General features: G+C 39.5%; 1 protein-coding gene across 1 annotated transcript; it reads left to right on the top strand.

Moving 5' to 3' along the window:
• Positions 1-19,373: 19,373 nt before the first annotated feature.
• On the top strand, positions 19,374-59,835 carry tox3 (TOX high mobility group box family member 3). The gene is made up of 7 exons (XM_065952997.1): positions 19,374-20,170; positions 42,200-42,265; positions 48,956-49,207; positions 56,395-56,658; positions 56,749-56,979; positions 57,150-57,230; positions 57,400-59,835. Exons 1-7 carry the CDS (start codon positions 20,069-20,071, stop codon positions 58,276-58,278), a joined length of 1,875 nt encoding a protein of 624 aa, XP_065809069.1. The 5' UTR covers positions 19,374-20,068; the 3' UTR covers positions 58,279-59,835.
• The last annotated feature ends 12,254 nt before the right edge of the window (positions 59,836-72,089 follow it).

The raw sequence follows: 72,089 nt of genomic DNA, 5'->3' as shown, positions 1-72,089 counted from the left end.
ACATTTCACATCTATTTAGGCACAACTCCCACACCCAAACTTTCACCACTGGGGAGAAATTATTAAGGAGCCCCCAACCTAGGTTCTGTTTAACTCCCCTTTTCTCACACCCTCCACTCTGCAGCAGGGCCAGAGTGCACCTTTGGCTCTTTTTAAATGTCGCGGCTTATCCCCAATCTCTTCTTGTGATTGTCTAACAATTCTATACTGCTTTCAATCACATCAGACACCATAATACAACAACTTTGACTCTAATGTGACCAGAAAATGTGAGGCTTAACTCCGTGTATTATTTCACTGCCATTAACATGCATGAAATATGGTGTAAACTCTTCTGAATAGGCAACTTTTTCTTTGTGCCAAGTTTCTCCGTGCATAAATTCTATACAAACGTACAATTTGACAATAGGGACACTTTTGACGTTTTCCAGGATTATAAGATCGTGGAACTTTAAACTCTCCACTCAACTGACTCTCAAAATGTTGCAGATTTTTGCAGAAGCTTTGTGTTAATAATATGACTGAGGTTCTGTTTTTTTGAGCCTCGGTACTTTTCTATACTATCAGCTGAGAAAATAAAGAATATTGTATTGCATTTTACAACAAGTGATATCCAAATGAACAGTTTGGTATAAAGCACACTTCACGGTGTAATAGAGCTTTCAGTCCTTTTAACCTCAAATATACAATTGATCAACATTTTGTCTACATGTCACTACTTCAATTTTTATTAAATCCCCGTTCGTGTTATTTTTGCTCTTCCTTAATTTATCATTACCCTTCAGTTTCCAAGGAAACTGTCCTGTGTATAGTTTTGTTTTTTCGATTGTGTGTCGGTTTCATTTTTTAATAAAGCTGACTAGAGCTCTCTTGATTCATCTCCCCTGCTCCTGCCTTGGCATTTGGCTGTTGTGTGAATAGCTCTGAGCTGCGGATGATCCATGAGAAGTCTCATTTAATGGTATTACATGTTAGAACAGCCCAATTTCTGCTTCATTTCAGGAGGAAAACTATCAGCATGCAGGTTGAACTGATGTCTGTTGAAGTTGTTACAAGCATGTGCAACAATGAGTAATGAGAGTGCTGGAGAAAAAAAAAAAAAACACCAATACCATAAAAACGAAAAGTTTCATTTTGTATTATTACTGTGGCTGTAAGTGTGAGCTACTCTGAAGTGTTATTTTCAGAAAATTGCACTCTTGGTTTTGGTTGTAGAGATGGTGAAGTTAACACAACATGAGAGAGGACCAAATAAAATCTGCAATGAACTGACAACATCATGGCTTTACACACTGCTCAATACTATATATTATCTCCACTGATGTATATTGATTGGGTGCTGACAGGTGATTGCATTGAGCAGCCATGTTGTTGTGTTGAGAGATGAGGTTTGATTCAGCTTACAGCCCCCTCAGGAGGACCATCTGCAGTGCACAAACACACCAACACACTGATCTCCACATGTGCACAGCTGGGACAGCAGCTTCCACCACCCAGGATTTAACAATCAATACTGTGGTGCTGGGAAACATGGTCACATATGTTCATAAAAAGCACTTTTAGGAAGTTTTAACTGCTTTTAACGGCTGGAAATTACGAACTAAAACAGAAACCGAGGACATTTCACAGTCTCATTTCTGTTTCTGCTGTGGAAATAAGTACAAAAGAGTGGTTGGAACTTACAGCCAACTTTTTACAAATTTGACATGTTATCAAGCTGAAGTTTGTGTTGATTATTAACTTAAGGAGGAAGTGTGTGTTTGAATTGCGTGGAATCATTGTTCATATGACAAAGAAGTGAATTTGCAGGTCACCACACTGCTGAAACAACTGAAAAACAAATCAGTTTAAAGGGGAAGAGCAATGAACCTTAACAAGTGTTTGAAAGTGTACAACAATCCAACAAACTCTGCACAAGCTTAGCATATGCAGCACAGAGCTTGACAAAGGGGAATACTCAAGCAATGCCAATCAGCAGCAACTGTGGAGCATGTTGGAAAAGATTACAGAAGTCAAATGGCCTTTTCTTCCATTGTGACTGTTAAACTGATCTTGACAGCCAGTCATAGGAGTTGAATCCGTGCTGCCGTCGCTGCCCACCAACTCTACAAACCAAAAGCTATAAAAAAAATCTTTGAGGTGTTTTGTGGGCTGAGAGTGGGGGCCCTGAGTTTCTCCCTAATCCAATAGCCCCCACCTCCTATTCATAAGAATCATAAAAGCATTGCCTCAGTACTGCACTGCATTATCCCCTTCTTTTTCTTAGCCGTGGTGGTCATTTGTCGTGTGATTAGTGCTGAAAAAAACAAGCCTGATGTGAATTATAGAGAAATAACAGCGTGGTGAATGACCTGGATGTCGGTCAGAGGGAGAGAGGGGCCGGTCTGTTTCAGGCAACCATGCTCACCAGGGCCCAGACAATAGACCCTGTTGGCCCTGATGCGGCTTGACAAGTGAATGACATGCTAAATGGTTGCCATGGGAACAAATGTGTTGAATTTTATGCATGCATATTCTGTTTTGATTTTTTTCCCCATCCCCCCCCTTGTCCTTTTTTTCATGGCTGAGGAGGTTTGACTAATGGTGTGCTGACTCTAAACAGGGCTGCACAGGGAGCCCTCTTTTCCAACAACTCCAGAGGACATTTTAGCCCAGCTTAATGTTAACGCCTCGGAGAGTATTAGCTTAGCACAGCTAGAGCTCAGAGGGAGATGGGTCTGTGTGAAAAGACGGCTATGCTTTGGCTCCGGGAGGAAAGAAGGTTTCCAGTGTTAATGATCTAATGGCAAATTCTGGAGCCCACTATGTTGGGCTTAACACCCCATGGATGTCTATGGACTTTCTGGACTCTGCTAGACATAACATCTTTACTGAATGAAACATCATCATCATCATCAATCTTTTATTTTCTTCAAATTTCAAGAAAAAATAAACTACTGGGGTGTTTCTGTATTTCATTCCCCATAAACCAAGCATCAATTATGGAGCACATTCAGTTCTCTGAAATGTTGCATCATTCAGATTTTTATTTGGAGGCCGTTCTTTTGATCTGCTGGCCTCATTTCTTTTGCTGCACTGTTATGATAGGGCTAACCCATTGTTTTCTGTTGATTCAGCATAAAACATGATTTACATAACTTCCAAAGCATCTCACTTTTCATCCCCAGAAAAGATCCCATTTAGTCCTGCATACATAACAACAAACATGGAACTGATGAAATCGTTTAGAAGTGTTATAACCAACTGATTCCATGAAAAGACCTAAACAAGTGTAGTTGGTGTATTTATTAGGGACTACTTTAGGTGATTGTTTTGGAAAATAGATTTACTGCCAATAAATACCTGTCCAGAGTCTGAGTGAATTGATGCATCTGGTGCGTCTTGGCGTCATGGAGATACACCGTACAAACTTTCACAAAGTATAAAGATCGTTAAGTGTTGATATTTGAGTGTGTGTAGTAACTCATGTCAAAAGGTTGGTTGTTTTTGTTATTTTCAGTTCACTCTCACATGGCTGTGTTTATCAGGCAGGTATCCGCTGGGGGTTGTGCGTGAAAACAATTAGTGTCTTAATGCAGGCTCCCTGGTTGTTGTTCTGTCTAACTCGCACAACATGCTTTGCAGGAGCATCTTGTGCAAAGAGACATACACATACGCCCTGGACTGTTTTCGTGCACTTAGCAAGTAAGGGTTAAAAAACAAAAAACGAAGATGCCATGTTCTTGTGATGAATGAGCACTGATGTGTGCTCTATGGCTCTCATGAGATGAGACTAGTCTTTCCACACCGTCAGGATATGTTAGAATAAATTATTTATTGGTATTTATGTTTTCTTGATTTTTGTGTTTAAGAGTTTTCATTACTGCCAGGCAAGATACATCTGACTTCATATTACATTTAAAGCTTGTTTAATCGTAGGTAAACTGATTCTTCCTCCCATCAGTAAGAACTAATTAGTTTTCCTTTAAATGATAATTGACACAAATGTGTGTTGTCTGAGGCCAGGCTCTCTTTTGTGTTGCGAGTGACAGCTCCTCTGTAATCATGTGCTGCACACAAGTGTTGAAACCCCCGAGTGTGAATGCTGGTTAATATGTAATGTATTTTGCAGCCTGTTATCAGGAGTCAGATAACCTATCTTAATGCTGTGATATTTTTAGAGTCTCAGTTTGTTTCCAGTTTGCATTTCAGTTAAGGACAGCAGCTACGTTTTTTGAACAAGGAGGAGTATAATGTTCACAGGGAAGTAAAGAAAACCTATATGAGCTGACTGTAGGTTGACTCATCTTGAATAAAGACTATATTCAGGTTTTGGTCCTTGCAAAACCCTACTGATGAGAGAAGAAAATCATCACAATCTTCAACAATACTTTGATCAGACCCCTAACACAATGACTCTGAGTGTGTGTGGAAAATTGTGCCCTGATGAAAAAAAATTTCCCCAGCATCAATTTATAAATTTCAGTCGTGGATAATAGAAAGCAATCTTCTAACCCATGATTACACTTCTCCAGAAATCATATTTCATGTAATGTAGGACATGCTCTGTGGACAGGATGAATATCTGAAGTGCCAATCATGGAGTGTATACACTCAGACACCAAGAATGCAAAAGGATACATGACTGTGCATCCACTATCTTATAAAATAGATATTCTGTATCAGCAGGGAGAGTACCCACATCACAACATGGCAGTGACCTGTGGAAAATACATTTCTATTGTTACACCGTGCACACCTCGTAAAATTATGTGCAGCCCAGTTCACAGATAAAACCACTGCATGATTATTTTAGCATGCTTCTGGAGCAAAGACTACGTTTATTTATTCATAATGGACATTCGACTTTTCACCTTAGTTCATCATTTCAAAATTAGGTCAATCTCTAAACTCTATGTTGCCATATTGTCTTGTAACATTATGGTCAGTGACTATTAATTTATTATTCTATTTAAGTTTGAATCACAAAATGACAGGCAGCTGTTATCTCATTTACAACAGCAGAACATTTGTTTAATTTATAATGACAGTGTGCCCCGGCCTAAAAGAACACATACTCAAACACAGGTTTTAATAGCCTGAAAGTGTATAAACAGGGAGTAGCATGTAACAGTTTAAGCTAGCGACTGTTTACTTGGTAGCTAATAAACCTTAGGCTAGTTACAGCTGTGTACAGCTACATTCTGTACAACACTGTCCTACTTTATGATCATGTCAGTTTAAAATACGTAGCAAGAAAATAACATGTTTCACCTAACAAGCTATGAATCTAAATCTGAAGGATTCAGGCCTGGGAGGAAGCTAATGCTCTCTCTCTCTGTTAAGCTAATGTGCAAGTTCGCTTTTGAAGGTAGAGCGCAGAGTAGTAGTAGCTAATTTTAGAGATTGCCACTCATAGACTTTTATTTTCTGACTTCGGTTACCAGCACTCTAGCACTGAAGGCCTACTATAAGTGTACTTTAAGTATATGTTATCAATAAGTACAAGAACAAATCTGAATGTCAAGATTCTTCTCATTATTTTTGAGAAGATGTGTGTTATGTCATATTTAGTGGTGTGTGAAATTGCTGTTCGATAATATAGAGAAAGAAGAAAAGTAAGAGTTTGACTTTTCAGAAATGTACTTCTTATTAGTAATATGAGGATCCACATGACCAATTTTTGCGATTAAAATATAAAAATCTGTGGATATCATATCATGTAGGGAAAGTTATTGAAACTTCAAGAATTTAATGTGAACCACAACATTGTCAGAAGTCATGACTAGACGTTTTTCATCAAAGTATCCCTTTTCACTTAATAGAATATATAAATATATATATATTAATTTAGCATTCAAAAATACAAACCAGCCTGCATGAAATATTCCTTTGATTTACCCACTCAGAGATTTCTTTAAAGAATTTAGTTTTAGCCAAAATAATGATCTGTTTTAAAGCTTTGAAAATATATTTTTATTCTGTCACACTTATTCACACTCTTTGAATGGGTCAGTTTTGTTCTTCTTCCATGAAGCCCCCTAAGACTACATGTTCTAATTTAGCGACCGCATATTTCGGTAAATTTCAGCAATCGTGACCTATAAATAACCTAAACCATTACATATGTTTGTTGTGTATTCAGACAGAGAGAGGGAGAGATAGAGAGGAGGAGAGATAGAGAGGAATATGGGGGGGAGGGGGACGGGGCGGAGAGAACACGCCACTGAATGTCCCAAGCCATTAGAACAAGGGATATTTCTGGTTGACTGAGCAATTCATTCTCAACATGTCACATTGAATTTCTTCCATTATAAAACACTGCTGCCTTCTCCACTCCAAAGGCAGATTGCCTGCACCTTTTTCACCCACTGAAATATTGCTTCTCCCCTCAAACAATCTTTTTCATCCCAAAGTTGTGAAAAAATGTTTGAAACAGTGATTAGTCTGGGTTCACAGTGTACAGGATGTCGCTTAGAGATTGTTGATCAACTCTAAATGCTTATATTTCATGATTCAAAATGCCCTTTAAAATCCGAGTCCCTAAATCACTTAATATTGGTAATATGGTTACATCATCATCAATTCTGACGTTCCCCTATTTTCACTGTCTCATGGTCTTTGTTTTCCCTGTGCCATTCTAGGTGTTATTGATGTGACCAGATATTGCAGAGACAACAAAGATCAGTTTGTTACTGTCAGACTACATGGGGCTTTGCTGCTGAAGTCAGAGTTTTACACTAAATCTACAAGGTGACACACGATTTAAAGAGCAGGACGGAGTCTTTTGGCTGAGCTGGTTGTATGATCTCTCATCCTCAGCTGCATCTTGTGCTTATAGCTGCAGCACTACACAAAGCCCTGATATAAGAAGCCTGACTCTGCTCTGTGCCTCCGACAGTTCTGACAGACAGGCAACAGAGATTGATGTTGCCCAGATAGAAAATAGAGGAAGAATGGCAATTATGTCAGGCTAGGAGAAACATGTGTCTGTGCGGCGAAACACAAAAGGCTCAGGCTGGATTGTTATCGTTCTCAATAACCCAAGGTGTGTTTGGGAGTAAATGGATTGTCTGTAGAGAGCATTTCATCAGTTATACCCTTCTTCTTTTCTCTCTACTTCAATACCACTGTTCTCCCATCTTGTGTCTTCTGAGTCTTTTGTCCTGCAGGAAATGCAGTTTTTTCCTGTTATTGCTTTTTAAATTATACAATTACATTTCTTGATTCAATGGCATTCATAAAGGTAGAACACAGATACAGGTAATACATTTCATAAGCCCCTATATTTATATGTTTTTCTACAGTCCACCTCATGTCAAAAAGCATACTCCTGCTGTTGGAATTGAACTCGGATGAACTGAATATCATGAATATCATGAGGAAGAGCCAGACCTGAGTCATGCGAGCACATTTAAAGTAGTTCCTCTTTCTTTTTCCATCAGGACAAACATGCAGGCTTTATCATCCACATGCCCCAATCAAGAAAATGTATTGTAAAGTTATCATAATTGCAATTCCACTACTCTAAAACACATACTGGAGGAGCTGTAGCCCGTCTACTCTCCTAAATTCCTGTTTCATATTCCAAACAGGAAAGGTCTTTCTTCGTCATTGTATACTAATTTCCATTCACCAGCACTGTAGGCCCGTTCATGCTTCAGAAAACACAACCATTTATGACGAATTTAACGACACAGTCCAGTGCTTGTCCAAATCGAATAGAGTTGGAAAGGACGAGAGAGTTTGTCAGAGGCCTGGCGAGTCTACACTAATGGAAATGACAGTTTTGGAGAGAGACAGTAGAAGGGTCATGGCTGCGATCCAGCCACCCCTCTGCTTCTCTCCCGTCCAAACTGGCTGCCCTCCCTGAGCCTCGTCTCACACAACTTAATACGCTGCTATGCTGAAAACATTGCATTTGTCTAACATAATAACACAGTGGAAATCAATTACGCTGGAAAAATATCAGTGCTAGAAATCATTAAAATTGGTTGTCACCAGGAAACATCAGCAATTAGTCTGGACTAGTTAACTGGCTGACTGCTCACGTTTATTTCAATGATGGTTTGAAGTTGTCTGGTGTTTGCTTTAGTTTACATTAGCAAACGAGAGATAGCATGACATGTCATTTATTAAATGGGGGTAAATTCATTTTCTCTGTGCAGCCGTTAAGGAAGCAGGCCGCGGTGAGAATTGAGCATGGAGGATTTGGATTGAAATTAACTGCTTGCTACAAATCAAAGATGTGTCACTCAAGCGCGGATAGCCCCTATTAATTTATGAGCACCGAGATGAGCCTCTTTCTCTTGCCGACTTGTCTATATCAGCAAAATGGCACATTTATATTCAGGAGAATATGAGGTTACATTTTGTTTTACACCTATGTTGACATTTAATTCTAAAGACAATGGCCAAGAGGGCAAGGCTATTCTCAGACACATTTTAATGTATCTCAACATTCAGCCATCATAAAAATGAGCCACGATTTTATTGTGATAATGGAAAAGTAGACTGGAAAAGTGGATTTGGAATTGGTTTGCACATAATATCGTGTGCTATAAAAATGAGATTTGCAGCCATGGGGGAAAACAAATCAAGATCTTTTCTTCAGTTATTGGAGCATGGAAAAGAAAATGCAGTTATTTTAATGTAGCTGGAAAATGATGCTGTGTTCATAGTGCCCATGAAGCGTGTCGGTCCTAGAGCTCAGGCCATGGTGTGATTGTCGACAAACATGCAGCTGTAAAAACACTGTTTATAGTGAATTGAGAAAATAACACAGGTCCCCTTTCACCAATTAAGGTAGATCTCACCCAACGTTATACCAAACTCAAATAAACCTAAAATCTGAAATCAAAAGAAATAGACCAATTGCACTCAAATGTGTCCTTTCTGAACTTTAGCAAACAGAGGGAACAATATGCAAAATAAGCGAGTATCTCCAAGTTCGATCATACTAAAAACCTGCAGGTTTAAGCCTGTAGGACTTCCATTTGTATGCAACGGGCAATATGTAGATTTAGATTTGTGTCTCAAGGAAAACAACCCTGAAGCAGCACAGTATTTCATTTCATGCTGAGTATTCAGTTGCAGTGTGGCATAAATATGCATGAGGATTCCTCCAAACCCATGATATAAACATAAGAATATGGCCAGTGGCAGGCTTTAGAGAATGGTCACATTGGATCAAATAGAATAACCAGTGCTTGATGCTGCAGATGTAACATAATTACTGTGATTACAGGACGTATATGTGACTGAGTATGTAAAAAAAAAAAAAAAGACACTTATTCCTCCTGTGTTTGTCTATGTCCTAAACAAAGGAGAGTTCAAATGGGCTGCAATCATTAGTGCTGACAGTGGTAAATCAGCCAACCCAATAATAATATGAGGTCAATATCATGACCAGGGTTGTCGAATCTTTGTAACCCCGTGACAGAAACATTTTTTATTCCCGAAAATTAAAGCCACATTTCCTGCAAAATCTTGTGTTCTATTAAAGTAGTAAAAATCCTCACCATAGGTTAAAGCTAACAGGAGTGCTTTGCAGTGATAAACCACAACTTAATGCTAGACTCAGGACAGTCACATCAGCGACAGTTACGTTAGCTAAAATGATGCTAGCGACAGTCATGCTAGCAACACTCACACAAGTGGCTCTGCAAGCCTATAAACTACTTTGGCAAATTATTGCTTGAACTTTTTGTTATTATAATGCTAACCTAATGACCTTACTAACAGCCAGATGCTTTCCCGATTTCTGAGAGTCTGTTTAGAGAGCAAAAATGGGTGAAACTATATAAGCAGCAAGAAGACTCTGGAACCCATCAGCAAGGATAAGGTTTCATTAATGTCTTAAAATATACATGTACATGCATGGCAAGCTAACAAGCTGCCCTTATAGGCTGTGAGGCAACATGAACTAAATTTTCACTTCTAAAGTTAATAGTCAGACTGGAAGACGCAGGAAGGAAGTCATGACAAGAATTCATTTAATGGCTCTAACAGAAAAGTTGGCTGTTGCTATCTGGGGAAAATATTGTTGTGAGATGATAGCTGTTCAGAGAATGATTGTCTCCTATTTGTCTTGTTACCTATAATGTGCAATATCTAAACAAAAAAAGATAATGCCAGTAAAATATACTTCCTTGCGTATACAGTATGTCTTCCATTAATTGAGAAAATGTGTCTTACTTCACACATGAGAGATAACCAAATCAGCTGCTGGTGCAGTGGATGTTTAAAAACTTTAATCAATAATGAAGATTGAAATGAATGTTAAATTGTACACAAACCTACAATAATAGACCTTAAATGAGTCCATGCTTTTATGAAATATGCTCCAGTCTGCAATATGAAGAGCAAACCTTGGTTTTAGATTCAAATCCAACCTCTCACATGATGTAGTCTGTGTAATCACACTTAACATACCTGCCTTTTCATTCCCTCCTACCTGTCAGTGTGTTTTGACACTCACATTACTGAGAATAGCAACACTGTGTGGCAGTGTTTTCTGTGTATGATAAGGTGACAATTACCCTGTGAACACTGTAATTTACACATGGGATCAAACAAAGACCTGCTTGTTGTCTGCAACGACTGTAAGAAACAAACAATGAGAAGGTCGTCCTGACATGCTACAGAATAAAATAATTGCATTTTGCAAAACGGAGCCCAGCACTATTAATCATAATGCACTGAATGTTCATTACCAAAAAAAGTCATTACGCTGGACCATTTATTATGTTTTTTATAAGCAAACCTCTGGGGAAACAGATGTTCTGTCATAACAATATAAGTAATTGAATTGTGATACACTTTGTGTAATGAAATACATTTTATATAAGACATCTACATCACATGGAGGTTTGAATGCAGTTTTTTTTTTTTTACTTAACCATTTTCAGTTGACATATTTAGACATTACACTTATCTAACAGAACATTTAAAGGGCCAGTTTACCTGAAGAACACAAAGCCACATGTATATACATTCTTTATACTTTTGTCTCTCCTGATGATATTTACATTTACTTACCAAAGTCTAATAATTCTGCGTCTAAGATTTTATCTGCCTACTCAGGCTAACAAGACGTTTAGAAAATTCCATTATGATGCTTAAAGCATTTAAAACTACATTTAGAAAACTCCACGGCAACATATCCTCCCTATCATTTACGTTCAGTAGAAAATAGTTCCTAATGAAATCGCTGACAGTGAGCTTGATGCAAATTCAAGCAGCTCGGTAATGTGCTCTCTTCATTCTCAGCATGAGAAGCCATTTAGGCATTTATGCAGCTTTACATCAACAAGACAGTCAATTGAAAGCACAGGCTGTATCCTGTGAAAATGTGCTGCATAAAATATCAACACGGAGGGTTCAAAGTAAATAGTTAGATTTTTGTCATCCATGTATACTGTGTTGTTTTGATGGCTGTCCTCTAATTAATACTTATTTTGCCAGTCATATGCAAGAGTGCGTGATGTCTGATTCAAATGTATGCATTAATTTAATATTAGTATTCAAGCAAGTACTGGGTGTTTAAATATCTTCTAATTGATCCAGCCATACTGAAAGGATGTATTCTTGTTTAGATGTTGCTCTTTTCCCCCTCTCACACATTGCTGATGTGGATCATTTTTGCCCAAATTAAACATAAAACTCAAAAAGACCTGAGGAAAGCTGAAATTATTGAAAGAAAACTGAAGCATATAATGTAATTACTCCCCGGGTTTAAGGGAACGTCAATCAAGGGCATATCTAGGAATCGCTTAATGGGATATTGAAATATCCTCTTCCAGCATGTGGCAAGCACTAATTAGTATGAATGACGAGTGCTCAAATGACTAATGCTGCTGAGGACAGCTTTTAATTGAGAATAATATAATGAAGGGCCCTACAGATATGCAAGTATGCAGTCCTTGTTTTTCATTGGTCCACATAAGCCTAAGACTTTTAATAAAACAGGCAGTAATTACACATATCAGAAAGCCTTTTTTTAATCAGTGCACAGGTGTAATTCATTGTTGGTCCATTCTCATAAATTACACACAACCAGATGAGAAAATAATTTAATCTCATTAGTATTTTCAATTTCAACACAGCATGATCTTTAAGTTAGGAGGGAGCATTTTCAGTTCAGAACACCCAACATGAATTTGACCTCTTGTGTTTGAAGGTAACATTTGGTATAGTATACCTATGAGCGGTCTCAAAATACAACAATTAGCCTTTAAAGTAAAAACAAACACTAGCTTTGGTTGTTTATTCTATATTAAGCAGCACAGTTGTGATCAGTGAAACTGTTCAAATAAGAATTAAATGAAGCTAGTTTAACTTTGATGTGTAACGTTGTCTGTAGCGTTATGAACAGTTGCCATGGTCAAACAACCAAAGAAAAGATTAATGACTCCAGACAACAACACTTGAAGAGTGTATCTTGAGAAAACACATAAATTGTCAGTTCAGATGAAGACATCTATTAAAAGCAAAGGGACCAAAGCAAGGAAATACAAGAGTTGTCTATCAACATGGATTCATCCAAAATAAAAAATACAATTTCAATTATTATGAATATTATTATTAAAACCTTCTTTTTTTTAAGATTTATTTGTGGGCTTTCCCTGTCTTCACTGGAGAGACAGGACAGAGTCAGAAATCAGGGAGAGAGAGAATGACATGTGGGAAGGGAGCCACAGGTCAGGCTCGAACCTGGTAACCAAATAAATATAAAACCAATGTTGACTCTGTGTGTGGCCCTGCACATACACATGGTTCTTAAAATACTCCATAATAATCCTCAATAAGCAAGTAGCCAAAGCATGCATTCTGAACAATTTCTAGAACATTTTAGGACAGCCTCCACCTGAAATTATTCTGAGTTGCCCTTCCACATGAGACCCTCACAGAGTGATATTTTTGCTGTTGCACAGGAGGGAGGTGGAGTCTCAGGACATGACATAAAAAGGACGCTGCAGACATCACAGCGTAATTTTTACAGCAAATCCAAGATGGTGGGCGAAACAAAGAGTCTGAAGATATTACTGTTTTGCCTTTATATCAATGCAAACATACTGGCCTACTGGCAAACAGAAAAAAAAAAAAAACATTTGAAGCAGCTTCATAAAGTGCATGACGATCCAACTGGTCACAAGCCAGTAGCAGGACATATACGTCATCAAATTTTTAGGAGTGCACTGCATGTGTACATTACATTTGTTAGCATTTTTTTTTTTTCAGTAACGGGTTGCTTTGTTTTTGATAAGAGTGGTTGGAATGGATAGAAACATTTTAATTTCAGGCAGTGACACCAAAACAACGAGCTAAAAGAACTTAAAACAGTTTATGTGGTTCTAGAGACCGTCACAGGATGTTATAATGCGTCTGTTTTGGGTTAGAGTGACATCTTTCACTGCTGACAAATTACAACATGAATGATAGCAGCTTTAAATCCTGGTTCAAACAACACAATATGCATCCTTTATATCATTTTACCTTAGCCTGCAGTAGCTAGTAAGCATTTGATTCATCTGGTTTTTTTTTCGTCATTTACTCACCAACATCTAAAATCACCCGTTTTGTAATTCAATGTCTTCAGCCATAAAAACATCATATCCATATCTCGAAGTAAAACGCTCCTTATAGAACGCATAGCTCCTCACACTGATCATGTTGCAGCTATTATCATTACTCAAGGAATGTTTCTAAGAGAGCAACAGAAGGTTAAAGCTGACGTGTAATGACTCAAGGCTTAAAAGCCACTCAGCTCACAGAGACATGTTCTCTGAGCTACTAAACAGATTATCACTGCTGAAACACCATTGATGAGCTTTTACAGCCTTTTCCCCTTTAAGCCTACAGTCTTTTAACATTTTCTAATAAAATGTTGATAATAACTGAAGAGCATAATCATTATCATATTTTATATGGAACACATATTCACAGAGCGGTTATAGAAGTGGTAAGCGGGTTGTGTAACTGACTGTGTGAGATTTCGAGTGTGTTATCCCCTCATGTTTTCATGTCTAGCTGCAGGCCACTGTCTATCTCTGAGAGGGTGTCAGACTTAAATTTGTCAGTGATGAGAGTGTGTGTGTGTTTGCGTGTATTTGTGTGTGTTTGTGTGTGTGTTTTAAGTCTCAGTGGAGTGGCTGTTCACTCACACTGCACTGAATCAGCTGCACAGTCTTGCTACTTTGTCCTGTTTGGTCCTCTAATGGCATTTATGATGTTTGTCTGAGAAGAGGAGAACATGTTGTGCTCTGAACTCAACAACATTGTTCTCTGCCTCTGTTGTTTCTTGAAAGAAGCGAGCTCTATTTCTTGCTCATAAAAAAATCACGATGAACACCCTTGACAAGAAAAAGATAGGAGCAGTGTTTTTCTGTGGAGCTAAACGCTGTAGAGGTGGTTAATTAACCCTTTTTAAAAGGCTGACTAACAAGGTCATGTGCAAGGCCTCTGCATGCCAAGGTAGAGTCAGAAATCCTAATGTTGTCATGATTGTTTAGATATTTGACGCACCAACCATGCGATTGTGATGAATACTGACATACTAAAACAGTTCAGTGTCATTAAACCTGGAAAGAATATCTGTCAACATTATTAATCCATTAAAATGCAATACTCTGTGACACAGGTAGCCTAGTGGTTAGGTCGCGCCCACATGTACGGAAGCTATATAGCCTCCTGGTGGGTGACCTGGGTTTAAGTCTGACTATTGGCTACTTTCTCTCATGTCGTCCCTTACTTTTTCTCCCCAGCTTGCTACTCTATGACTCAGTGATATGTCATATCACTGTTATAAGGCAGAAAGCCCCCAATTTAAACAAGCCCCCCCCAACATTTTTTGGGTAGTGTGTTGTCAATTGCCTAGTCTGACACCTACCTCACGGCAGGGTGACAGGCATACCAACAAACTACATATCAATAATTAGTGTTCTCTTCTCATTGATGGTCTTGTTTGCTTTGGACAAGAAGTGACATCAGTATTCATTTCAGTCCGTTTCGTTTCCAGCTGAGAAATTCCCACAGGAACTTTAATTTAACGTATCGACACAACTGTGCTCATCCAACTGTAACCTCACAAGCTATACTTTATATAGTGTGTCTAACTTAATTGATTCTACTTATAATCAGACATGTGAACTGCTTTCATTGATACACTGAGCATTACTGCTCACAATGTTCACTTTTTAACTACCTCCAGCCTTATAATAATATATTATATATATAATATAATAAACAATCTAACATTTATCCCTAGAGAAATTGTTTTAGTTGCTCCTTCCAATGCTGCTTTCAAACTTCCTTACACTTTATTTCTAAGTATTTGCTTTTGCAAGTTTGGCTGCCTTCTTATTCTACAACTGACAATAAACTTGTTACATTAAAACTTTTTTCTAGCACTTCCACTTTCACCACTGCTTCAACTGCCAGTTCAACCTCTTTCAGTATTTCCAGGTTTATCATTTAGCTGCAAGTTCACTACATTTCTGGCAGAAAATATTGACCTTTCTGGTCTGGTTGTATTTTTTCTGAATTTCATTTTTCTTCTATTGATATATTTGCTTAAGGAGACATAAACTGAATTGAGGTTTAAGGTATAAATTACACTTTCTTAATGTGTCTTTAGATTAACCTTCTTTAGTTGGAACATGCATATCTTCCCAATGGGTTACAGCGATTTGTGTGACAGCTCTGAGTATGACAAGTGCCTGTGCATCACATCAAATATGATTCATAGCGACAGAGGTGAGACTGAAATTTAAGATTTAGACACACTTCTCTGTCTCAAAGTCTTATTTCTCAAACATCAGGCTGCAGTTATTTATGAAGGTGTCACACTGACATGATCAGACGCTCAATATGAAGGAACCAATTCAGTAAATACAGATTATTAGGTTAATGAATTATTCTGCAGTCTTCTTTGTTCCCATATAATCACTCTGCATGCTTTTATTGAATGTGAGCAGCAGCCAGCAGAGGATAATTTGTTTTCACTTTACCAAATGGTTGCAGCGTTGCCAAGCAGAGAGGAAATGACATATGGTAGAAAAGTATAATTCATCTGGCTGAGACACTGATACCCAACCATCAAAAAAAAAAAGAAATTAATTCTGCTCCCCGGCTACACAGACAAACAACATTAAAAACAGAAATATATAACAACAGCAACAGAAACACACACACTATACTCATGTGGTATTGAAAAGCAAACATCCAATAAGCAGGCTGAATGTAGAGGAGCCTGCTTATCTGATACAGGATGTGTGGGAGACTGCGTGGTTTTTTGTGTGTGTCTGTATGTGCAGCAGTGAATGGGATTTGATTGGGTGGGTGTATCAGTGTGTGTAGTATGTGAAGGCATTGCTTCGTTATGCATGCAAGAGCCACTATCAAACAGGAACATGACCAAAAATGGTTTGCATATGCATCAATGTGTCCATAATTACAAAACAGAATTCTTGGCGACCACAGTGGATTGTTGACCATCTCTAAACAAGCACTGGAGAGTGTTCAAATGAGGATTATCTCCTCCAGAACAGCATGGCACAGTTTAGCACTGTATGTCATTGATTAAGCTTGCCTATGGTACATGCCAGCATGCATCCCTCTTTACAGTTTGTTTTCTTATTACAAGTTCACCCCCATGTAAGGACAAACATGTATTATGTCTGAGAAAATAGTGGAGATAGTTTATTCAATACAAAATAAATATACACCATCACTATCCTATACTTTAGTAGTTAATATAAATAAATAAATGAAATGTGTCATTTATGAGCATAATAAAGTATGGTCATCTGAAAAGACAGAAAAACAGCTAAACATAAAGTTGTGCCTGAGAGAAGTATTCATTTATAATACTTTATTTGTATTATTATTGTATTATTTATGTTGGGTATTAAGGAAAATGTATTTCTTGTTAAACATTCTTTGGAAGGGTTGTTTTATTAAGTTCCAAAAATCATTATTAAAAGCAAATGAAATGGTTTCTGTGGTACAAAAGCCTTAACTCATGGTGGAGTAAACAGCTTTGAGGAGAATGATTACAGAACAGGAGGTAAGGATAATCAAGCTATATTGAGTACCATCTAATTGCTTTAAATATATCTAATAAAAAAACAAGTAGTTATTTTGTTGAACAGACCTTGTACTACCCTAACAAAGAACAAGAATTGGATGGTAGAATGCTTATGATTAAACAGCAGCTTATGTTTTATTTAACAGCATATTACCATCTTCGGGTATAAAATAAAAACAACAAATGTAGTCTCATTGCAAAGCAGATGTTTAAAGGTAAATAAAGAAAATCTGGCATTTTCAGACAAACATGACAAAACAGCAAAGGTTTGCTTTTGTGTTCTGTTGGCATTGATTTTCATGTTTATATTCTGACCTCTTCAAACTCTGGAGAGATGACTGTGACAGCTGAATGAAAAGAGTCTTTTTGTGTGCTTACAGCAGAATACGGGGAGCATTAAATCCACCAATCCTCAATTTATTCATCTCTTTATTTGTGAAATTCTGCTTTCTGACATTTCCATTGATTGATATGTCACTTTGTGTTAGAAATTCAAAGTGTATCTGGTAGTAATAATAACCCTTTTTCATTACAGACTGTTTAACACCTAGAAGCAGGAAAAGCACAGGTGTGAAGGGTATGATTAATTTTGGCTGTTACATTCAGTGTGTATGCATTATATAGGTGTTGATATTGTGCATGTTGTCTCACTGACATGGCTTCCTTTGACACGTTAATGTATCACAGCCATGTATCATTCTCTGCTTCTCTTGACGTACCACAACAAAATGAATGCAGGGAAAATGGCTAAGCAGATGTTGTGTAGTTTATCACTTTACTATTCCATAATGTAAAATGTATTGGATATATTAAAAGTCTCAATGGAGTTACAATCAGATGTACTTTTGGAATTTACCAATAGTTAAAGTCCACATTAAACAGAACATCACGTGCATCTAATCTATCAGCCGTCTTTCGAGGTATTTCCAACTGAAAGGGATAAGAACCAATCACAAGATAGAAGTTGGGCCATACAGTTGGGATGAATTTGATTGTATCGTTAGGTTTCGACAAAGCTTTTTATTTGGTAAAAAAAATAGTAAACGATGAGTCATCAGACATTTTAAACATTTTACAGGATGGGAAAATATGGTTATTTTGATGTAAAAATACAAAGTTATTAAGTAAGTAAGTTTGGCTTGAGGGGAATTGTGTTAAAAAAAAGGTGCCTGTCCAAAATAAAAAAAGAAAGCTGAATGTTTCATGAATTAATGGAAACAAGCAAACAGAATGGGGCTCGTGGTTAGTTCTAGATCTGTGTGATCTGTATTTCAGAACACACACTACTGATTGGACTGTTAATCATGTAGCTAGTAACAGTTAAAGAAAAAGTCCAGATTTTTAAAGTTCAACTATCAATAGTCAGGGCATAACCAAGACAGAAGCTATACAGCTTTATGTGAGGATGAAGTGCAAAAAACAGTGAAAGTAACTACATTTTTTAAATAGTTTGTTCACCTCGCTGTCAGACAGCCCCTTGCCATTATTTTTTAAAGACACAAATAAACAAGCTTGACCCATTTAAAACACAAAATACCACACATGCGTATAGAATCACTGAAAGTGTTCTCTTCAAAATGTAGTCATAAAGGAAATGATTGTAGTGAAATGTGTACATAGGCTAGCATACACAACGCTGTACAGTTGTATGTGGCTGCCCCTTTTTTCAAACAGGGCCATGTTGACTGCCATCTGAACTTTGTTACACACATTATTAATGAGTACTACATACTACAACCCCCCCCCCACCCCTAAAAAAGTCTAAACTGTCCCTTTAACATGTCGTGTAGTACATTGGATGTTAAAGCAAAACACTGAAAGAATGCATAAACATCCACATGTAATATTAGAATGAAATATATATTTGCATAAGAAAGGTCAATCTTGAAATTCAAAAGCTGGCAAGTGATTCCCAGAAAGTAACTCCAACCTTCCCCCTGTTAGCATCATCAGATGCAGGTGAAAAGGGAGTGAATGTTAAAATCCTACTTTGTTGTGTTAGTGGAGCTTACTCTTATATAAAGCACATTAGGGCATCCTTTGCATGAGCTTTCAAAAAGCATTTGTCATTCCAATGACCCATTCATTTGCACTCTAAACTCGGTGGTCGGACAAAACAAAGAAAATGATAATTTGATAATGTATCTGTGATGACATAATAAAATGCATGCTCAAATGACTCCTGAGAGTGTAATTAATGATCGTATGCCAACATGTCACATGGACTTAAATGCAGTGTTTTCATGGGAGTGGCTTATAGTGTGTTAGGGGAGTGTCTGGCTTGTTCACACATTTCTTCTTGTTCATCATTACGACAGGCAGAGCCGAAGGCTGGACTCGTACACCCTGTGCACTACATCATATTCACTAATTGCACCATCTGTGGAGCGTGTTTTGCTTGTTTTACAAACCCTCCAATCGCTGCACTGTTTTGCAGACGGGCGCGTGCAGCCAGCAGCTATCTCACTTCTCACTCAAAGTGCTTCACTAACTAGTTTTCCCAAGTTGGAGAAATAAACTTCAAAGAGACACAGCGGAGGATACGGACACTTTTTCATAGTGTTGCTTCGACTTGCGGATGTACCACTCGGTTATCACTTAGTTTCAGTTTTTAATTGTCTTTTTCCTGCATCCAAAAAGGAGGAAAAGGAGGTGGACCCCACGCTCAGTCGCCGGTCTCGTGGCTTCTTTGTATACAGCAGCAGCTGTGTGTAAATGCATGGGCACACAGCGTCTACTGCTCCTTGAGGGACAGTTTATTCGCCTCGTCCCGTCCTTCATCAGCAATGAAGTGACTGAACCAGGTGTAGAAGAGGAATATCTGAACTTTTCCTGAACCTTTTTTAATCCCAGTGTCTCATTCACTCCAGCAGAGATTGGGTCAGTTCCATCGCCTCTCTTTCTGCGTCTCTCTGTGTGCGCTTGGATTGTAAACGGCAGAAACAAATTGCTCTCCGTACAGAGCAGGCTACAGCGGCGCGGCTCCCACTCTCTCAAACCATGGATGTAAGGTTTTATCCGTCTGCTGGGGGGAATTCTATCCCTGGAGATTCACCAAACCTGGATTTTGCCCACTGTTTGGGCTACTACAACTTCAATAAGGTGAGAGTCCACACTGTGCTGTTTTGCATTCTTCATGTGTGTTGTGTGAGCACGCGTGTGCGTAAAGAGAGCTCCGTAACTCTCAGCCTGAATTACCGAAAATCTGACCAAAACTAAGTTGAATTTAAACAAATCAATGCTCGTTTCCTTTGCTGCATCCACGTGGCTCTCCCTGACTCTAGCCACTAATTATTTAACTCTTGCTTAATTAATCCTCCCTCTTCTGCCGCGAACTTTGCTGTTGTGTATTAGTACTCATGGAAATGAGGGCACAAGACAAGTGTAGTGGTTCAGTGATACTTTTGTCCAGCTCAGACCAGCCTCACTGCACTGCCAAACTCTGAGCAGACTGAGGGATGTGATCCACAGCCATGGGTGCTGTTTGCTCTACAGTTGCATGTTACTAGACATCAGTGAGGGATCATTGTATCAGCTACACAGGCTACACGCTGTTACATGTGATGATGTGACGATATAGGGGATCAAGTGTCAAATCGGGTATTCTACTCTGCTTCTGGAGTGTGATCCTGTTTCATTAACCTTAACTCAATGAGACGTTGTAGAAACACATGCAGATGTGTTTGACAAAGCAACCATCACAAATGCTAACTTTAACCTCTCTGATTATTAATGTTAAACTTCACAGTTCACAAAGAAACACAAACACACAAAAAGCAAGAGTCACTTTTTAAAATCTGTTTTACATTTTCAGCTTGCACCGTATGCACTTAAACATAGCATCAGCAAACTCTCGGGTTTGATCTACTCTGTCCCAGGTTTAAAAAGCTTCTTTTCTCTTGACAAATTTCTCTTCTTTCTGTCTGCATACAAGCCACACTTTTTTTCTAAGCTGTGGGCAACAACAGTACTGAAGTTTGTCAGGTTTATTAACTCTCAGAGAAAGAGGCAGAGGTTATGTAAAACCACGGATGATGGTTTTTGATGCCGACAGTGATGTCACACCTGAACAATTTGGAGCGTTTGCCCATCAGGAGCTCGACATGACAGACTAATGACATCACAGCAGTGTGATGTTTTTATGAAGTTTAAACAATGCTAACCCTTACATCCCCCACCTTTCCTCTTTTCTCTCTCTCACACACACACACGCACACACACAAACATATCAACCCCCACCCAAATAATTCAGCCTTTTCATGGTGCTCTGTTTGCCCCTCGCAATCTGACTGCTCTAAACAGTTACCAGGTTTGTCTCACTGTTTCATCAGCTCTTTGTCATGTGGCCAAGTTGTCATGTGTGCCCAATTTCATCATGTCTTCATCAGCCTTGAGAAATGTTAACTACATTGCTTTGAATTGGTGTAAGAGTTGAAGCGCGATTTTATTCCTTCTCATAAATTCCCCAGGTCAGTTGAAATGTTCCATCTGTAACAGTAATTGGCTACAATGCAGGAGAAGGTAGAGTGAGAGGGAGGGCGATGAGAAGGTACTTATCCAGTATCTCCAGCAGTCATGTTGGAGAGAGATGGATAGAGAGAGGGAAAGAGTAAAGCATGCATTTCATGCTAATTACAATGCCTTTCCATGGTGAACAAATGGGCTCTTTTTTTCATGTATCTTTCAAATAAGGCTCCAATTTATTTGGATCAACCCGCTGAAAGGAAGCACAATGCAGAGCCGTTTGTCATCCCAGAGATGTGGCGTGCTTACAAGTCACACAGAACTGAAGCTTTCCTTCTTTAATCTATTTATAAGCTGTCACAGCAAAACTTTCACTGGAGTCACAGTTTTGATTTGAAAACAGGCAATACCCTCTGAAAACGCTGGCACAGGAAATGTTCAATTTTAATGACAGAGACAGAACGGCCCAGAGGCACTTTAACACGTCAGAGATGCTTTTAAATTTACAGAAAAATCCAAACAAGTGGCACCAACTTAATTAGGTGCTGCAGTCATGACTAATGAAGCTTGCTGTTTCTTGGCACTGACATGAAGGAGGAACAGCGGTGCTGAAGAGAAACATGCCATAATTTCACACAGCTGAATTATGTCCATACAATAAATTCACCAAGAAAAAAAATCACTCTCTGTAATGTGGTAAAATTAAACACAGTACCTTTGTGTAAACTCTTTAAAGCTGATGTGGAAGGCTTTATTTCTGGGAGTTTTAAACATTACATGCAGAGTGTGCAGGTGGTGGACTGGGCTGTCACAGCAGGGTCTGTCTCTCTTAAACTACCTGGATTTAAGGTTCAACACGGATCAGCTATGCTCAAGGGCAAACCTGCCGAAGCCTCTACTATTACTGATTGGTTGTTATTCTAAGTCTCGTTGTTTTCAATTTATCTGTGATAAAGACAATTGAGTTTTCTTGCTTTTTGGTTGGGGTTAAGAACATCTGGTTATATTCAGTCAATGTTTTGTCGTAGTTTAAAAGCCTTAGATTATTGCTTGGACTTCCTCATATCTTAATCTCATGTGTCTTATTTCTTATTTTAATGAATCCAGTGATGCAAGACTGTTCAAGTAATGTGGTGAGCGCTGTAGTCATGCATGTATCAACCGCAGACAAGGAGCTGTTTGGATTTGACTGCTTTTGGAATTTGTAAAATGTGATTGACTATAATGGTTTCAAGAAAGGGACCCACTGTTATCCCCAATATTTATGGCCATCTGGTCTGTTTCTTCTTCTTAAGGTTTAATAATGTTTTAGATACAGAATCCATTTAGTGTGGGCATTCATTACCTCCAGGCACAGAGAGACTCAAATTACCAACAGATGTTAAATAAACTCTTCACCTTTACTAACAGTTGAGTTTTCAAAACTATTACCAGCACAACGAAGACACCATAGTTCCTTTTAGTTTACAGTTGCCTACACATCAGTATTGACTCAGTATTTTAATTGCTCTTTTACAGATGCCCACTATGATACAGACAAACAGCTTTGTAGCACACAGGTCACATCGATTGACAGGAACTAATTAGAAGTTCTCATAAAATGCAGTAGACGTTCAATGTGTTTACAATTTGTAATTCCTGGTCCATACACTAGTTTTATTAGTTGGCAGAGTTCACCATTCCAGCACTACATTAAAATACATCTACAAACAAAGAAAATGCCATTTTGGAATTATTTTGCAGCAGCTGTGGGCAACAGTCTACACACTTGAAACTTCATATCAATGTCACAAACTTTGCTTCTCGCTGCTTCTGTGGTACCAACGTCACAGCTAGCATTAAATCATCATAGCTGAAAAGCTTTCTAACAAACTTCGCTATTAAAACATGCTTAAGAGTTGGGCTTGATACACCTGTTTAACGTTTAGCTGCTGTGGTGTTTTATATATTGCACTATACACTGTACCCTTGTTCACTAAATTATCCACCTAATGGACCAAGACCAAATTTATGGGAATATAAATCAACATGCTATGTGTCAAGAAAATGTGCTTTTTTTTACATATTAAAAGTGAAAATAAGTGAAATTCTGGGAATAACTGAACTTCAACTTTGATTTTTATCGTGCATTAGGCTATGATATGAAACACTTACTGCTTTAAAAATAAAGATCAGAAAGTTGTTCAGACTGGAAGACTGAACATAAAGATGAAGGACAACAGCTGTAATTATCAGAGGACTTTATGGAGCCTGTAAAATGTGGTGTAGGAGAAACAGAAGTGGGTCCATGGTTCATTTAGGCCATATTGAACCATCCATATGTAGTGAAACCAAAAGTAACAACAGTTTAAAAAGCTGAGGGGAGGAACTTTTAGTGAATCGCACTACTACTTGTTCTACAGCAACAAACCCCTGGGTAATAACTTCTCATTGTGTCCAAAGCAAAGAGCAGCAGGCCGCCTTTGTCTTTGCTGTGCTCCATCGGGAGTGAAGGGGTTAACACTGTGCTCAACCAGGGGGCCTTGTGCATCTCTCCAGTGTACACAGCTGGTGCCATTTCATCACACACATTCTAAACATATCCAAACACAGCTTTATATGTGTCTGTCTGTCTGTGTGTGTGTGTGTGTGTGTGTGTGCGTGCGCGCGCACAGATGCTGTATGTTATGTTGGGGGTTGGGGTGTAACCTCAGAGGCTTTGTCAAACTCTGCAGTTGATGGATCTGACTTCAAGGTGCATGCTAAATGTCTAAACGTCCGAGCAGTGAATAGCTGATGCATTTTTGTGGAGTCTTTTAATTGTCGCTTGTCAGGAGATGTAGTTCAACAGATTTATTAAACACCTAATTTTCCCACTGAGATTACACAGTGTTATTTTTAGTCTGCCTGCTGGAAGACAAACTGTACTTTAGCTTCCTGCTTCTAAGAATGACTGCTCTGTGTGACGGACCGCAATGTGCACATACGTCTGATGTTAACATTATGTTAATGCACAGCTCTCACTTCATGCAGCATGTGTCTCTTTACACTTATTTCTGCTAAACAAAGCTGATGATAGCTGCTGTGATCCAGGGCTGATGTGTTAGCAGTAGAGACATCTTGGCAAATACTCAATAAATGTTTACGAGGGCAGACTTTTAAGTTTCTGAAGGAGGGATCTAACCATTAGCTGTAGCAGCTTTGTAACAAACTATGAGCCTGATACATTCTGATTCCTGTTGCATGGCATTATCACAGCTGTCACTCTCTTTATTTTGGTGATCACGTTGAAATGTTGACATATGGCGCGTTTGCAGGCGCACACACACCAACCAAGTCCTTTTTCAACATATTTCACAAGTGCAATCTGATGATTTGAACCACCAGTCTGAACCTATGGGTAACATAAGACAAGGTTTTGTTTATGAAGTGGATATGAGAGAGGCTCTGGAATCTTAGACAGACATAGACCATTACCCAGATCAGTACTCGTAAAGACCTTCTGTACTGCTGCCATCACTGCTCATAAATCCACTTCATTATGTCTTTGCCTCTAGACCTCACACTCTAAAGTTGTTTCTCAACTCAACCAGCATAATGCGTCCCTCAGTCAACAAGGTAGACTTCTTGCTGCAAGGAGTCAGCATCAGAGCAAATTGTATCTCTGATGAAGAGAGTCAATCATTTGTGCTGACATGTTTAATGTCTTTACACATTCTGCCTAACATCTAGTGTTGTAACGATAAACTGATCTGAATTGGTAACCACTCTTAATGCTGATCTTGTGGATCGTAGGCCTGAATTGGTAAAAACTACGAACCGGTCAATCGCCTGGATTCAGAGTTATGAACTGATTCACTCAGGTTTTTCTTCCCATCCTGCACGCTATGTTTAGCATCATTAATCTGGCAAGACTTTGAGTTTGACCATATACCTCTCACGAGACCTTATGGGGCTTGCAGGGTAGCTCACAAGGAGAAAATGACAACGTCCAAAGTCGCTGCAACAATTTAGTTATCCAACTCAGATATTAAGTCATATGGACTTAATCTGAAGGAAGAAAATCCTTCCAAAAATTGTTATGCTTTGCAAAAATAAAAAGTAAATACAACGACAGAATGAAGAATCTCACCTGTTGAGATGGAAAAAGCTAAACCTAATGCTAGCATGAAAAAAAGATGTCTTTAAGTGTTTTCATTAGTTTATTCCTCATAGTTAAATTTACTTTTAATTTTTGCCTCTTGGGGGAATTAAATACTTATAAGTGTAAGCAGGGCTTTAGCGCCCAAGTGAGATGTAGTTTATAGAAGAACTAAGAGTTCTGTGTTGGTAACAAAATGTTTTTCTTACAACCTGTCAAAGTAAGACACCTGGGCACGTGTGTGATAAGACTGCTCTATAATACTGGCAATAGTAATAGTAATACAAAAAAGGACATGTTATTTTGAACACATTAAGTAAAGAAAATAACTCCAATCTTCAATTTGAGATTCACACTCCTTCTAACATCTGTATCGTGTTATTTTTTTTTACCTCAGGATTTAAACAGACAATGTTTGACCCCCGTGATTCAGAACAACATGGACTATTTGTAGTTACATGCTTCTTTCAAAAGCAACTTTCAGTGATACATGAAAGACATGAATCCACATTCGGTACTTGATTTTGATCATGTACACAACATCACCATATCACACATCAAACCATGCTAGTGCTGGAGGAAATTTTTTTTTTCATTTGAACAGTCAAAGTCCTGAAAGAAGAGTTGTTTTTTTTAGTTGTTGTTCTTGATATTGGCTTATTTTAAACATATTTAAATAAACATGTTTTTCTGAAATTCTGTATAACTAATATCAGGGGAGAGATTTGAGGATTTGATAACTTTAATATTGGACTGAAAAACCACTTGACCCGAGGTCCAGAAGAACTTCAGTGAGCTGAGATGTCTAAGTTGTATGTTTGTCACTACTAGTTTAAAAAATAGTAAATCTACTTTTTGAGTTAGTTTTGTAGGATCAAAAGTAAACGAGTGTTTTGAAAAGACTTGTTCTCATTTTGATGAGTTCTGTTTCTCTTTGAATCAAAGCAGGCCTCTGCACAGGAGATGTTTTTCCACCAAGATAAACTGTTTTAATCTGAGTTTGCTTCACTACATCTTTGACAGCTTCGACCTTGCTGACTTATTAAAAGGGAGTGGAAAAACTCGCTGTGCCCCAGGAAAAAAAAAAAGCTTTTACCCTGAATTAAGCAGTTTTCAAAAGGACCAGTCAATCACTTCTGGTTGGCTGATTCAATAAGTGTTGTGTCCCTTTTGTGGTTAGCCTCGCTGTTAAGACACATTCATTTTTTAAAGCTTTCCAGAGAGGCAGCCAGTCCGTGTTTCATAGATCTAATGTCCAATTCTCTTAATGGGCTCACAGACTGTATCAAAACATTCAGCTGTTTTCCTTTTAACTTCACTTGCTTGACTTAAGCCCTTTTCCTAAGCTCTTTTCAAGGGACACAGGCCACTGATAAATGACTTCGTCTCACAAAGTTATTGGTCATATTTTTGGGGCTAGTTTAGTTGAATTCATTGCTGCTATTTCCACTTTAAACTACTGTGTTTTAGCAGTTTCTAGTGTATTTCTAAGTCAAATTTCAACAGGAAAATAACTGGGGATGGGCATTTATTGTAGTCTAAATAGACACTTTGCTGTTCTGCACAATTCTGCTTCTCTTTCCTCATCCATCTCTTTCACTTGTAGCTGTTGTTAGTTGTGATGGTGGCCTATACCCCGGCTCGACAAACGCCATCAGCTAGCAGAAGCCTTCTCCTGCCTCAAAACTTAATGTGATCATACCTCCAGTCATGATTTTTGTTATTTCCTTATTAGCTTGTCTATACATTAGACTCATCTTTTTTGCTCTAGTATCATCAAAACGATGTTTGTTAACAGGGTTAGCAAATAATGTGAAGTGAAGACTGCCTGTTGTCCGTCTCCACTGGTTTTCTACTTGTGCTGTAAGCTCATGTGGTTAAACATGAAACTAGTATATCTATGATATGCAAGTTTAACGCCACTTATATTGCACTGCACATTATCGTTTTCTTTTGTTTTGTTTTGTGAAATGTGCTCTCGCATTTTGGAGTAACATGTCCCTGGAGAGTTGCCATAGCTGCCGTAAAGCAGATGTTGCTGTAATCCGGCTCAATGTGCACATGTGTGTGTGTGTATGATGAACAAAGCTGAAGCCGTAACTGGAGAAGTTATACGTTTGTGTACTGTTCATTATTTTTTTACTATACCCGAGTACACGTAGCCATCGCTTAAAATACAGAACATGAATCATTCCTGTTACATATAAATTAGTCCCATCAAACAAACGAGTATGATTGTGTTGTGTTTCTATGTTTTCTTTACCTTTAAGTTAGTCAATCTCACTGTGGATTTCTTTCTCATTAGAGTACTGGCTGCAGGTGTGTGTACTATTATATGTTACACAGTGTGATTAAGTCAACCCCCGCCCACACACACACACACACACCACAAATACCCATAATGCAGTGTGTTACCAGGCTACACTTAGAGGACTGACAATAGCAGCAGGTGTGCAAACATACCTCAGACCTGTTGAGCAAAGAGAGCAAACAATGCAGGGAAATAAAAGCTTTATTTGAATGCTGAAATAGATGAGCTGTCGAAGCAAACTGGCACGGAGTTCAAGAAAGACCAGCTTTCGCTTTAACCTGAACAAAACATGTTACATTGCATCTTTTACAAGATACTTCTGGCAAAAAAACTCAATAGATGTTTCATCATTTAAATAACATCTGGCACACGGTTTATTATTGTCTTTGCAGGATTGTGTTAATAGTGTATACTTTGTGATTGTCAGACATCGCTTTCCAAACAAAGTCTTTATGTAGCAGTTGTAAAATGTTAATTTCAGAGTAAGCACTAATAAATCCAGTCTATGAACCTATTTCACCCCTTGAATGTGCTATATAGGCTTTTGCAATTGAAAAACTGAATGAAACGTTTGCTCTTAGATGGTGTTTTCTCTTTTTTACTCACTTGTTTGTGAGAAGTGACTTTTTTTATGAAATGTTGAGAGTTCATATAAAAAGCTGAACAAACAATCATTCAATACTGTCATAAGTTTCTGACATTGTTTTCTAAATTATAACCATCCTTATTAATTGTATGACATAAAGAACTTGTATTGTAACGTGTATTTGTGTAGACTGTACAAACCTGACTTTTTTGTTATGGACCTAACTTTGTTAAGTTTACTTAACCGTCCATAAAACTATTAATCATGCTTTAGTTGCCAGGCGCTGCTAATGTAGAGAATAAAAAATCAGACTTACTCTGCAGGGAGCCAAATGTTTTGAAACACTGTTGACTCTTTTCATCACACTTACATCATTCCCTTGTCTATAATTGTCCAACAATGGCCTTTATTAAAAGAGAAAAGCTATAAACATGCATGTGGAATGTCTCTGCTTTGAAGATCCATTATGAAACATATCCAGCTTGTTGAAAGTCATACACTATTCATGAATCTAGTTTTTATTCACTGCGATGATCAAAACGAACAATGGACATGAACGCAGTTAAAGCTCCGGCCAGATAATTTAGGCCTGTGCCCTGAAACCTCGGCTGTGATCATGAATGGACTCCATGAAATTCTTGAGCCGACTTCAGATAGTTGGAGTTGAATTCGAGGCTCATTCACAGCATGTCCATGTTTATTGTGATGTGTGTGTTTCTGCTGGCTCGGAAACCCTCGTATGTGGTCATAGTGTGGTATGGCAGAAGTAGAAACAAGATCAAGGTCTATGAGGCCTCAGTGTTGGCAGGGTTTCCCCTTCCTGCACTGCCACCAATGATTTTTTTCAAATGACATTCATTGCAATGAAACTGATCTAGTCCCTCATCTTTGGAAGGTCTGACTCACAGTGCTCAAGTCTTCAAATACCTGCACAGCCTCAGGAAACGGATCGCTCTCTCATTTTATTTAAATAGTCCCCCCTACATTTGTGTGTCTCCCACTGACAAACAAGAAGAGAAGCTGAATGATTACACTGTTTCAAAGGCATTACAGGCAGCTGATTAAAGTGTTAGCTTGGAGTTAGCCAAGGTTAACCGTCCATAATGAAACACTTTGAAAATAATGATACGCTGCATGGTTTTATGAGGGCTTGTGGCTGCTCCGCTCAGCAGTGGTGACCTTCAGCAGTTCCACGAGCTAACCGTTGCAATCCTGTGCACCCCTGTGGTTTCCAGACTCCGCTAGCTTTTGATATGCATCTAGGACAGCAGACCTGGTACAAGGTCTCTGTCTGTAACCATTATGTGTCACTGTGGTAGCTGACCATCTTTACTTTCATCTCTCACCATGAGATAATGTCTCCTGCTACTGCTTTGATTTGTCAAAAGTGGAAATGTGGCACAGCAGGCCTCGAAGTTAAAGTTTTCCAAAAGTGTGATTTTTACATCGTGTTTTACCGTGTTACCAATCAGAAACACAAATGAAAAAAGAGGGAGAGGAATTAAAGTTCAAGGAGAGACATCATCACATAACCAGCAGTTAAAGTGCTTTTGTAACCAGATTGCAAAAAAAGATTGTATTTGTCGTCTGTGATCACAGTGCATGAAGCCTGTCATTCAAAACAGCTGCTTATCATACAACTGGTTAGTCTGGATTAAATTGTTGAAATTGTTGAATGTTTGAAATCTGGCTGCAATCAATACTATATGGTTACTGTATAAATTTGATCATTCTAAAAAGAAGGATGACATCATTGTCTGTGGCTGATGAGTATAATGCTTTCAGGTTGCAAGAGTTCATGTGAAAACTGCTTGAAATATGCTGAGCTCAAAAGTCTGAAATGTGCTTTGCTTCCTATTTCTAAAATATTTTTTTAAGATGCCATATTTTTTTAATATAGAGTGAAAATTACTTTAAAGATCAAAGCTTTGTGTGTTTCATGCACACAAAAGTCATATTGATAATTGTCAAATATGAATGTACTGCTAATTAATGAAGTATATTGGACCAATATAAATACATAAACAGATTGATTATGCTCTTGATGTTTGAACAAACAGTCAATATGTATCAGAGTTAAATAATTTAAAAGTCGACTGAACCGATCTCAACATGTACACAGTCACTGGTTTATGTAACAGGAAAATGACAAGTTAAGATACAGCACGACGTTCAGCTTCCCTATTGATAGGTATTGATCATTTCAGAAGAATACATCCCTTACAGGAACTAATTAACAAATAAGAATAATTGCCGGGCTCTTTCATTCATCAACACAGTCTCTCATAACAGGCAAGCTTCAAGCAGGGACAACAAAGTAGTACATAAATCAAAGTAGTTTCCTTTGCCAAGCCCAAACCCCCTGGGAGGTACCTTGGTGCTTAATTAAAATCCAGAAGGATCATGTTTTAAGTGTAGGTGAGCGAGCACTGAATAACAATGACAAATCATGCCCTGGAGCATTAGAGGTGTGTTTTGGAAAAGAAAAACAGCATCTCCCCTTCTTCCTTTTACAATATAAATGAGATTTAATGTGGAAAAAAAGCCTTCTTTTTTTTTGCATTTTGGTTCAGGCACCGTGGTAAATCTACTCCTTCCTGACTACCGACCCTGCCAAAACCAGCATTGATTTATTAATCCCATAACAACCCATACAGGATTATAACCAAACAGCTCATTATTAGACATCATTTGAAGGCTTACCCCATTCTGTGCACTCTTTATCACCCCCTTTAACCTTGCAATGCTTAAGATATATCTGCCAGCTTCAGAATATAACAACGCTTTTGTCAAAATGCCACACAGCATACTTTTATATATTTACATATGATCATTGTCACAGGTCCAACTGGATGTGTCATGTCAACAAAACGTAGTAATGATAGTTCAAGAGAGATTTGCAGTGAAATGTTTCCTCAGCTATTTATAAATAATTTGATAACCATTATGAAACAGCTGCAACTGGTTAAAAAATGACAAAATAATGGTCAATATTTAAATGTATGAGTCTCATTATGCAAAAATAGACTTGGTAACGCCGGTTAAAAAAACGTATTCACATAACTACTCCCTGTATTCCTTGAAATTAGCCAGACAATGCCAGCGGCCATACCAGACAAGGCTGCTATTTCAGAATCCTTGGGTTTATTAAATCATGCAATGATGCATTTAATTGCATATTGTTAGATATTTGTTTGTAAGAGGTAGATGTTGTTGTATTTCTATATGTAGTCTCATTTTAACACATGACTTTATGGTTTGTAAAATACAAAAATAAGGTCTTAGAAAAATGGGTCACACTGGTTGGCTAAAATAACTTTTTCATACACAATCCTCCCACCAAAGAGACTAAAAAGATTACAAAAAAAGTACACTTTCTTAAGCCTTGTATCATTTCATACTGAATTAGTAGTGGCACAGACATTTGCATTCATTTTCCCTATATTGAGGGCATAATGGGACATGAAAGGCCACAGAGGTGGTCCTCTAGTCTGGACAGTTAGCCGCTCCATCTGACAGTTCTTCAGTAACCAAGTAAAGTATCATTAATGATTCCTTGGATGAAACATGATGTCAATCACATTGTTTAGGGACAGATATCATAGTGTAAACTCTAATACATTCTGCTGTTTCTGCAAGCGTCATAATTCTGGTGTGCCCTAGCTCTTAAGAGAGGCTAAAAAAAGAAAAGTACATTAAAATGAGACCGTGTGTAGTTATCAGCATTAAAAAAACCCTCTCCCAAGTCAAATCTTCTCAATTACAGAGCTCTGGAGAGCTATCCCCAAGCAACCCTTCCACTGGCTAATCAGTCACAGCAAATTGTAGTGGTGAATATTTCAGACTCTGCAGATCTGAATAAAGACATCATGATTATTTCACTGTTGTACTGTACCCTTGAATAATTTCAGAAGCCTTCAGCTGCAGAGCCAGTATAACATGCAGTAGAAGAAGAGAGGGAAAGTGGAGGCAGGAAAACACAAGCACTGTCAGTCAATGTGGCCAACTAATTGGGTCGATCTCTTTAGTGAAGATGAATGAAGAGATTAACTCTCCCTATGTGTCCAGTGAATCTCCCCTCTGGCTGCAGGTAAATTAGCTGATGACAAGTTGACAGTGGGAATTCTGCTTCTCACTCTGACTTAAACATGCAGCCAGGATTTCCAGCATGACGACCCCTCTCAACACGACTCATTTTGTCATCTCCGGCTATGTTTACATATTGATTAATTGGATAAGTGGCAATTATGTCTCAGGGATTTTCAACTGAATGCAACTGACTGACAGGGGAAACCTCTTTTCAATGTCTTTTTGGCAATGACAATTTAGATTTCTTAAGTTATTACAACCTATTTAAAATATTATTAAATACCTCTGTATACATATATACTATGATGGCTTACAATGGAACCCATTCTGATGAGCTGTGCAGACTATATATTACTGCAGAGACTACAAAGTAGCCAGTCCAACATGAGCCTGATAAAGACAAATAAAGAGTGATAGGAGAACATGTGCACAGGAAGGTGTGAGTGCATAGGAGGAGACTGTGTGCTGCTCTCATTTATTTTGGAGGAGAAACTCTCAGCATGGTCCTAAAATAGAGGTCAAGGCTCAAAAAGAGAAAAATGTCAGTGACACCTTTTTCTTTCTTACCAAGCAGTACTGCAGAAATGGAATAACAGTGCTTGAAGGAGCTGTGGTCAGAAGGAAGAAATCAATACAGCTATAAAGGAGGCTATACAAATACAACATGAAGGATTCTTTTCTGACTCTAAAAAAAGACAATTGTATTTACTTGTAGTCTTCACGCAACTTGTCCAAGGTTCATCCACAGAACGAAAGATAAAACTTTGTTTTGTTGCACATTAGTTTTATTTAACATTCGTGTTTTTAAATGTGCTGTCTATAATTTAATACTGGTTTGCTTAAAAGGATCAATAGGGAAATGTAGTGTTGAAAAGCAGTTTGCATTTCATGTGCTGCATGCTGTCAAATGTCATCATCAGGAGAGATTTATGCACACAGTTTTTCCACGAGTAAAAACTTTGCTTACTCACCTCGTTCTCTTAAAAAGCTCTGCTTTTATACACAGCCCACCCCCAGGTCTCTGTATGCCTTTGATCATCAACCTGCCATCTTTACACAAAGGAAAGGAATAATTTGTGTGCTATGACTCAAAGATGTGTAGCGTGTCTTTGTTCTGAATGTCTTGTAATGTCAGTGCAATGATATGGAATCAAAGTTGAAGCTTAGTGTTTGTAATTGTTAAAGGAAGAAGGAAAAAGGAAAACCATGTTTAAGTGACACTTTGAGTTTAAATACTGCTAAAAACATTAGTGAAGCACTTAGCCTGATGCTTGCTGTCACAAGAAAAACAATGTGTGCTACTCAGCTGCCAACAGGTTTGTTAATGATGTCCTGGTGTGCTGTCAATCCACCAGACAAACGGACAATAGTATGCCAAGGAGAAAATGCTGGAAACAGCTAATTGCTTCTAAGAGCCGCTCAACCGTTCTGTAACTACTACGTGTTCGCAGATGTCTTTTCCAGCTGCTGTTTCATTATGGAACTCAAACACATTACACATGCAATGAACTGGCTTTCTTTATGAGCCTTTGTTGTTGCACATCAAGTCATGATGATTATTGATGCATTATTGCAATCACAAGAGGACTAAAAAAAAAAAAAAAAAAGGCACTTGCCAGTGTGTGCATTTTCATTATTTTACCTAATATGTGCAAGCCGTTCTGTTAATTTCTGCCAACTTGTTGATCATCATTTTGGAGACACATTTCTGGAGAGCAGCCGGAGAGTATTTGCAGCCGGACCTCTGTCAGTAGCGCCAAGCAACACAGCCACAAATTGGAATGTGGTACAGCTCTGGGAAAGCAGCCAAGATTTAAATTAGACAATAACCTCTGCTCTCTCTATATTGCCTCTCTTTTCCAGCTGCAGGCCTAGCCATTTGTTTAATACAGTCAGCCCTGTAGTATATAATAGACTGATATATGAGTCACCGCTCAGCAGTTTGTGTTTTTCAGATTTATAGAGATTGAACAAGCAGTAAGACTGTGCTTAGTGTGGGCTTATGGTAAAAAAAGCAGAAAAAGACACAGGTTGAACACCAACTTACATACTTTTTATTGAAGGTTTTAAAATGGACCAACTGAATTTAAACGGGAAGTAACTGGAAGAGACAAATAAACTAAGACTAACAAACATCAATCTAACTCTACACTGCGCTACAAAGAAGACATAATGTAACTGTATACACACTGGGGAGTTTTGGTATTTTCCTGTTTGTTTCCAAATGCAACAGCCCCAAGAAAGAATCTCTTTCATTTAGCATCAAATATTATTGAACATATACAAAGCGATGCTGTCTTATTCATTAAAGCTGTTCGTTGTTTGAGTGTCTTGATGTTGAGTTCAATATTTTGATTAAGGTGCATGTTATTTAACTAGTTTTTATAAAGATACAAACACTGAAATGAACCCTTTTTTTTTTGCCATGACTAGATAAGAAATAAAGAATTGTGTTTGGATCCGTCTCCAGAGCTCTTGACTGAGCACAGTCCCAAAGCCAGCTATAATGAGTGTAATAGCCAGTAACAGCACACAGGATATAGAAAAATGTGTCTGTGCTGCTTGAGCAATGGGAGAGGACTGAACTCCCAGAAGCTCTCAGAAGAGCTTTATGTCAAACAGCCATTTGACAAACCCAGAGAAGAAGCAGAATCATCACCATTACCACCAACAAAAACAAACTCATCTCCAGTGACAGAAGGCTGTTCTTCTCCAGTATGACATTCAACCTTTTTATTTTAGTTTCCTTAACCTTGCAGCCAACTCTCGCTCTCTGCAGTGGAAGAATGGCGAGCAGAGCCGAATGAGCTCCGTTAAAACCCACACCTCTGATACCATCTCGAGCTGGAGTTGCTTCAGAGCTGCTGAGAGTAAACAGCCTTGAGATGTGGCTTAACAGCAAAAGCAAGACAACAGTGCCAAGCCTTTCTCATGTTGCTTCCTCAAGAGCTGTGTGTCCATGCAACAGCAGCCATTGTGAGAAAGCTGCACCATGTTTCTGAGGCCCTCTCCATCTCCTAAGCTCCTTTGTGGCTGTGGGCCAATGGCTTTGCACCCCGCCAGATCAAAGATGGAACCCCATTTAGCTTGTGCTTTCTTTTAGGATTTGCTCTTGAGAGTACAGAGCAGACTCAACAGCTAGAAATAAAAAGGATGTTGGATGTTGACCTTTATAGTACTAAGGTTTCAGTGCTCAGTCTTTGGTTCCATCATGACAAACGCTGAGTCCAGCTTTGTTTTGGCAGCATTTGCAAGTCTAAGGCCTGAGAAAAAAAAAATATCTATGGTGAACCTCAGTGTATTTTGGTTCCATTGTGTAACAGGGTGTTTGATGTGGCCAATGGTCATGCTACACATTTACAATAGTGGTCCTGGATAGATCATATGTTTCCCCTTAAAATCAACATAAATTAAAAACTGATGGCAGAGAAGTTGAAGGATGTTTGAACTATTCAACAAAAAGTTTAAAGAGGATACAAATGAGGGAAGTCACAATTCAAAATAGTAATATTACATTTCTCTAGATACGGGCAACTGTTTTTTAATAAAATGCTAAACTGAGAATCTTGTGAGCATGCTGACTTTAGCATTTAGCACATAGCGCATGTGTTGATCTATTTATTATTTTAACTGTGTTATGGTGTTCTCATTCTTTTAGTTCACTAGCCCACATGGTGTTAAACCATTGTAGTATAACAAGGGCTAAAGAGAACATACATTTTACAGTGCTGTGAACGATGAATGGATTCCAACACTGCGGTGTGTGCCAGATGTTTTCTTCTGTGTATTACAGCTTTTTTTCAGTTATTCAACTATTGCCTTTACAAGATTGTGTAATGATATTCAAAGAGCCTTCAAATGCTGTTCCAGCCTGGTCCCTATGTGTCCCAGAGTTATCACCTAAATGTGTCTCAGTGTTGTCACACTTGTACACTGTGTCCAAGCTGAATATAAATGTAGCCCAATGGATTCTACTAAATGCGCCAACTATAGCTGCTCTTTCAACGCAGCCATAATGACAGTGCAGCTTGTAAAAACAGAAAGCATATTTGCTGAGCTGTGTAAATGCTTGAAGTTAGTGTCTTTATGTTATCATTAAGCTTTTGATGTTTGTTGGATATGCAAACTTAGTTTTAATGCCTGTGATTAAATAGTTAGGTTCCTTCCTGTACCATGTGGAGTAATTTCCCTGCCTTGTTTTTTATTTTTTTTTATTTTTTATGACTACCTCCATCTGTGATGTTTTGCTTTCAAATGTTAGAAGGACTAGTGGTGACATCAATGTTTTACAGCTACAAAATTCAACCTGTTTATCACTGACCAAATACTATAGAAAGGAATCCTGTTGATTCTAGTTTAAGCCACAGTGGTCAGCAATATGTGAGAGAGAAGAATATCAGCAAGATGCTGAACAAAGCTTTCATCAGCTTGATTCAGATCCTAGATAAACCCCAGCCATTCTCTTACACCATATCCTCCCCACTCCTGTGGCTGTAGTCACACTGAGAGGCATGGGAAGAGTAAGATGCTTCCAAGGAAATTCCACTCTTTGCTACCTTATGTAGCTGAGGACTTGCTGTTTTAATGGTGAAAGACAGTACTGGGCTGGCAGGGTAATGATTTTAGCTTTAAACTGAATTACCAATCGATTGGACCTGCAGATCAGAACATGGGTTGTGAGCCCACTGGGTGGACATGCTGTGTTGTGGAGTCGCTTTACAAATTCACTGCCGCACACATAGAAGGAAATGTTTCTATATACATCGACTCTGCGCTGCATGCATTGCAGCCTGCTGGGCGCGATTGGGCCTTGTGTCCACCAGAGGAGCAGCTGCAGTGTGCTTATGCTGAATTGAGTTTTAAATTAGCATGTCTTTGGTGAGGAGGACCTGGGGTGGAAGAAGATAACTTCTTCAGAGGGCCTGACCAGGATTTCAGGGAAGGAAACGGTGCTCCAATGCAGTTTGCTGAAATAGAGGCTTGAAACTGGTTGTGGTCCAAGCTTTTAAAGGAATTACATTAAAGAAATACATGGAAAAACTACCACAAGTGTAAGTTTTGCTGGATTGGAGGTTGAGATTTGGTGTTTGCAATGTCTTTTATTGGGACCACTGGAGAACATATTAGCACAAGTGTCGAGTTCCAGAGAACACATGCTAGGCTGTGATTACTGAGCTCAAGCTGAACTGTAAAATGACTTGTCAGCAGTTGATGTGTTTTTGGAAAAGCCTGGGCTCTTGATTGAATTAGTTTGGTGGTTTTCAGTGGGGAGGAAGAATGTGTCCAATTGGGTTACCTGCTGACAGACAGCTGAGTGTTATGACTTTTTTGATCATACTGTAAAACTAAGGACCAGTCTGCTGTTGATTATTTTAAATACAGAGTAGAAACAAATCCTCCTGTCATTTTCATTCATATATGTGATTATGCATCTTTCCTGTTATGCATTATCATACAATCACCATTGACAAAGCAGTTTTCAATGCTTGGATGTGAATGTATAGGTCCTGCATGTTTATTTTCCATTTGTATGCATGCAGAGCTGGCAGCTGTGCTATCACAGGCTCTTCAGGTTTGTATTCTGGGTTGTCCAGTTCATGTTTACTGATAGGATCTGTGTGGTGGTTACTCCATCATATGGGGGGTGAGATGGGGTCACGTTAGTGCAATATTGTGTTCGCCCGGAGGTTGAAATAATTTTGTTTGCTATAATAGCTGTAAAACACCTTATTTCCCACCGGACATTCTTTCATACAAATATTCCTGGACTGGGATTTAAAAGGTGGGGAAGCATCAAAATTACACTGGCACTGCAGTAAGAAAAACAAAAATTGAGGTTATGCATGCAGACGTTTGTTGTTTGTAAAATGTGATTGTAGCTTCTTTGCCTGATAATGCAAAACTCAACTGAAGTATTTAGTGATTTCAAGATTTATCTTTATCTAGAATACAAAGAAAAAGCTAGTACTATGACTCACAATTCATCTCATACACGGCCAGGTTTCTCTTTTTTGTTTGCCTGCGATCATGCAGACAGTGGAGTCTTTTCAAGTTGGGATCAGGCTCCATGTAAGCTCTTAATTCTCCCCTGTTAAACAGTTATTTAAGAAATGTGCTGGTGGTGCAGAAGGCGAAATAAAAACACTGAGTGCCCAGTGTTTGCTCTGCCATGTAGCCATGTCTGGCTCTTAGTGCAACTCACATTACACACCACCTTTAACTGTAAATCCAATCTAATAAAAGCCTTCTACCCACAGCTATTTTAAAATCCATCTTTTCTATGGCTTCCCTCAGCTGTCTGCTATAGTACTTTACTGGACAATTAAACTTGATTTTATTGTGTTACAGCGGCATTTATTTTGCAGAAATTAACTTTTTCAACTCCTCAGATTTTCCAACTTTTCCTCCTATGTTACAAATTGGATTCCAAAATACTTATTCATACACACACACACACACACACACACACAATTGTTTGCCCCTCACATGTCTAGCAGATCTCTCATCTAGCTCGTCACATCATTTTAATTACAGAGCCTTCATTGTCTGCACTGACCCATTTTAGCGTAGTCCCTCACCGTCAGCTGCATGGTCCCTCCAATCATGCTTAATTTCATCTGGCATTTGACTCAATTGCCACTGCCGTGAACATGAGCCCCCCACTCCCTTTAAAAAAAAAAAAAATGTATTGGGAATAACAATAATAATCTCCACTCTGCTCTTGTCGTCCTCTGAGGTCTCGAGCCTGAGCTGCTGCACCACATGGTACAGCTTTTAACGGTGAAGATTGATACCAGTGGCGGGGGACATTTCTTGGGATGTTAGTCACAGTTCTCAGAGGAGATGTGGAACTTCTCTTAAAGGGCCCTGGAAACACAATAAAACATGACTCACACAGACAGAGCCCAGGGAGTTTCACATCACTAATTTGCAATCGGACTTAACTAGCTTATATTTCTCTAATGAAACTAATGTGCTAAATGTCTGTGCTAACAGTATGTATTTTAACTGTACCTCTCAGTTTGATGGTTGTTCTGATGACACATCCTTTTATGATTTATAATCACAAGAAAAGTTAATGAAACTGAACTGCTGTCATGCAACGTAGCATGTTAGCATGTTGAAATGTGACTGTTAATGTCACCAAGACCAGGGCACACAACCTGAGCTAAAGCTGCCGTTCATACAGAAACGCATCTCAGCATGTTGTCTTACCATGCAGCAGACAGGATAGCAAACATGCCGTTCTATTAAACATTGCCAAGATTTCTGATGTATATATTCCCGAATTGTCATGTAGGACTTACAATAACAACAATTGTCTGCGCACTCTTTTACAATCTTATTCACGTCCACAAAGATGCAGGGAAAGAAGACACCAGTGCACAGAGCACTATCTCTCCCCACAATCAGCACAATGTTCTAGTGCTTGAATTGAGAAGGATATCTCTGAGACTTCAATTTGCTATCTAAAAGAGGAAGGAGGACGCAGTAACACTTCTAAGATAAGCCCAGCATAAGGTTAATTACCAGCCGAGTGGCTAACGTAACCCAGCCATGTCATGTCTCAAAGTTACACTCTGCTGGGAAATGAAGGGGTGCCAACTGTTGACAGAAGATTCTCATCTGAGGAGTGTCTTTATGATTTTGTTGTTTGTATTTGTACAAACATTTAAACTCCCAGCGTTTGAGTCAGATACAGTTTAGTGGGGAAGCTCCAGGTACGACGGCACCGGAGGCCAAACGACAGCACAACCCACCTGCTTCAGTGGCTGCTAAAGCTCCTGGCTCCCTTTCTCATTGGTGCATAACACTGTTAACATTGCTGCTGATTCCCAGCTCTCTCTCCAGGGCATAGACTAATTAATGGATACCATTCGCAGTTGATTAGCAGCAGTTCTTTCTGTAATTACATTCACATACTAACCACTCAGAAGAAAGGACTACGGGAAAAAAAACACAAAGGGCTAGAAAATGTATTATTGCACTTCTCAGTTCACTCTGATCTTAATTTGTTTCCCCTATTGTTTGGCTTCTGCTTAGATAAGAAGCCATTTTTTATCCCTCTCTCTCTCTCTCCCTCTATCCATTGGAGTTCTTGGTCTGTCATAATGTTTTAAGAGAGTAACTTTGTAATAAACACACAAAAGCGATTACTGCCATGCTTTGTTGAAAATGTGATCTCAGTGGAACCTCATGAAGACGCAAACTCCTTTCTCTCCTCCGTGCCTTGTAGGCTGGGTTGTTGTTTTTTTTTTTTTTTTTTGCACTCCTCGCTCGTAGAAAGGTGCATTGTGCTCCTGGGCCCAGCTGCTAGCCCATAATTCTTCATTCTGTGTCCCATTGTTCCTACCTGTCAGCATGGTTGTGTCTCAAAAGAAAAGGAAGTGGATGCCATTTTGCCAGCAGGCGGTGCGTGGGTGCAGGGGGGAGTATGTTGTGAAAACATGTTATTTCTTACCGAAGTATAGGGTTTAATAGCTAATCAACAGTTTGAACAATGGTGAGGTTTATTTTTGGGCTCTGTATGCATGTATTCAGATAACAAAGTGAATAGAGATGGAAACCTGAGAGAGAGAGAGAGGAATGACATGCGAGAAAGGAGCCGCAGTTCCGAGTCAAACTCAGGCCCCCTGCTTCGAGGACAACTGCCTCTGAACATGGGGCAGCAGTGTGTTTCTGCAGTGAAAAACTTACTGTCTCCACTGGTTACTCTAAAATATGATTCATGCGAAATACCTTAAAATTGTCAGTATCTTGTCATTTGTAAAAAGGCAGCTCACTTCAAGCTCCTGTGTGGTACTATTTGTTTGTAATGATTTTGTTGCCCCCTGGGTGGACACAGCATTACCTCTTGTGTCCTGTACATACGTACACAAGTAATTATATTATTGTATTGTATTTTAATGTGAGTAAAAGCTGTGAAAGATTTTTTTTTAAAGTTTTTTTTCTGCAGTGTACTGTGTTGTTTATATTCCAATCTGACACATAGCCACGTCAGCAGTTTTAGTCAATCAAGTCTATCTTGATGCTGAGCGTCTTGTTTGCTTTTGTAGCACATATAGAGACATCAGTATCAATTTCAGTCTATTACATCACCAGCTATAATCTCCTCAAAGGAGCTTTAACTACAAATGCACACAACCCATATTAAAAACACTCCACTTCCTTATTTCCCCTCCATGTCACTCCTCTCCTTTGGTTTATTCAAAGTTAATAACCTGCCACTGCATCCTGATACTTGGCTTTGTGATGCAAACATATCCTTAATTGCAATCCCATAAGAGCTGAAAGGCAGGACCAGATTCTCATTACCCTGGTCTGAATGTGCCCGGGCCTCTCGCATGCCTCTTGTTGTGTCACAATAATGGCAGAGTGGCAGAATACGCTTGTGCACATGGAGACGAGGGTTAACTCTATGTGTAAACATTAAGAGCCAAGTGTGTAAGAGCAGCCGGTTTGAGTGACAGGTGTCCGTTATGAAAGGGGAGAGCTCAAGTTGCATTGGATGTTATCTTGACACTAGTAGCTTCATTGTGTTTTTTTCTTTTTCACTTGCAGTTCCAGAATAACAACAACTACATGAACATGACGGAGGCCAACAGTGCCCTGCTCGCTGCTGGAGATGTGAGTACACTTCATTTTTTCTGTTTTAAAAATTCCCTTTTAAACAAGCAAAGCGCAATGGAGTGAAGATGTTTTTCATATTTTCTTAACTGATCATAACTTTATCTGAGTTACATTAAGGCTCTTAGGTGGACATGTATACTGAGGCCATTTAAGAGTTAATAACTTCATCTTATTGCTCGAAAAAGCTGTCTGCTCAAATACTGCCTGTCTTGAGACCCACAAAAGACAATAAGCTTAGAGAAAGACGAGCTCCGCTCACCATATATTGCCTCATGGTAACTTGTGGGAGCTGACGCTGATGTGATCTGACTCTCTTGACTGAACCTGTGTAAGATAAAGTGATATCCCAGAAAGCAGAGGATATAAACACCTGTTTTCTGTCTCTTTTCCAAAACGTAATGAAGGAGCCCAAAAAGATCATATAGTCCTGTCAGTCTCAGAGCCACTCATTATGCTGGCACTTAAAGAAAGTGAAATGTCACCAACAATCTGAATCTGTTGGAGCTGCTGGAATAAATCTGTGTATTGTACTGATGCATTCACAAGAAAGAAAGGAAAAGCTGTTTCTCCAGAGATATATAACAGCCTCTCTAAGGCCATAGTAGTCCTAACAGTGTGCTAAATTTACCCGCTCTATTCCCTCTCCACCCACTTCGCTGCCCTGTCATTAGAGACAAGTGCACCAAAAATACCTGTCATCCTCTGTGGTTCAAACGGGCCAATCTCATCCTGTTTAGCAGGGGAGATTGATCTGGCTTCAAAACCCACAGCAAAGCGTCTCAACAGAGCTCCAAAACTGTGAGATAGATGTCATTGTTAACCTCATTGTTTTCATTCACATCACATATGAAACTGTGACATTTTGTGTTATGAGTGTGTGACTTCATGTTCATAAAGTGGGCGCTTCACAGGGTGTTATGGAAAAGTTTAATTGTCCCCTTCATTTGCACTTAGTGGGCGCATGCTCCGTATGCAGTGGGTGCTGGGGACCACGCCGACACAAGCTGCTTGGGGAGCGTTCAGCCCCCAGCTGTGAGGGCCCACTGTGGCAGTCAGGGGAAAGGGGGATGGGCTAGGGTTAGGCAGAGGAGGGGGGGGGTCCTTAAAAAAGAACACAGCCCAGCTAATTTGCATTTTATCAAAAGGAACAACTGTTTCCAGTGTTAGGGCACAGATGGTATTGTGCTTATAGGAGAGAGAAGAAATCTTAAGCATTGCCCTTTCTTTTCAAGCTGAAGAGTGCGCAGTATTGTTTGTTGAAACCTGAGCTAAAGTGAGAATACTAGAAGGTTGTGAGGTTTTACACTATCCCCACTGTAATGCTACATTAGTGTTCTTAATGTGTCTGCCTTGGCTGAGAGTAAAGTGGGAGAGGAAGTCTCTATTATGAAGGCTCTGTAATGAACAGATGACTTTCAAAGCAAGAGTAAGTTTATGCCACCGCATTTGGTCAGCTATTGTCTTCAAATCAAACCTCAGGGTTGTTACATAAAGAGATACACCCTTTCATATTCATACCGTTCAGTGTGTGTGTGTGTGTGTGTGTGTGTGTGTGTGTGTGTGTGTGTGTGTGTGTGTGTGTGTGTGTGTGTGTGTGTGTGTGTGTGTGTGTGTGTGTGTGTGTGTGTGTGTGTGTGTGTGTGTGTGTGTGTGTGTGTGTGTGTGTGTGTGTGTGTGTGTGTGTGTGTGTGTGTGTGTGTGTAGTTTAAGATAATATCTTTATTGTTGAATTAACAATGTGCAAAATTATAATATTGAAGTGCAAGTCCTTTTGCAAAAAAGAAACCAAACATGCATTGAGAGTCTTCACACTTACTGCATATCATCAAACCTAGAAGGACACTACAGTGCATGTGCATTGAGAATACATGCAGTATTCATGCATCACAACAAGCTAAGCTAGCGTAGCTGTCTGCATGGCTGAAGTTAAAAATGAGAGAACAGATTAGATTTAAGACAAAACCACATATACCTTCATAAAAAAGATTGAGCTGCAAGAAATGCTATAAAGCTAGCTAGAGTTAGCATTTTCTCAAAAAAATACTTGAATGTATTAAATATGAATTAAATAATAAACAATTTTCCTGTTAAAACACTTGAGGTAATGTGACAAGTGGTTTCGTTTTACCATCAATGTGTATACACCATTTTGTTTTTTTAAACAGTATGTAAGCTAGCATCAGTGCTAACTTACCCGATGAAATAGAACTGCTTGAAAAGAAAAAATCCATTGACAACGTTGTGGCCTTTTCTTTGCAATCATTAAGCTTTACTTTTCAGTGAAAGAGTCTTTGTAACTTTTTAACACCTGCCACTGTTGGTTATTACCGCTGGTTATTTCACAGCCAAAACAAAGTATTTACAGTTTGCTTACTTTAGCTAACTTTAGCAACCATAGTCTACTGGTCAAGTTTATCAAAGCATCAAAACATTAAGTCTTGTAATGTTTCTAAAACATTTGTATAAATACAATGAAATGTTCTATTTTATTGTTTGAAGGAAATATACACAATATTACAGTTTCTTGATCTGAGATTCTGTTTGGGCCACTGCTTTCAGAGTTATCACTCCTATGTCAAGGTACAGATATATATATATATATATATATATATATTTTTTAGCATTTTCAAAAATGAATCGAAAGCTTTAGGTAAACCTGTTTATATACAGCTACTATTTTGCAGCACATAATGTATACATGAAATTGAACACGGCCCCTGATGTACAGGAGGCAGAATGCTTCAACATCAGAACAGCAGACTTGTATTTGCTGTTTAGATGTCTGATGTATCATTTACCTTATGCACTTAGAGGATGAGATAAGATGACCTTGTGTGCCTGGTAAAGCATACATCCTAGCAGAGAAAGCTTTACTGCTTCGCTCAGGGAAAAGGATACTGTATACTGAGATTGTGTTCCACTCAGATGTATCACTTTACTTTCCCAATCAAATTAGAGACTTATAATGAACTATAAATATGTAGAAATGGACTACAAATGATCCAAAGTTGAAATAATGTTGATGAGGGCTGCCAGGGTTGATGTTGTCATTTGAGTAGCTGCACTCTGGCTGCCGAGATATTTGAAACTGGATCCTCAATCTTGTCCATATTGATTCTGAGGCCTATTATATGCAGTAATTGCATGCTGCTGCCTTTAACAAGTCTTGGTCATTGCATCTGTGAATTGCATTAGTAAGTTTATTGAAGGCCTGGGAAAATTGCCTGAAAAGCCTTTTTTCTTGCTCTTTGTCCTGATATTGAAAGGGTGTCATGGCAGCACTGGGAAACACACTGGATGAAACATCAGAAGGGAAAAAATGACCAATGAATATCTTCCAGTCACCTTGGAGCTGTGTTAATGTGTTACCACAATTTGTTATACTGTGTTAAAAAATAAATGTACCTGTACTTCTCTGTAACAAGCCCTGCTCTGCCCCCACACCACTGGACCCCGTGGCTGCCAATGGAAAGACAAACACTTAACCAACAGTTTTACATGTACATGCCAGCATCTGCCTTTGACACTTGGTTTTGTTGAGCTTTTCAGAACAATTTAAATTTAAATGGATAATCAGGTTGGTGATTTAAAGAAAGTGGATTGTGCATCTCTTAATCTCTAATCAGAGCCTCCTAAGCTGCTCTGGGTGCAGAATTAGACTGGCTTTATGTGAAATGATACTAGACAGTGTGCAACACTGTAACACTCTGTGGGTTCCAGAAAGATCTGGCACTTCTTCCCCTGGGGAGAGGGTCTGACATCTTGCATACCCCCCCACCCCCCGACACAAACGCCATGTCTCCATTATCAGTGCCCCTGGTGCAGATGTTAATTTGTATCATCATTAACAAAGCGAGGCAAAGCACACAAGCACAGACTGTGATACTGATCATGTGCTAGCATCCCTCCCCCACAACAATTTGTTTCTTCTTCTATCCTTTTCTCTCGTTCTGTTGAGTAGAAACTAAACACAAGTGTTCATCTTCCACAAGTACATGTCTGCTTTTTGCTTTAAGGTCAAAGTCATGCTTGTGCTTTCTCTCATACAAAGTAAAATCTCACCTCAGCCAACCTTCTGTGTTGTCATCTCAAATGTCTAGGATGGTGCTGTAATTCAGGCCACAGTGCATCAGCCTATAGGATCCAGTGGCCTATATACTGTAGATATGCCCTGATTTACCTTACGCAATGTAACATCACAGGAAACCTACGTACTTCAGCAGAAATATTCATCGTTAAAAAAGAGCAAACAATTTAAGATAATGTAATTTTAATTTCCACAAAAGCATTACTGGAAGCTAATAAGAGGCCTGTTGAGTTTGTCTGACTGAACTGCACTAAGCAGGAACCACACAGGGCTGTTATTCAGTCAGAAAGATTATAGTAGTGTGCCAGTGCTTTGAGATTGCTACATGATATGACACAGATGAGACAGGGGACTATAGATCTGGAGGCTAGTGGGGAGGTTGACCCTGCCGCACAGGAGATGTTACAAAAGATGAATGAAGACAGTGATGATGAATGATCCCTGATCCTTTCCATGTGCCACTGGAACTTTTTGTCCATGACTCATGACAGTTTGTTTGTTCTTTTTTTGTAAACTGTCTGTGTTTTGATTCACATGCTGCTGAACAGGCAATATTGTGAACTAAGTTCTGGGGGCTTTTTGAGTGGACTAAAGCATAATATGACAGCAGAGGACTCGGAGTGAATGGTTTCTACTGAAGGTGCTGGTGATTTATTCTGCACTCTGCAAGCCAGAGGCCAGAGCTGTGAGGAATATGACCTTCGCTCTTTTTAAAAGGAGAGCTGATTCTCTAGCTGTGAAACAAGCACTGAAAAGTGAAACAGTGGTAGGGAGCAGGAAGGGGGAAAGGAAAAGGGAGGAAAGAGAACTCTATTAGCTGCCTATGCCACTGGAATTCATCAGTGCTTGTCAAGACAGCTGCCCTGAGTAGGCAATGAATTAGTTTCAAGTGTCTGTGTGCTAAAGCAAGCAAGGGGAACATTAATACTCCCTAATCAAGGGCTGTGTTGGCATATTCCCTCTGTTGTTTCCATTCAATGCTCAAAAGACAAAGAAAAGACTGAAGACATCCCTGGTTAGCTTTGTTGGCTTTGTTGTTGGCCATAGTTCACTTTGCTCACAGGCAACACAACTGTCAAGATCAGGTTCATACATTTTAGGTAAGTTAAGGTTAATCTCTGCTAATAAATTCTGTCAACCACTAATATCTAGCTGCAGGATTTCTTAAAAATTCATAATGTTCTCATAATATGTGCTGTCATGTTATTTAAACATAAAATAAATTCAAAAGAAGAAAAAGAAAAGGAGACATCCACCTATAGTTTGAATCTTATTGGACAAGAAAAATGATGAAGGTGCTTCATATGGGACTAAATTCATGTCACATTTTGTTAAGAGTGTGAGAAAAAACAGCTATACTCTTAAACAAGCCAGGTGTATGAAAAAAGAAGGAGGCATGGTCATCTCAAGGACTTCCAGTCCTGTTGAAATATAAATGCATGTATATTTGAAAAGGTGAAACCAGCCCGTGGGAGACTATATTTAGCCTGTTGGAATTGGTATAAATGCTGATTTACTTCCTTTTGACCCCAAGTTGGTTGTTTTCCTTCTGCCAGGATTTCCTATAATATGAACTATAGTAGATGATGAGGTCATGCAGGATTTAAATAGTGCTGTATAAGGAACCAAAAGGCCATGAAAGACGTTTTTGAGATCAACCTGAAGCACTGAAGAGATTTTATAGTTCACAGTATCTTATTCCACATACTGTTCAACACAGCCAATAATACTGGCAGCTTAACCTGCTTTTACCGTTATACCAATATGCTTCCATGATGTATGCCAAGTGCTAAGAGGTAAAATCATGTCACTTTTAGCAGGAGGCCCATGCTTTGAAGAGGTTTTAGTAACTTAGCAGCAGCAGAGCCCAACTCCTCAGACAGCATGCTGTTTGGCCCTGTGTTCAGCTGCATGTTTGTGGACCCGCAGTGTGGTCATTGTGAGGATATGAATATGCTGGCTTTCCAGAAAGAAGCTTAATGCAATGTGCAGATGAAAACAAGACTCAAGTAGGTGAACAGTCCCATCTCCAAGAAGGCACATAAGCAAATTAAGTGTGACCAAAAGCTTTAATTCAAAAGGCAGACGGATTAGGCTGTTTGATGAGCAGATTTAAGGGTGCAGGCAAGGGGAACAAAAAGAAACACTTCTGGCCAAGCGTAATAATCTTTTAAAATGTTCTTTAAAACCATCTCCCTGTGACGTGTATTTTCACTGCACTTCAACCCAACATCTTCCATCCTCAAGATTAAGGGCTTTTATCGTGTATTCCCTCTCTCTCTCGTGATTGCTGCTTGATATTTTTGCTTTTGACAAGTTTCTCTGCTCTTGCTTTATTCCTTCTTCTTCTTTCTCAAAGTGGACTTTAATAGGTTTAGGAAATGTTACATCTTAGTGCACTTACAGACAAGTGTATTACCACTCGACTAAAACACTCCCTTTTTTTAACAAAGTTGTCTGATTTAATCCCTGAAGGTTTCCTTCCGGCATGTTAGATAAGACCCACCTCAGTAAATGCTTACTGGCTGTTTTGTGTTGCTGGAATTGATGATTTTCCTTTTCCTTCCTTCCTTCCTTCCTTCCTTCCTCCTTCTCTGCAGACTTTTCATACGCCCAGCTTGGGAGATGAGGAGTTTGAGATCCCCCCAATTACACCTCCACCTGAGACGGAGTCTGTTCTGGGCCTATCGGAAGGGAACTCACCTTTCCACGCAATGCAAGTTCCCCCAGCTCCACACAGGGGCCCCTTAATCCCTCAGTTCCCCCCTCAGAGCCTGGATCTGCCCTCTATTACCATCTCACGCAACATGATGGACCAGGGAGGGTTGTCTGTCAACAGTGGCCAACCTGTGGTGAGCATCTCTATTCATATACGACACTGGCACATCAAGAAGTCTTACTTTCATCCAGTAGAGAACTATTATTGTCATTTGCAACTCCAAGAAATACAACATGGACAACATTATAAAAACAGCAGTATGAGAAAGTTAATATTTCACAAATTGATGCATTGAGAGGAGGGTCCTAGATCTACAAAAGACATCTCTCTCTATCTCTGATCACCTGCATTGCATGTGTCAGGTGCTGCAGCTTATCAGGTGCAAGGCAGTGAGAGGGGAGAGTTTGCCCGCTAGTTTATAGTTGGTGATTTTAATATGGGTAAAACAAATTGTATGTTAGGGAAACAGTGTGGTGTTGGCTAGGGAAGTTCCCAGTGACTAATATCACTGGTAATGATTACACAGATTAACAGGAGCTACAGCCCCAGCTAGTGGCGGGTAGCTACATTACAGCTTTGACGCAACATTTTTTCTTTTTTTAAGATTTATTTTGGGGCTTTCATGCCTTTTATTGTACAGACGGGACAGTAGATAGAGTTGGAAATCGAGTACAGAGTGATTGGGGAATGACATGTCGAGGACCTCTGTACATTAGGCACGCATGCTAACTGCCAGGCCACTGGCGTCCCTTGACACACCATTTGACCAGCATTGTGGGCCTACGCTAATACAATTATTAATAATTGGTCTAAGCTACTTGCCGAATCTGGTGCCGAATAGCAAGGGTGAATTTTGTTTTGTTGACTAATCTTGCACATCCCTAGTGCTACTTCTCTGTAATAGAAAAAGTTTATCAGAACATAAATGGTTAATATTAAAGGCCCCTGATATCAGAATCAAGCAGTGTCTAAATGAGCCCTTTTAACTGATCCCTAATGTCACCTTCACAGTTTCTGTACGCTTCCTGTTGTCAGTGCATCTGGTGCAGCATCTGGTCTTGTTTACAACACAGGAGGTATATGATCACATTGGGTAAATGTCATGATATTATGTTACTTACTGTGAGGATATTTTTTTAAGAACACAGAGGGCAGGTGATCCCCCCCCCCCCCCCTGTAAGGTGAGCAGATGTGAAAAGATCACAGGTTTTAGGAGTACAAAGTGTATTCAGCCCCAGAAGGACAAGGAAAATGGGATCCAAAAGTGCCACAGTTTCACATGCTCATATTTAATTCATGCTACCTCCAGAAGCTTTTTTTTGTGCTGCTGTAAATGCTGATGCATGCTTCCGTCCAATGTCACTCGAGGTCCTCAGAAAAGACTTTCTTTGACACATGCTTTGTTTGAAGTGAAGGATCAGATTCATTTTTGTTTAGTTGACAATGACCCTAAAAAAAAGTCAGGGTGAACATTATTCTTCCCATCTTTGGATGAAATTGGCCAAACATGGAAAAGTAAATGGAAAAAAAATCACCTCTTTTTTATGTTGAGGCTGTTTTGTGCTATAGGTTGTGAGATTGTTGTCTTGGAGTGGAGAGACATTTTCAAATGCCACCATCATAGAAGCATTGAGGAGGAGAAATGGAAATGTCAGCGGCTGACTAGTTATCGTAGAGTCCTATTACAAAAATGGAAGATTAATTTAGAAGAGAAAAAAAAAAGCAGAGAGATGATGATGATGCTCGATTTTCTTCGGAAACCACAAAACACATTGCATTGAGGAAAAGTGCCATGATCATTATAACTGTGAATTAAAGCGTTTAAGACCCCCTGCTTTCCCCCTCCTTCTCTCTTAACACATTTTGTTGAATCACACTGATACTGGAGATATTTATTTACATTCCATATGGGTAGGAGCTATAACATTTTATACCCCCTTTTTTTTTCCTGCCTCCATGCTTTTGGCATGTAAAATAATTGCAGCTTTTAAAAGATCTTTCTGCTTCATACAGTAAGTGAGCCCCAGAAGGCTTTTGCCTAAAGAATTTTCATTTCATGGTCAGTTAAGCTTTCTACATCTGGAAGAAACGGAGCCTTGACACAATTACATTCCTGACTGTTCTCACGACTTGCTGGAGGATTAGATTTGATTCTCAAACATTATTCCTCTTTAACACCATTTGCATGGCTCATGTCTCTGATTGTACAGAGACTCTATTAAAAACTGAGGCGAGCATGTGGGTTTCTGCTCCTTGCCTCGTGGCATTGTCGTTGGGCACACTACTCACAGTTATCAGTCATCACACATTGTACTGCAGGAAGGCTCGCGGTGGCCCTTCATTTCTCCTGCAAATGGGATTGATCCCCAAAAGTCTTGTGCCTATAGAAATCCTATTCATCTGTGGTTTTATCTTTGTCTTGAAAAGAGGACGCAACTTTTAAATGAGATAAGTAACAGCAAGGTTCGCAGTGTGTCTATACACAGAGACAATGATTTACGAAGGCCCTAAGAGGGGTGTTTTGTCATTTTGTCAGCACACTGATAAAGGAATGACAACCTTATATACATGATTACATTCTGTGTTATTTGTTATGGCTGCAGGGGCAAACAAATAAACCATGCACTATTGCAATTACATTTTTCATCAAGACAGCATGCTCGCATTTCCCAAACACTCATCTTGGTTTTCTTTCTGTGTACTAGCTTACTGCTGGAGAATATTTAGTGTGTGTCTCTTATCAGAACTTAATGAGAAAGCCAACCAGTGAATAAACCTGGGCTATTTTCAAAAGCTTCTTCCATGTCATCCCATTGCCAAGTATTCTGCTAATTCCTCTCCCTGTAATGTTCAGCGTATGTCTCGCAAATTGGCCACAGATGCTGACTTTCTACAAAGAGAAATACATTTTCTCAGCTGCAGTGTGCCTGGCAAGCCCTGAATCTGAAGTCATTATTTATTTAATCTGCTCTCCTAACAAGCTTCTGACTCTCATTTTTGTCTCCCAGCATGTGTCCTCCTGATTTGTGATTGAATCTCAATAGTGCCAAATAGTAGTGGAGTTAGGGCTGCCAGTATTGCTTTATTCACAATTTCTCTCTCGCTGCACAGCGAGGGTCTCTGGGTTCCATTTCAAAAACACCTGGTGCCTTCGACACGTTTTGAGGGTTTTCTTGACACATGTAAGCATGCACTGAAATGTCCTCAATGATTGGATTCGAAACCCACAGCAGTCAAGTAGTTGTATTAGATGTTAAAATCAGTATTTATGAGATATGAGACCTGCAGTCTTATTACATTTAGCTCTATGTGGTGACGCATTATATATTCTTCATCATCAACCAGTTCCGATTAGCTTTACCAGCAGCAAAGACATGCTAATGTGTCATCTCTCAAGCTGAAAGAGAGGCTGAACAAGCCACTTATAGATAGTTGTTCACATGATTTGATAAGCCTTGATGTTGTGTAGATTGTCAGTGAGTATAATACTCTCAGTTTTGACCGGTCAAAACCTTCTGTATCCTGAATCAAATGGAAAATGTGAGCAGTGTTGCTGAAAGTGTGTTTTTCTACATTTCCCTCTTATCTCCCTTCCAAGCCAAGAAGCATCGACATGAGTTGTACATCAATTTAAGAGAGTGGATTTTCTTTTTTTTTGTCGTTGCACTGTTCCTTTTTTCCCTTTCTCCCTCGACAGACAGCTATTGTGACATATTTGGTCAGTCAGAAATGAAAGATATTCATGCAGGCATGCAATACTTGTAATGAAGTCTCAGCTTGACCTTCTGCATGATTGATTCTGTAATTTACTTTTCTCAGGCAGCTCTCACAATGAAATGATATCATGTCGGACAAGTTTTAAATACCCATAATGCATCAGGAGGAATGGTGAAAGGGGGTATGGGTCAGTGGAAGTACTGGACAGGGGGGTTGGGATGGGGGGGCACACTACCCTCATATTCTAAGGAGGGTGGGGGGGGTGTTTTAAAGTGGGGTTGAGAGGTTGGGGAGATAGACTGAGTCTGCAGCACAGAAAGAGACAGAGGAGTGTGTCTGACTGAGACAGGGCGGGGGAAAGAAAAACAATTTATCTTCATGCTATTATAGCCTTTACTGGCATTCAAAATTCCATTTTTCTCATTTGGCTTAAGCACAGACTTCTGCAGGTTGACGAAAATGGAGGGGGAAAAAATAAAATGATGTACCCGTTTAGAAGGGGAGTAAAGGAATATGTGCAGTGCGCTGATAAACTATCTTTAATAGGACTGACCTTTCATGCTGGCGAAAGTTACTGGGGGATTCATCCTTATAATTACCATATAGATGATTTTACCCCTCTTCTGCCATGGAACATTTCCAAGAGCTCTGGCATTGATTGAATGGAAATTGAACTTGTTAACATTATTTTCAGCCTGTTACAGCTCAGTACATGGTGCCAGTGTTCATACATTCTCCACCAATTCTGATTTATAATATCTTTAAGAGCAGACTGGAGCCTGCTTTCATTCACAACAGTGTTGATGTGTATCACTCTGTGAATGCATAATGTTGTATTTCGGAGTCCAGCTGCTGTGTTTATTGGCCTGTGTTTTATTGTGGAAAGGATTTCACACGTTGTCAGTTAGTGTTTCTTTCTGTCAGCACATTTCATGTGGCTGTGTGTGGAGTGTTTGCTGTGTAAAGGAGGACAACAAAATGTGCAAAACAAAATCTTTTTTGGCAGCATTTTTTTGACAGCATTATGTTTCTATAAGCCTTATTGCATTTCCCAATAAAAGCAACACAATGTGATATATGTGAAAACGATAAATAAACAAGAAGAACATCTTTTATTGATTCAGAATTTGATTTTTGCTCGTTAGGATTTAACCATCAAACACACAGATGGACAGCACACCTACACACACACACCTGAGGAGGACACATCTGGCCACTGTGTACTCAAGATAAGGACTTATTTGCAGATTTACGATGACTATCGAAATATCCAGTTAGATGTCTGCTGTGACTGCTGACAATACTGCAATCAAAATGCAAATGAGACAGCAGAGGGACATAAATAAACATCCTTGTCTTCATATTCACAATCAAGGGAACTGTTACTTTAGATGATTTCTTTCACTAGCCCTTCCAGCTGTTATCTTTTTATTCAAATCAGACGTGCTTATGAGAGCATTTCACTGTAACTGTCAACGCTCTTTTGTTGCATCAAGTAAAAAGCCAATAATGCTGCTGCTCCAGTTATTGTTATAATATGTGCTATGCTAAGACGCCTCCTATGAAGATACAATTGATATAATGAAGTGAAAAGCTGTGGTCATCAGTGCATATTTTGTCTAGAATTACTCAACATGCAAAGGCCATTCAGTAGACATCACCATTTTCCAGACAAATGGCAGAATGGACCATTGCTCCAAGTCAAAACTGCATCATTGGAATCATCCAAAAGTGTTCTTATACAGATGGCTACGACTAATGAGCTCAGTGTGTGTGTGTCTTTGATGTTCGCAGAGAGCAAACTGCGAGCCATCGTGTTCCCAGTAATGAAGATGACAATAGCACTTGGAAGGATGCGGGTTGCAGATATGTAAATCATGGTCATTTTGGTCGCAGGCTTGTTTATTGCAGCTTTTATTTGAGAGAAAAGTGAAAGCTACCATATTTGAGAAATCACAACAATATGTTTTCAATTCCCCTCCCCCCCACCCTTGCCTCACCTCTCCCAGAAATCTTCCTTGCACATGTAAATATAAATCCACTCTCACTTCAGAGATTGTATTTATGATAAGCAGCAGACATGCTATATGAGAGAGAAATGGATTGTAGATCCAATATGTTTCTGTCTGAAATGGTGTTACAATATTGTTTTTGAAGAGCCACATTTATAAGGTTCTTTCAATAAAGCCAGGTGTGTGGGTTTATGATGTGTTGATGTTGGGAGAGATTGGGTTTGTGCTGCTGAATACCAGATGGATGTACCCAGGGAGAACAAATCACCTTTTCTGTTGTGTTTCTGTTCCATGTCAGCTCTGCTGCCTCTCTGATCAGTCTTCCCTCTGGGGAACTGGCAGTCCTTGTAATTTCATTCTCACCACAATCAATGCAAACATGTTGCCGACACCTTCTCAGAGACTCTTTCAAGAACAAAATGTTTTAGCAGGAAAAAAACGTGAAAGAGATTCTGAAAATGTTATTACTCGAAACCCTTGAAAGGTAGAAGAGAGAGAGCCTGTTCAAAGCTCTTAAGCTTCATACCATCAGGTAGTTGATTTATGAAGTTGATTGTATAGAATAGATGTTCTGGTACCATTTATCCTACTTGGACTTGCTTTGCTGTGGATTAAAAAAAAAAAGAGATGGGACAGATCTGATCTAATATCAGTATCAGTATTTAAACATCGGATTTCAGACTGACAGCACCAATCCATGTCACCAATCAAGAAAAAATTCACGACTCGCAAAATCTCACTTTGAAGACATTAAGACTGAACAGTTTAAAATGTTTCATTTGAAACCTTACAATGGTTGCTGCTTCCTGTTTTTATGTGAAGCCAGCACAATGCAATTCAGGGTTTACTATAGCTTTGTGTAGCCTTACACATAATACCAACAACAACAACAACACTAGTTATTATTTTTTATAAATAGTATTGAAGACAACCACCAAAACTCTTACGACGCGGCTTTTTTTTTTGCACTGTTTGGCAGTCAAACAGAATCTATGAACAGCTTCTACTTCAGAGTTATAAGCTTAGATTTATGTTACTTTAAAACGTATAGGCTTTAAAGCGCCTCAAACAATTGTGACATATATGTCAATGCATTCAAGCTGCAACTCGAACAGTCTATATTGTAGCATTTGAAGTCATATACTACAGTGCAGGGATCCACTGTTTCCCTCAAGGGACTGGTCAGTCAAAGGCAGTGTCACAGATTTCCATACAATAGAGTTTTGAAATGAATCAACTGAGCTGTGTAGCCCTCTATTACTGGCTTATAAAGTTGACTACTCGCGTGTCAAGATAATTTGTCATGGTCTGTAATAGGGACATTTAAGACCTCGGACATTGTGACATGCTATCTGCTTCATAACAATCCAGAGGAACCAGTGACCCGATTTCCTCTCTGGTAAAGAGATACAGCTTTATGAGCTTTGTACACTGGGCAGTAAGATGTCACAGTGAGGACAAATATATTTGAGCTGGAGGAATGAGGGGACAGCTAGAACATCAATAGCAGCATGAAAGCAAAGGGGTCAGTAAAATATTACCATTGATTATTACTTTCTTATCAATCCCACTTCAATTGATGTGTTTACAGAATGTTGGACCAGGCCATCATCGCCAGTACCCACCCAACCCTGCCATGGTGATGAAATCCATCATCAGCATGAACAGCCCCAATGGGATGATACCAAGGAACCAGTTGACCACCATCAACCAATCCCAACTCAACACACAGCTGAGTCTAAACATGGCTGGACCCAACATCAACCATACTTCCCCATCACCCCCTGCCAGCAAGTCAGCCACCCCGTCTCCCTCCAGCTCCATCAACGAGGACGACCAGGATGATGGAAACAGGGTGAGCAAAGAAGCATTGGATGACTGCATTAGATGGGAATAATAATGAATTATGCAGATAATGTGAATGTATTTTTATCGATTATTACAGGTCATTGGAGAGAAGCGACCAGCCCCCATAGATCCCGCAAAGAAGCCCAAGACTCCTAAGAAGAAGAAGAAGAAGGATCCCAATGAGCCTCAGAAGCCAGTCTCAGCATATGCCCTGTTCTTCAGGGACACCCAGGCAGCTATTAAGGGGCAGAATCCCAACGCCACATTTGGAGAGGTGTCCAAGATTGTTGCCTCCATGTGGGATGGTCTGGGAGAGGAGCAGAAGCAGGTACTGTACAGTTACACTATTCAAACAAATAAAAATTCTGGAGCAGTTCACTGACTGGATAAATGTAGATCAAAATGTGAAAAGTACACTATATTACCTAAGGTTTAATTCTTAACTAAAAACAAGCTTTATTCATTTATCCATTCACACATATCTTTGTGTCATCGCAGGTTTACAAAAGCAAAACAGAAGCGGCAAAGAAGGAATATTTAAAAGCCCTTGCTGCGTACCGTGCAAGCCTGGTTTCTAAGGTGAGAAACTCTTTCTTCTTATCACCTGAAAAATGTCTGAACTTAAAAGTAAAAGGGAATACATTTCTCAGAATTCCTTGTACTACATTTTAACTGAAGCAATTTCAGGTCTATACATTTTATAGTATGCTTGTAGATAAATTTTGATCCTTTTTTTTTCTCCATCCAGGCTGCTGCAGAATCAGCTGAGGCCCAGACCATCCGCTCAGTACAGCAGACACTGGCGTCCACCAGCCTGTCCCCAGGCCTGGTACTGCCTTCACCCCTCAACCAGCACCCCTCCATGTCAGCGGCTTCTCAGGCCCTCCAACAAGCCCTACCACGGGCAATCGCCCCCAAACCTTTGCAGATGAGACTAGGAGGCAATCAGATCGTGACCTCGGTTACAGTGTCCCACCAGAACATGTCCCCTGGGATGCCGCCGCAGATGCTGGGCCAGATGGGTGCCGGAGGGGCCATGGTGGCTGGTGCACAGTCCACAGCCGTGTCTCAGATGAGCCCGCCCATGCAACCGGTGCAGCAGCATGCCATGCAGCAGCTCCAGCAGCAACAGCAGATGCAGCAGCACCTCCAGCATCATCAGATGCAGCAGCAGCAGATGCATCACCAGCAGATCCAGCAGCAGATGCAGCATCAGCATTTTCAACACCACCTCCAGCAACAGCTGCAGCAGCACCACATGCAGCAGCAGCAACAGCAGCAGCAGCAGCAGCAGCAGCAACAACAACAACAACAACAACAACAACAACAGCAGCAGCAGCAACAACAACAGCAGCAGCAGCAGCACATGCAGCTGCAGCACATGCAGTTGCAGCATCAGATGCATCAGCAGCAGATTCAACATCTCCAGCAGCAGCAGCAGCAGCAGCAGCAGCAACAACAGCAGCACCAGTCCCAGTGTTCCCCACCGCAGCACTCTCCTGGTACTCCACATTCAGTAGGGGGCTCTTCATCCCTAGGCAGCCCCCAGCCAGCCCAACAGCAGCAACCCCACCCCTCCCAAATCCAGGCCCACGCCCAGGTCCTGTCCCAGGTCAGCATTTACTGAGCCAAATGGAAATCCTATCTCAAAGAACAGGAATGGAAAAAAAAGCATCATACCATGTTGCTTTTCTAAGTTGCACTTAAGAAGTGTGTAAGATTTAGAATGTTATACAAAGAACTTGTCCATTGTTATAGACGGATATGCACATGTGTGTACAGGGGATAAACATGTAAACTGTTCTCTGCCATGGGATTAGCTATGTCAGACGCCCAGTAGAATAAGCGCCCAGTAGTTGTTTATTTGTGAGGTCTTTTCAGTTGTTAATTTAAACTGACTGGGCACACATTATGCTGAAAGACGTGTGTCTTTCTCTGTTTTATTTAACAATAAAGCTTTATTTATGAGGCCTGAGTTTGTCAGTTCAGTGCGGCAAAAGGACATATTGAAAACGTTTCAACAAAATGATTTCTATCAGCTCTCTCCTGGACTGAATGACTCACAGGATTTTTTTGCTGGAAACCAGAAACCCACACATCCATCTTTGTCCCCACAGTGGCCAGTATATAGCAAGGCTTTCTTTTCTCCAACCTTTATCCTTCACCATTTTGTTCTCTACGATTGAAATGTTCAACAATGGGGTGGAGGAAATGATTGATCAAATCATCACATGGTGGAGCCTCAGTGATATTTGGACACATTTAAACCATGTCACAAATGCAGACTATCTCTAGAAGAATAAGGGGAAAGAAAATGACTGAACAGACAGAGACAGACCTGCCATAATTCATTTATGTCATCACATCTCACCATCAAACTGTAGCTATAATCTGCTGTACATGTTTTTGTAGAGTGGGGGCGAGATGAAACCTCCTTTATTCAGTAATCATAATCAACCTTCCAGAGGATTTGTCCAAAAGTGTGTAATCCCCCACAAAAAAACCTTCTTTAATGTATTTGTTTTCTCTTCAGATGTTTAACAATTAAATTATGTTTTTATTTTGTGTAAGAAAGGGGATATTTTATGGTAAATACAAATATTCAGATCAAGGCAGATGGTTTGGGGATTGATGTATTTTTACTCTGCTCCTTGATACCGTCATTGTTTAAAAAAAAAAAAAAGAACACTAGCAGAGCCAGTTTGTTGCACTGCCAAAGCCAACTGAAAAAGGCATCAGAGGTATTTTCGCCAGCTGTACAGAAGTCCCTGGAAAAAAATAGAAAATGTTGTACATTTTTCAAATCACCTGTTGTAAAGTTTTAATATGTGAGGCTTTAATTAAAACATTGTTAAACGACCTGTGGATTGCTATATCACATAGTGCATTTCTGCTCTTTTATACTTTTTTATGAGTTTCAATAGCAGCGATTTTGTTTGTATTTTTGCTTACAAACCCAACTGCTTTAAATCTGTCCATAGAATAAATGCATATACGTATGGAGATCTTGAAAAGTTGTTTCAGCTCACAATAGGAAAAGTAATTTAATGTTTGAGGTTTTGCTCGGCCATGAAGAAGAATCCAGAGACATTCCATCACTAATATGATAGCAGCCATAATTTTGTATGAAGTATTATATATTTCTTTGTGTCTCTGTTTAAAATTAAACTATCAATCACAAGTATTTATTTGTAGGAATTTGTTTATTTCAAAGCTTATTTTAGGCATAATTTCTGATCTCATCTCCCTGTGAATGTTCCATTGTAACTGTACAAACAGTTGATACTGGACAAGGTCAGCATGTAACTGGTACTTGTCTCAATAACAGTCCCCTTCTCACACACCAGTGCATTGGATTTTGCCTCTTTCTTACTTGCTTCAAAATCGCTTTATTTCCAAGACATCCCCAGGGGGGTTTGCTGAGCTCCCTTGAATAATATGGAGAGCGGGGGAGGGAAGGCAGGCAAACAATAATTATCATATCTTCACAATAGCCCGTGAATGCAGCGGCCCAGGGAAGGGCCTTTTCTTTCTTTTTTTTCCAAAGGCAGCTGAGACATTCTAAACATGAGCTAATGTTAGTCACAAATTAGGAAATCTGCTCCTGTTCTTTCTGTGATAGCGGCGTGATATAATTTTCAAATTGCAGTTTGTTTTCAATTAGACAGTTTTAGGAAAGCATTTGTAATTTGGGTCCGAGGCTGCTGCTGCTGCAGCTCTGAGTGGAAATGATGCCCATTTCTCTGCCGTGATTAATTGCAGCATCTGTCCTGTCAGAAGCCCCGAGTGAAGAGGTCTGCAGCAAAACTGCAAATAAGCGCTGGCAAGTCTTAAAGTGCTTATGATGAAACGAAAATTAAAAACAGCAAGTGGCGCGCATGACCTGAATGTTAACACAGGGCGGAAGAAGAGGAGAATGTGAGAGAGGGTGTCCATGGATACCAAACACATGCTTTAAAAACACACAGTAATGAGGCGCTGGGAAATCGCTGTTATTATTCTGAACAGATTCACAGCAGCCCATTAATAATGCATGGGGCTCCTTGTTATTCCATAACCCCTCAGTACTGCGGTCACTGTGTGTACAAATATCTCACAGCCAGGGTTGGAGTTATGGGACTCTGCAATAAAAAGGTTACAGATATTTTCAAAACACTGCTATACACACATGGACATAATTTACCAGGATAATACACCGCTCCTCTAATAATGGGGATTGGTTACATTTAAATAACAGAAAAAAATTTGATTCACCTGCTTTTTTTTCCTGCTTATTTTTTCTGATGTCCCTGCAAGCTAAATGTATTTTGAGAGTGCAATAAGATATGATCACAGAAGCATGAAGCAATCAATATCACCCATGCTGCTCTTCATCATTAACCAACATTGATGACATGCATGAAGGGCACTATGACATTAATATGTCATTTGTGTAATGCAATCACGAGGTGACCTAATTGTCTCCTCCTCCTCCTCGCTGAGGTCAGTCGCGAGGCTCGGTGCCAACAATGACTAAGGAGTCAGATGTGGAAGCCGAGGGATTCTGTATTTTAATTATTTATTTGGCTCTTTTGTTGTTTTCCCGTTCATCGCACAGATACAATGTGAGCATAACAAAAGGCCTGCTGACACTGACCATCTGACCATCAGACCCACGCTGCAGCCAATTGCACAGGGCCAGATTTGGGGGGCAGATGTGGGACCAGCCACTCGGCTCTAACACCAAACTTTTTTTTCTCCTTGGACAAAAAAGAAGAAGCCTCTTTTCCTGTTAGACTGGCTTCAGGGACGCACTGAGACAGCTGACCCTACAAGTCCAATGCCAAGCCCCTTTTCTTACAAGCAGGAACTCGGCCTCTAGTCAAATGGCTGACTACGTTTAAGGAATTCTTGACCTTGCCGTGGTTTACGTTGCAGAGAGAACTATTGACCTCTGAGATGAATGGTGATGTTTGTTTGAGGCTGCGGGGCTGCTCTGTTGGCTGGCTGCACTGTTGACATTCCCTGACCAATGGTAAGGGTTTTTTTAGGGAACTTTTGACCTGCATGACTTAAGTAGGACCTTAGATGATTCCTCAGAGCAACATTGATGGTAAATTAAGAAGGGGGGGGGGGGGGTACAGAGATCTGATAACCTCATTGAATGTTTCTGATAAACTTACCTATATCATAAAGTTTGAAGCTATCTCCCCATTAATCCAACCTGTTATCGAACACATTCATTCCAATCAATTAAAAGAAAGTTGTAGCTCATTTTTACAAATCATCAGGGATGCTAATAAACACAAATGTGCAACTCGGCAGAAAAGAACAAATCCAAGCACAAATAATCACATTTGCACTCTTGTTCCTTCTCTGCTCACACTTAACAGCCACATGCATCCACAGACAACATGAACACACACACACACACACACACACACACACACACACACACACACACACACACACACACACACACACACACACACACACACACACACACCTTTCTCAATCGTTAGATCTCTAAGCGATGATGTTGCCTTGGTGATGCAGTGATTCATCCATTAGGCTTAGCCCCCCTCTTTTGTTCTATTCTGTTATTGTAAGTCTGCTCTCTCTCTCTCTCTGCCAGTCTTTGACCTCAGTCAGACTCTGCATTGCCACACTATCACAACTCTCAATCTTGCTTTTTTATTGGACAGAAAAAAAAAACAGTACAGCAAGGATTGATATGCTGTTAAATATATTACACATTGCAGAGAGCTATGTTGTGGCTGTAAATTATTACAAATCCTATTTCTTGTAAAGGATTAACAGGATTTACTCATAATCATTGAAATAATCTGTTGCTTATTGTTTAAACAAGACATTTGTATTTTTAACACATTCAGTACAGTAAAAAGGGGCTATATCTAATATGAGACCACAAAGTAATTGCATCCACACTATGTGCCCTATGGTCATTTTATAAACACCAGGAGGCATTTGCAATCACCAGCTGAAATAATAGGATTTTTCATGCCAATACCAATGTCTTTATTATATATATATATATATATATATATTTGACTGTGTTGTGCAGTTGTGCACAAGCTTGAAGAGAGCAGATAAGCCGGCCGACATCACTCTGCTGTCAACGTTAGAAAGGTCACAGAATAAACATGAAAGCCCAAAGAAAAAGTGTTTATTTGAAGCAGTCATTGCCCTCACAATAACATCAGTGAGTGTACGTGGAGCTGGTTTCTTTCAGATTAGTTGTGGTTCGCAGTGTGTTTGTGCATTGTCAGTATTTAGAGGACAAAAAGCATCTGGAGCATTTATTCTCTGTTGAGTTATACAGTCGCACTTAAAAAAAAAAAAAAAGAAGCAGAGCAAGCTGTCAGTGATTTGAGAAAGCTTTACTTTATTGTGACAGATCATCATGCCCCAGAGGTTGACAGATGTCCCTGCGTAGCACGGAAACGATCGCAGTCTCTTTTTATTTGGACTTGTTTGGTTTAGGAATGTTAAAATCCAGCCCCCTCCCTTCACCACTCTCCCATTTATTTAATCAGTATTTTATAGGCTTTGTGTTCAGCAGAGGATCCCAGCTCTAAAACTGCTTTTTATTGCAACTTACTTAGCCTGTTAATATAGCCAACACGTTTCTATGGCAACAAAACTGATAAAGTGTACCAGGAGAGCAGAGTGATAGATTACAAGTGCATGCTGTGTCACATCCAATTAACTCAAACTGACTGTACACCACATTATGCCACGACTTGCAGGAAAATCAATAAATATGGACGGTACCCAATGAGGTTCCCCCCTCTGTTTCTTTCTTTCATCCCTCACCACGGCAGCCAAGCCAAGACAGATCATGCCACTAGGATGTCCCTGCTGCTACAAGAGGCAGGTGCTGTGTAGACACCATTCAAAACTTGGCCTATTCAGTCCAACTCCTCTAACGCTCCATTCATGCATAGCAAAACACCATCTGCTCCTGTTTTGCCCGGAGCAATCACAGCTGACCAAAAAAAAAAAAAAAAGGAAAAAAAAGAAATCCATGATAACAGCTGTTTCAAAACAAAAGCCAAACAAAGGGGGGCAGGAAAAGGTTAGAGACAAGTTAGAAACCAAAAATTACTCATTTAAGAGGGCGAGGAAAACATTTACTTGTGGTAATAGTCAGGAAATGGAATGGCAGCCAGCAGAGAGGCAGGGAAAGGGTTAACAAAAATAAGGTGTTCATTCTGCAGGCCTGGCACACTTGAAACAGGTGATAATATATTCAAGCTGGGGTTGATTCTTTTATACAGTCAGAGTGAAAAGCAGAGCTAAATGAGCCATAGAGTCTCCTCACAGTGTACGGCTGCACTGCTCGGCATGCAGAGGCAGGTATACACACACATTGACAGCTTGTCCAGCGACATGCCAGACTTTATAATGCACAGTACAAACAGGTCGGCAATTAGAGTTTATATAAGTTATAGATTAAATTTATTTGCAAGTTCTCTGCATGCCCCCCCCCCCCCCCCCCCCACACCATAAATAGTTATAAAACAGTGTTGCTGTTTTTTTCAATTTGCTTATGACGTGAGTTTTAATGTATCCAACTGTAGTAGAAGACTTATTAAACTGTCCAATGGCTTAAGTAAACTTTTTGAGACAAAAATAATAATCTGTATAAGTAAAGCTCAACTCTTAAGAATGAGCAAATGTACAGTGTATTATCAGCAAACTGTAGTCAAAGCAATTACCACCCCCAGATTATGATGACATACTCAATAATATCATTGCTCTACCATAATGGATACTAAATGGTTGATTATTCATTTTGAATGGTAAGTGTCTATCTGCAAAGTCAGGAGTGTCTATGCAATAAAAGTAAAGTCCATCTTTAATTCAGGCTGCAAAACTAACCGTGTAGCTTTTTTGGCCTTTTTACTTACGCAAATAATTTCACAACTGATGTTATAAACGACTTAATTTTTCAGCTATGGTGTGATTATAAATACTGCATAAACACACCACCTTACTGGAAAATTAGCTGTAGAAGGTAAGACCTAGTTTCAAATTAAAATCTCCATAGTAAAGCAATAACAACATATCAATTCAGTGAATATTTGTTCAACTAACCCAGATTTCAAAGAAAATCTGAAAAAAATCATATTTAATAACATTAATTTCTAAATATGCTTTCATGAAAAAAATGATACATTCACAACATCTTAAATCAAACAAGGCTTGTGGTAAATGTCAGAAGAACACTTTTTGCCGTTCTTTCAGGATGGCTTATAGCTGTGCTTTAAGCTGCATTGTGGAGTGATTGGCAGTGGTTCTTCGACCCTGTGAGGCCTTGCCTGATCTAGTGTATGGCTGCTGACCTGGGGGAGGGGCCGCGAGCGAAGGTGAAAGACCGAACAGCTTGCATGCCTCCAGACCTCAGCTGCCCATACAGACGGCGAGCTGTAAAACCACTGTTTGAGCCGCATGGAAGAGTCACGGCTTGCTGTACACAAAGCTGACAGGAAGTCAAATGCACCTGATATACAACGCTGCCTTCAAAGGACGGCCTGAGAGGAAACAAAGTGAGAGTGGAGGAAGAGGACGAGGAGGGAGGGATCAGTAAATGATGATGATCTTACCTATTGTCCCCATGGGGATAATTAAGTTTTATCTTATCATAACTTATGCTGACGATGAGGAGACCTGGATATAATTACATTCATTACATTAGAATATGTCCCTAACCTCACAGATGGTGCATTTTGCATCTATTAAAACAACATTGTTTATATGAGAAGCTTCTTGAAATAAAACCTTTATCTTTCTTTGATGGGATTTGTAACCTGGATTTCCACAGTGTAGCTCCAGGAAAGAGATGGATCATAAAAGCTAGAGATGATTTGCAAATGTTTTTTTTAAACCCAATTTGACTATGAACCATGCAAATCTCATGGTAGGACCTTGATGCTGGGACAGATACAAGTTCTCATGTATTTATAAACAGCAGCTCCTGTGGCAGTTGATTAGCAAATTTGCCTAACAAATATCTCTCCAACACATTTCAGCTGGAAGCACACAAAGACTTTTGCTTGCGAAACCATCAGGAGAAGCCTGAACAGAAATCAAAATTAAATTAAAAAATGAGTGATACATGGAGAAGTAGTGGACAGCTGCTCTTTAAGGTCACGTCCTGAGCTATGAACTTAACATGGCCGTGTGGATGCCTGGACAGTGTACAGTAGACTTGTAATGAAGAGGAGGGGAGACAGGACAGAAGACAGGCTCCAGCCTCACGCCATTAGACGTGATTTGTCTGCCAAACTGATCCCAGTCCCTGTAGTTTTATCAGTTTAATGCCCAGGCTGCGTTCATTATTTCTTTGCCGGGAGGGTCAGCCTCTCTTCAGCAGAACAAGTGTGGGTTGTGTTTCTGTCAAAGAGGGGGAGGCAGGAGGGGGGGAGGGTTCATGCTTGACCCGCAAAGCCATTCAGCTCTCAGAGTGATCCATTGTTTGGGTCCTCTCTTTGTTCAGGGTCTGCACAGAGAGAAGGGGCCAGCAAAAGGGGAGGGATGGAGCAGAGCCGGGGTCTCGCTGGGTGCCAGGGGTCCACACTTACCCTCAACACACACTCACCTATAGTCTGTTTAGTCCCCAAAAGGCCATGGAACCCCATGTTTATTAAGTGCACCAGTGTTTTGATACACACACACACACACACACTCACACACACACACACACACACACACACACACACACACACACACACACACACACACACACAAACACACACAAACACACACACAGACACAGCTCTCCAGACTTACACAGGTCAGATTTTTCAATGATGCAGCTGAAACAGTTAAAGTTTTGACACTGTCAGGTATAGATCAAGACAGAAAAAGACAAAGGCTGCTTTTTGTTGTTTTTCTTATGTGAAGCTTCTTAAAATGTATTTGAAAAGCGAGCCAGCCCAGAAGAATTATAAAAAAACATGAAAAGTGGCACAGAGTTGAGAAAATCTGATTCGGTTTTAACAGACTGATGAAATAAAGGGAGCGCAAATAGATCAAAACCTGCTGTATTCAGGCTTGAAATTAAATAATAGCACTAAGAATTGTATTTAATATTGGGGGGGGGGGGGTTCAGTGCCTTGCTCAAGGGCACCTCGGCAGTGCTCAGAAAGTGATCTGGCACCTCTGCAGCTACCGGACCAACTTCCAGACTTGAACCGGCGACCCTCACAGCCCAAGTCCCTACAGACTGAGCTACTGCTGCCCCCAACGTACAAAGCTGATAAGGAAAAAGTCAAATTCAGTTTGTTAGTCTTTGTTAACCTTTTCCTCAACAGATCTAAATTGCTATGTTCGTTTCTCTTGCAAAACAACATGATGTTCATTTTGTTATTTAGGAGAAAACTTGACAATAGCTGGTGGTATTAAAGAGTGTGGCTACCTAAGATTGTTAAGGCCTGGCACACACTTAAACCATTTTGTAAATGTCAGAGACCTCACTCATGATGTGAAATCATGACAGATTTAACAGTTCAGTTCTTATAGTGTGGTGTGCAAAGAGACGACCAACTCTGCACACCACACACTAACCTATTCATTCACCAACAACCAGAGTCTCGACTGTCAAAACGTGTAATCTCACGCGGTCAAACTATATGCGACTTAGGAGTAAACAAACATGATAATCAAGCTAAACGTGGCTAGCTGTCAGCTTTTACTGCCATTACGGTAAACACCTTGGTCCAACTCTTTCCCTCGTCAGTTGGATATTGGTTTGTTTTAGAGGACACTTGTGTTGTTTCCACAAATCAACAAGTTAGTCCTGAATTTGTGACAACCATCTTACTTATCAGAGTAAAAGACTGGAACACTGTAAATCAACCTCATGATCAGATGTAAAGGTTGGATGAGAGTATCACTCACACGGACATGTAGAACACAAAGATGATTACTGTATGAATATAACACGAAGTGAAGAACATACAAAGCTGCAGCTTGTTGCTCAATCTGACAAGCCGAGTGGATAGGGCATCGGTAGGAAACAGGAAACTTGTGACTTAAGAATATGCAAAGAAACTCTCCACTATATGTATGGGCTGAATCATACCATGATGCAAAGATTTCTCATAACTTTAGAGGCAGCTAAATGTTTACAGCGCTTGATTCCCAAGTGGTCAAAGTGTATGGAATGGTATCGCATTGCTTCATATCGTGTTGTTTTGATGTCATTGTTGCAACCTCTCATGTCTAGAATGTATTTATGGATCAGACTATAGAATAAGCAGCATCAACATTTTATCTCAATGGACATATCTTTTAATATTCACAAAACAGTTGTGTGATTTGTTATGCTGTTAAATTCTTATTTAATTACAGTGGAACCTTGACAAGTGATAGAAAATGACTTATCATTAAATTTCACTTTTGCACCCACTGTATTATTTTGGTCCTAACTATTACCGTAACTGAAAAAGAGGCAAATTAAAAGAAAAACACAGCAAATGAATTATAATAAAAGCAGTCACTTTGCTTTCTATTGTGGGATTCAGTCAATTCAAAGAAGTAGCGCTTAACACCGGGCCTCTTGAAGCTCCTTTTGAAGACACGACTTCTCTACTGTGTTCAAACCCTTTACCTTCATTGTCCAAATAAACAGGTGCAACATTAACATAACAGTCAACTTATGCAAGACTCAAGCTTTAATACAACTCATCAACACTATTAAGCCGTCTTGTTAGTTTAATATTAGAACATACACACTGGCAAAGTTGCAGCCTTGTGATCACACCATCATACTGGGTAAAGGTAAAGGTTTATTTCAGTTATATTTAAAACACAACACAGTTTACTCATTGTTCATCTTGTCATGTCACACTTACTTAAATTGTTCTTGCTCATTAACTCAACAGGGTCACTCATGGCCACAGCTGCACAAAAATAATCGCATTTGCACTGGATTACAAATATATTGTTGATTCAAAGACGTCCACAGGTATAATCCTATCTATAAAAAGTAAATCTCTAATGAGGCTACTTTAGTCAGTAGCTTCAGCAGTACAACTGAATTTTTAAAATATGATCTGAGTTTCTTCAGACTCTTTGGAGAGGCCAAATAAGAGAGAACACCTGTGTGGATTGGCTGTGGCTGTGCATCTACTCAACTGCATTGGATAAAGTCCTGTAACTCGAATTTTAAGAGATGTATTTCTCTCAGCACATAGCAGTAACAAAAGCTTGATCATCTAAAGGGCTGAACACACCAATGCATTCAATCAGCTAACATGCTACACAGTCAGGGAAATGACGAGGCACAACAGTAACCTGAGCTGCCTTCTGTTTTCTCAGTGCCGAGCAGATTACTCCTGACAGTGTTGATTTCATATACAACATTTCATCCATGGAAAATATTAAGTCAAGTAAAGTATACCTAAACAAACTGTGAGAAAATTGCTTAAGCTAACTTCCCTTCAGCGAATCAATAGCTCTATTAATAACAGAACAGTAAGTTCACACAGTTTATTCAAAAGAAACATTTGTGTCATGGCCTTCTGTCACATCTCTGCCTATAAACAGTTTGTCTTTTGAGCAGCAAACAGTCACTGTCACTGAGGAGATTTAAGTTTGAGTGGAGAATGCAACACTGGTAGAAGGCTAGCTTCCTCCTTTTCATGTTTAAATCTCCAGTTTGCACTCTCTTAAAGATCAGCACTGCAAAGATGGCTGGATGTTGTTTAAGAGGGTTTCATTGAAATGTTCCAGGTCCCTTAAATTAAACTCAACTCGATGCTTATACATTCATTTACATCGCCCTTGCAAAGGAATTGTAATTGTGGGATTCCACTGAAAAAAATGATTTTATGTAACCGCTTCCTAACTGTAATAGCCTATTGAATGCACTCAGTTTTTAACCTTTTCTACTGTTTTTCCTGTATCTTGACATTGTGGAAGTTTGGGATACCTTAAAGAATGGGGCTGGAGATACAAATCTGCAAACACAATGGCCAGGTAAAATCATCCCAATTTGTGGCTGCAGTCAATTAGTGTATCAGTTCTTTGAGGTGATTTGGGGAGTGGCTGGTGGTTGGACTATTTATCATACAAGTCCAAATGTGCTAATTCTGTGTTCATAATCGGAGGCAGCATCATCGATCAACATTGTTTTGACAGCCCCCTCCCCCCTGCCTCTACTCTCCATGGCTGATCTCATGCATAAAGAGGTCATTTCTTCACAATGTCCCAAATTCGAAATCTCATTCAGCAACAACACAAATTATTATATATTAATGGAAAATCACATCCATTCATTATTTTTTAAATTCCAATAAACGCTTGATATTTTCAATAGAGATGCTGCGATGTATAATCCCCATCATACTTTCAAATTAATTTATGCCGTACAATTACTACGCTTAATACAGCATGAATATTAAACGCACACTACAATCAGATGATAGGCTTGGTGATGAAGTCTGATTCTGTAGAAATGAAAGGTGACACAGCTAATTCAGCAGGCAGACAGCAGACATGAGTGCTTGCTTTGACCTTTTCTATGACTATGAGAACAGAGTAACTCACAAGGGGAACTGTATTAGAAAATAAATGAAAGGTCTTGGTGGAAAGGTCAGGACACATGTTTCTGTGATGTGGAATAAAGTCTGTTTATAGCAAAGGTTTGGCTCACTGCACCTCATACAAAAAAAAACCTCCACCTTTTGAGACAAAGTGAAGTACTTTCTGCAAATACAACATTGACATGTCTTAGAAATGTGTAAAATATCCTGTTGGTGACAAGTTAAGGATGATTATACTAATGAGTATATATATTTACAAGCAAGTTGTCACGAAGGCTGTGACCTGCATTCGCTTCTACCACTTCAGTTGACATTTCACTTACCATTGGTTGTTTGATAGAATCTAGCTCAGAAGTTTCCCTGTAGAGGAGACCAGCTAAGACCATAATGTTAAGCTTATGTAAGTATGACTTCTGCTTTGCTCTATAAGGCTGTTCTAGAGATAAGACAGTGGAGTCATAAAGAGAGAGAGTTGGGAGCGACATGCGGTAAAGGACCCACAGGTCGGATTTGAACCCGAGCCACTCACTATCGAGGACTAAGCTTCTGTACATTGAGTGCGAAAAGAAAAAACACCATAAAACACAAAGAGCCAGCAGGAAAACTAGGTAAGATGTAAATACAAAAGAAACACGGGAAGGTAAGACTAAAATCCATACATTAATACAGCAAGGTAAGACAACATATGGACAGGGAAGGAAAAGCACACACACTGAATACACTTGGAAGTAATTGGAGACAGGCGTGACAAACAAGACACGGGGGAAACAGGTGAGAGCAATCAAATCCGATGATGTTAATATTCTGACTATTGTATATTAAGGTGACTTCTCGGATTCTGATTTCAAGAGTCCAAGGTTTCACATTCCAATTTGTAAAGTAGAAGATTTAAATATATGTCATGAAAAAGTCATTAATATTACACAATGCTGCAGAAAACAGGACATATACAACCTGTGTCCACATGGCCTCCATACATGTATTGTGGTGACTGTGTCTGCAGAGACCCTGTCCTCTGCCTGTGTTATGATGTTTGTTTGAATTGGGTTGGGGGGGGGGGGGGGGGGGGCAGATGTGTGTCCCCTAGCTATTGACAGTGCACAGGTGAGTTTAAGAATGGATATAATTCAGTGTCTGGGTGTGAGTCAAACCAGCGAGTATAATTGATGTGGATGTAGCGGCAAAGAAGAGAAAATATAATCATAGTGAGGTGAAATGCCAAGTGGATAAAGCTTGTTCGAAAGTAGCGTTCACCCACCGATGTGGAAGCAGCACAGATAAGGGCATTGAGAATGAACCTAAACAGTTAAGGTATGTGTTGTTAAACCAAAACAATGAGCTGAAAGGGGCTAAATACTAATCTGAGCAGCTTCAAGAAAATCAAGAATTGAGTAAGGTTATTACGTTCTCTGTTGAATGTGACATGTTTAAAAGGGCTTCAGAAGACTATAAAGCACCATATAAGTACAGTCCATTTACCTTTTTCTTACACAGTGGTGGTTTTCTTGTATTTATAATGCCTGAAGCTGATAAGTGTGATTCAATGATCTGTTGTGATATACAAACACAATAGCTTTAATTTGAACCCATTAAAAAATGCACATAGAGATGTTGAAATTGATCATAAAAAATGACCATACTCTGTGAACTTTTCTTCTCTTAAACAAATTGATTAGCTCGCCAAAATCTTCTCCCTAACAAAAAAAAAACCTATTCAACAACCTACTGCACCTTCTGCCACATTAGAAACATGATGGACGACAGCAGAGCAGCAAATCTCTGGAGAAGGAAAGGTCACATGGGTAATAAATCCTCTGCCTCAGTAAAATGAGCTGGGTTCTTTCAATTGTTGTCCAGTCTTTAATATCTTTCCTCCCTCTCTTTT

The sequence above is a fragment of the Labrus bergylta genome, chromosome 3 (genome assembly GCF_963930695.1).
Source record: "Labrus bergylta chromosome 3, fLabBer1.1, whole genome shotgun sequence".
In the NCBI taxonomy this organism is placed as follows: Eukaryota; Metazoa; Chordata; class Actinopteri; order Labriformes; family Labridae; genus Labrus; species Labrus bergylta.
The sequence above is the reverse complement of the archived record's forward strand: the minus strand, read 5'-3'. Positions and strand labels throughout refer to the sequence as shown.

What these genes read in the sequence shown, in the direction of transcription:
- tox3 (XM_065952997.1), top strand. Translation starts at nt 20,069, where the DNA reads ATGGATGTAAGGTTTTATCCGTCTGCTGGGGGGAATTCTATCCCTGGA. An exon ending in CCCTGCTCGCTGCTGGAGAT is followed by an intron (nt 42,266 to 48,955) that starts GTGAGTACACTT and finishes CCTTCTCTGCAG; the next exon opens with ACTTTTCATACGCCCAGCTT. An exon ending in GTGCAAGCCTGGTTTCTAAG is followed by an intron (nt 57,231 to 57,399) that starts GTGAGAAACTCT and finishes TTCTCCATCCAG; the next exon opens with GCTGCTGCAGAATCAGCTGA.